At 36.0% G+C, this 72089-nt stretch overlaps 1 protein-coding gene, 1 non-coding gene and 1 pseudogene across 3 annotated transcripts; 2 read left to right on the top strand and 1 right to left on the bottom strand.

Moving 5' to 3' along the window:
• Nucleotides 1–6685: 6685 nt before the first annotated feature.
• Nucleotides 6686–6792, top strand: LOC132310765 (small nucleolar RNA R71). The gene has a single exon (XR_009482698.1). It is a non-coding gene; the product is annotated as a small nucleolar RNA R71 (small nucleolar RNA).
• Nucleotides 6793–14863: 8071 nt separating this feature from the next.
• LOC132310840 (small nucleolar RNA R71) lies at nucleotides 14864–14962 on the bottom strand (annotated as a pseudogene).
• Nucleotides 14963–25579: 10617 nt separating this feature from the next.
• LOC132306833 (F-box/kelch-repeat protein OR23) lies at nucleotides 25580–58484 on the top strand. Of its 2 annotated transcripts, none has more exons than XM_059804402.1 (2): nucleotides 25580–27012; nucleotides 57969–58484. In XM_059804402.1, the coding sequence occupies exons 1-2, from the start codon at nucleotides 26054–26056 to the stop codon at nucleotides 58219–58221; spliced, it is 1212 nt and encodes a 403-aa protein (XP_059660385.1). In that variant the 5' UTR covers nucleotides 25580–26053; the 3' UTR covers nucleotides 58222–58484. The 2 variants fall into 2 exon arrangements, with proteins under 2 accessions (XP_059660385.1, XP_059660384.1); XM_059804401.1 differs by lacking the exon at nucleotides 57969–58484 and adding an exon at nucleotides 29632–30158 and having other exon boundaries at nucleotides 25582–27012.
• The last annotated feature ends 13605 nt before the right edge of the window (nucleotides 58485–72089 follow it).

Here is a 72089-nt window from a genome sequence, read left to right on the forward strand (position 1 = left end):
TTTCCAGAAATAATACCCACAAACATTAAGCTCATTTTTTCAAAAGAGGCACCAATATTGCAAACAAGTATCGGGAGAAAACTACCTCAAGTATGTAATTTTTCAACCCTTTCCAAGCAATTTCTCAAAATTTCAGCATCAAGCAACCAAGTATGGTCTTTCACACATCAAGAAAATGATCATGAAAATCAAAACAACTCTAGAATCCTTTTTGAGTGGACGGGCATCAAGTATGTCGCTATCTTAGCCAACTAAAGAAATGATCACATCCTTACCCTCAAACTAGCACACAAATCTAGTACCGATCATCAAGATAAAGAGTGGACCTTTTATTAAAGCTTTATTCAACTAGGTGCGCTTTTTTTTTTTTCTTTTTTTCTTTTTTTTTTTCTTTTTTTTTTTTCGCTATCTCTAAGGATCAAAGATGGAAGCATAGTGCAATATGTTGATCTATTAAGCTTTCTAGCGATCCATGAGGTCGAGCGTTAGGTCAATAACTCCCAAACCTTTATTAAGAATGAAAGTTTTCAATGCACTACTAGCTCAATTGGGATATAACCAATTCAATAATCAACAAAGCATGTACCCCACAAATGAATGCTAGTGTGCGCCTTTACTAGTGTAGAATACTAGAGTGAATCTCAAAACAATCACAAAATCAGGATGATGTGGACCACAAGTGCAAGCATGATATCAATCTGTTGAAAAATTTACTCCTAAATGGCATTCACAAGGCATACAAGGAGTATTGGACTTTCAAGTCAAGCAATTTTTAAATTTTAAGCAATATAGTCCTCAAAAGATCAAAATCATAGCTAGTTATGGACCAATCATAGAAAATCCCTCAAATACACAAGTCATGCTAAAAAATTTGAATTTAAAGCAAACATTGCAAATCACACTATTACCCCAAAACTTAAATGGCACAGTGTTCTTAATGTGCAAAGAGAACAAAAGGAAAGAGTATACCAGTGCAACTATAGTAAAGAATAGCTGGGACAGAAGTATCCAAAGTAGGTGGCATAGCCCCCCCAAACTTAGGATTAACTGTGATCCTGAAAATTTGACACTTAGATAAAACTCATCAGATAACAAAAGGGATAATAACAGTGCGCAGTGGACATGCAAGTGTAAATGCGATAGCAACTGAAAATAGAGAGAGGTATAAGGGTGGTCCTGAAAATTTTGGCAGCACTCTTACTCTTATTGAAGTCACTGGGATGCACCTGATGGAGTCAGTCAAAGACAGATATATCAATAGAAGAATATGACATCCAAAAGATCATGGATAAAATAGAAAAACAGAATAAAGTACAGTAATCCAGTGAGATATTAAGGCCAATAGATTGGCCGCAAAAATAATATAACAGTATAAAAAATATGCAGATATCACAAATATATAAGAGGAGTAAGAAGATATTGAAATCATGAAGAGGAGGTAGGATAAGCAGGGCATGCTCCGCGTATGTCTCTGGATAGGTCTCGCAATGCAGCCATGACATCTGTACGAATTGAAGTAATGTCAGCTCGGATAGAGACAGTGTCTACTCGAATAGAGACTACGGCATCCTCCAAAGCCTGGATGCGTTCTCCAAAGCCGGGTGTCTGTGCGGGAGCTTTAGGTACTGCTAGAGCAGGAGAATGAAGATCCTGAGCCTGCTCCTTATCCTGAATAGGCGACCCAACTGGAGAGTGATGCTCTGGGTCCTCTTCGGGCTGCTCCAAGTCAATATCCATGTGCATGGCAGTCGGATCGACTGGTACATCATCCGCTGCCTGCTCTGCTGCTGCTGCTGCTGCTACCTGCTCCATCTCCTGTCTCTCTAGCTCATTAGCTGCCTCGACAGCATCGTCCTGTAGGCTCTTGATAAGAGCCTGGTAGCTCTTATCCCAATCTTTCTTTTTGAATGAACAGGCCCCAGACTCAGTACGCTCCCGTGGCTAGAAGGGATAGCGCTGGTCTCTCAGAATCTGTGTGATGAGATGGCCGAATGGGAGATACTTAGCCCTTTTGGGCTTGGCCTTACTGATATAATCCACATATAGCTTCATCATAACGTTCTAGGTGAGCGCAGGAATGGATATCTAGTGCCCTGTATAAAAGGCGTATAAAGCTGTCAGAAAGTCGCCACGCCTCTGTATCTTGTGGCCGGCCATGAAAACATTTCGATATAGCACCGAATCGAAGAACCACAGGTCATCTGGCAAATAAGTTCGGGTGGCAAAAGTCTCGTCACCGGCATAGTGACCTATGAGTGCAACGGCCATGTCTGCATATGAGAGCCTCTATAAAGTATGATAAGTATCCTGGAGATCGGGAGGGCAGACGTGTGGACAATGGCAAGATCTAGAAAGAGTATCCACCGTGATACTGATAAGGTGGTCGTCAATGGTAGTCCGTAGCTCTGCCAAGTTACTCGGGGCAGGTCGGAGGTTTTGGAAGAACATCCGGACTAACCTCAGGTACACTGGGTATGTGACAAGGGCTAGTATGGTTGAGATACCCCTCTGGTCGATATCGTCATATGCTAATCTGGTAAGAACAGACCGGGAAAAGTAGTCTATGTCAAAGACCGATTAGGCGTGAGTATCTCGGTAATGGCCTGTCTAAGTGCTGGGCTGGTTGAGCTGGGGGTGGTAATGGAGATGGTATGTGCTCAGCCTCAGCGTCAGCCTGTGAAGAAGATGCCTCAGCCGAAGATTGTAGTCGACTGTCGGATGGAGACTGAGGTAGAGTGGACTCCGCTGGCTCCTCTTGAATATGAGAGGGCTCTAGCTTGGACTCATGAATGGGGTCCTGGGCGTGAGATGGACCTGCCTCGTCATCCAATCTCCGCCTGGCCTTGCGGTGATAGTGTCCGCGAACAACAGTCTTTACCCTAGCCATGGTGTGCAAAATAAAAGGAAAACTTGTAAAAAGGTAGTCAGTGCCAGTATAAAGAATTAAAGCACAATTTATAGAATCATGTATGTTAAATAGGATAGACAAAACAGATAAAGAACATGAATCTATGCAAGTGACAAAGAATGAGTGACCTAATGTGAAGCATGCTAGACAGTTTAAGTATGGAATGCATCCAATGTGGAAAACACAGGCATTGGGCATGTATGAGATAGCATGAAACACGAGAGATGTTGTGTGAAATGTGTGATGCATATCTGTGAATTTCGATCGATCACAAAAATGTGAGATCGATGCAAGTTCGATCGATCGTGAATAAGTGAGATCGATCTGAGAAAAAGTTCGATCGATCAAACTATGAGGTGAAACTCGAAAAGTCACAGATCTGTGACGTGGATGGCACGGGGGCCTCACAAATAAGCTTGTGGGCCCCTCTACACAACAAATCAACATATTTAGTCACTTTCCATGGCCCGTGACCCCCAAAATCGAAATTAAAATCAAGAAATATAAAACCTATGTATACATATATATACACATATATACAAAGCTTTAAGACTTCATCAATGGCAAGATTCATCATCAAAACACCTTAGATCTAACATTTAAAGCATGGATTCATGAAATTAGAGCTTGAAATCAAAAGTGGGGGTTTCGGATCTTACCTTAAACCGAGAGATGAGATGAGATGAAGATGAGATTTGAGATCCTAGATGAAGTGGAGAGATTCGAGGTGAGATGGAGTCGCAGGAGGGTTCGCTAGAAGTGGAGAAGTAAGTTGCAGCGGCAAGGGACGAAGGAGAGGGTGTTAGATCGATCTGTGGTATCTATCTAACAACCCTAGATTTGATTTTTAAAAACATTTTGTTACTAGTTTGATCGATCGAACTGAAATCTCAGATCGATCGAACTGTGATCGATCTCTCCTCACTAAAAAACAAATTGTTTTGAAGCTTTTGAATTTTTTTTTTTTTTGAATAAACAAAAATAAAAATAGAACAAAATAAAATATATGTAATTTATTATTTTAAATTTAAAATTCAAAACAAAAAGAAATCAAACTGAAAACAAACAGTAAATTAAATAATAGAGATCGATCTCTCCAAGATCAATCGAAGAATGACTCTGATCGATCGAACATGCAAAAATCTGTAGACATGTTCGATGGATGGGACAGAGAACCTTTTGATGCAGGTTGGATGCAGGTTTGAAAACTTTCTAAGTGTTGAGACTGCAAATCGATCCAAGATGAAATTGGATCGATCGAAGAACTAAAGATCGATCTAGGAACAAGTTCGAACGATGGGACAGAGAGTTGAAATATGTAGGTTTTCCTCGAACGATTGAACAAAGAGGTGATTGGATGCAGGTATGGAGTTCGATCGATCGAACCTCCTTGGAGATCGATTGAACTTATGCAAAATGCTCATTTTCAACATGAAAGTGCATGCAATCCTAATCACAGTTCCTAGCAATGTATATGAACCTAAACCAAATATCTAGACTTCGCAAGAATGAAATTTAAAATACAAATGAGGGAGGAATAGGGTTGTGACACCCTACAAAATGTACTAGTCTTTAACGTCTCTAGCAATACGTTGGGCTCTTTTAGCCCGGGTCAAACATCTTGTAGTGCATTCCTCCTTGATGGGGTGATAAGTGTTTTGAACTCTACCCAACAAATGGTTCCCTAGAGAACTTATTGGATTAAGCTCAAAAGAAATTTTTGGTCCTTGGTCACAATGATCTTTGGGCCTCCATGCCATTTCAAAACAAGGTTTTGAAACAACTTTCTTGGAATTCAGAGTTGAAGATGGACTTTTTGAAATTTTGGTTTCACATAAAGACTCTATTCTTTCACATTCAAGGTTATGATATTTCTCTACAACATTCACTTCTTCATGCTTGTCAAATGAATTGGGGGTCGGATTAAAGATATTCAACTTTACCTTCATGTGGCCAAATGAGATCTTCATTATCCCCATCCTACAATTAATGTTGGCATTCGCAGTTGGCAAGAAAGGACGGCCAAGGATAACGGGAATTTGGCTCTTAGGATTCGGAACCGGTTCCGTGTCAATGACAGCAACATTAACTGGGGGGAAGAATTTATCAATCTTAATCAATACGTCCTGAATGATACCCCTAGGCTTTTTGATGGATCGGTCGGCAAGTTGCAAAACCACCGACGTCTGTTTCAAGTCTCCTAAGCATAATTTGATATATACTGAGTATGGAAGAAGATTAACACTTGCTCCTAAGTCAAGAAGAGCCCAATTAATGATATGATTTCCAAAGATGCATGAAGTGGTAGGTGAACCGGGGTCCTTAAACTTTGGAAAAATGTTATGCTGCAAAATTGAGCTTACTTGCTCGGTTAAGACCACTTTCCTAGGTGTTTGGCTTTTGTTCTTCCTCTTTTGGGTGCATAAGTCTTTCAAGAACTTGGCATAAGCCGGAATTTGCTTGATTGCATCCAAAAGTGGAAGATTGACTTTCACTTGCCTAAACACATCCATAATTTCATTTGTTTTGGCCTTTTGTTTGTCAATTGAAATGGATCCTTTTAAGGCATCCAGAAATGAAGCTTTTGGCTCAAAAACCTTTTCAGAAATTTTCTTTGAAATCTCTTCAACACAAGAAGTTTTGAAATCATTTTGCAAATTTATCTTTTCAAAATCACTTTTCAAATCACTTTTCAAGATATTCTCATTTGAAAGATCATGCATATGCAATGAAGGAGGAATATGATGAGAAACGGGATGGGTGTCGACTTGTGGTTACACTGGTTCACTCTTTTCATTGAACATACCCACTTGGTTGTCCACAATCTTTCCACTTCTCAAGGTAGTCACCGCATTGACATGCTCTACTGTGTGACCTTCCGATGAGGAACGAGTCTCCACAACACATTGTTGCTTTTGTGGGGCATTCAAAGGCATTTTCCCTTTCTCTCTAGCATTTAAAGTACTAGCTATTTGCCCTACTTGGGTTTCTAGCTTAGCAATGGATTAAGAATGCAAGTGAAACAATTGAGTATTCGCCTTTAAAGTGCTTAGAGCAATCAAAACTTTCTCTTCAAAAGCGGGACTCCTAGCATTTCCTTGAGAATATAATGGTTGATTAGGAAAATGAGAATTAGAAAATTGATTTCCTTGTGATTGAAATGATGATTTAAAACCTTGGGAACCTTGGCTTTGCATTGGAGGTGGAACATACTTCCCTTAGAAACCACCTTGGGGAGGGTTTGAGCCTTCCCCTTGGTTTCTCCAAGAGAAATTCGGGTGATTCCTCCAACTAGGATTATAATGATTGCCATAAGGATTGTTTCCTTGATTAACAAAAGTTGCATTGACTTGTTCATGATGCTCACTTTACACATGTCCATGGGGACAATTGGAAGTAAAATGTAAAACACTTGAACAAGTCAGACATGTCTCATTGGATGCATGATGGGAATGGCTAGGGACGGAAGATACTTGATTTGCCGAGTTTTGGTTGATCAAGAATTGATCAAACCTTTAAGATAAGGATTTCATCTTGGTGGCTATTTTATTAGAATAGTTAACTTAATTTAAGCCAACACTCTTCCTTCCACTTGAATTCCTACCATTCTTAGAAGATAAAGTTCGATGCAAAGAATTTTCATTCATGTTCTCATAAAGACGCCACACGTCATCCTTATGCTTATCAATGTAAGAGCCACCCATGGAAGCATCAACGATGCCCTTATAATTGTCGGATAAGCTCTCAAAGAAATATTGAACTAATTGCCATTTGGGCATGTCATGATGTGGACACTTCCTAAGTAATTCATTGAATCTTTCCCATGCCTCATGGAACGTTTCCCCATCCCCGTGTGAAAACTCTCGAATTAAGGTTCTCATGGCATTGGTCTTAGAAACCGGATAATACTTCCTCAAGAACTCTTGTTGTATTTCTGCCCAAGAATTTATTGAAAAAGGCCTAAGATTTTTAAACCAATATTTTGCCTTGTCTTTAAGGGTGAATGGAAAAAGTTTAAGCCTTAAGACCTCTTCCGGCATGTTCGTGTATCTCATGGTGGAACATACTTCAAGAAACTCATCCAAATGCTTGTAAGGTTCTTCATTTGGAAATCCATGATAGTTAGGAAGCATTTAAATGGTTTGTGGTTTGATCTCATAGTAGTGTGCTCTAAATGGTGGCAATTGAATGCATGTGGGTGCATTGTATTTATTAGGCACATAGTGATCTCTTAAAGCAAGGGGAGGATTAGAAATTGGAGGTGCAACATGGGCACCTTGATTGCCTTGAATGATGGGAGGTGGTGAAGTATAGATTGGCCTTGGCATCCCAATGGAACTTGGCCTTGTTGTTATGGTAGGTGAATGAATGGCCTCGGTATACCTAATGGTACTTGCATGTTATCATGATGCACGTTTGGGTGGAGGATGCCTTGTTGGTCTATGTGACCAAGGTCCTCCACATGGTCCTCGTTATGTCCTTCCATTGATAAAATGGATTAACTAGAACTTCCTCTTCCCCTAGGGTTTCAAACAACGGATTCAAGATGAAAATTTAGAGGGACAATAGTAGGTTTCAATGATCTATGACCATGCATGCACAATGAAACACAACAAGCAATAAGTAATGAACAATCACTTCACCTTCGTAACGAATCAACAAACTTCCTCCACATACAATGATCCCATTCTCCCATGCTATCAACAATATGCAAAGAAAAGTAAATTGCCTCCACGTGGGCTCACGATTTATCTAAGAATTGAAATACAAGCCTCCACGCGGGCTGACGATTTAACTAGAGATTGAGTAAAGAAAGAGCTCACAAAGGGTCCTTTAGCTATTCAATTCAATTTTCAATTCTAGCTTTACAAAATTTTTAGATTATAGCTTTTTCCTTGATTTTGCTTAGCTCCTTGCTTGAAATGCTCCTTTGCTCACCTTCTAGCTCAATGCACTTAGTCAAACAAGAACCAACACAATAAGTAACCAAAATGAAAATGAAAACAAAGTAAAGACACGATCAAAAGAGTACTAATTCCTAATTGATTCCACAAATATGACGTTACCTTCAATCAATCCCCGGCAACGGCGCCAAAAACTTGGTGGTTCCGAGGGTCTCACCCTAAATCCAAAGTTTGTGTACCAAAAGATATTAGTGTCAAGCTATGATGATTGTGGCCAAGTTTTACATTTAGAAATTGCCACTACTACATTTCATTAAAAATATAGTTAGGGCGAGTAGGGATCGTCCCAAGGGATTGGTAGGTCGTATTAGGTTGTGGAATCGAGATTAGGGTTAGTAGGTCGAGTGATCAAAAGATTGGTTGGTGGTTGAATTACACTAAGATGCAATTTAAACTAAAATAGGCAATTAAATATAATTGAGAGAAAATAAGAGAGAGATCTTGGGGTTTAGAGGTCACCACTAAGCGTAGCTTTTCTACACCCTTAATGAATGATTAATGAGAGGGAAAACATGTATTACAACATAGTGTGTGTGTGGTTGTTTCAACAAGCATGGATGATAAATTAAGAATATATTGTCTAAGCAACATAGTGGATAGCACAATATATCAAACTAAGCCATTAATCCTTTCTTTAAGCTCACAATCCAAACACATCACAAGGTTAGAGATATGTGCTACTTGCTTTCATAAGTATGGAATATCAAACAACAAGCATGGATTATCCTCCTATTTAACATCTAAACAACAACTACACTACAATTAAGCTAATGACATGAAATTAAACTAATTAAACTAAGGGAGAGGCACAATCTATTAAGAAATGAGTATGAACCATCAAATAAACCACAAGTGTAATACCCCTAATTTTAAAAGGACAATCCTGGCATTTAATTTAATTATTTAAGTGCGTTTTTACTAAATTATTTGTTTAATTATTTATTTGTTTATTTTTCATTGAATTGTGTGTTTTATTTATTTGTTTTTATTTATTTTATTTAACTGGCATTTTGTTTAATTTGTGACTGGTTTAATTATGTGCTTATGTGGCTACTTAAATAATTTTTTTTTTTTTTTTTTGAAATTAACTGTTGTTCGTATTTTGGTTGCTATGTATATTAGATGTAGGGTTTTATTTTAGTTTTTAATTAAGATTTAGCCGACTTAGGGTTGGTTTTGTATTAGAATTAGGGTTATGCTAAAGCCTATAAATGCAGTATTATACGTTGGTTTAGAGTTACAAACAAAATCCTATTCACTACGGTGAGGCAGAGAGAACTTTGGGAGATTTCCAGAGAGGTTCAAGGATAACTGGACGGAGTGCTTCTGGGTTGAACCAAGAGCACCGGAGGTGTAGAACAGGAGTCTCGGACATGGATGGAAGCTTCAGAGACGGTGGTTTAGAGTTTAAAAACTGAAACTCAAGGCAAGTCTCTGTTCTATTCCTTCCATTTAATTCGTGTTCTGTGCATACATAGTTAGACTCCAGGGATTAATTAAGCATTAAAATAGATTAAATTAAAGTTAATATCAATCTTGTAAGCATGTTTGAATCAACTTTTAAATCATTGCATAAATCTGTTTTTGTGTTGAAAGTTGTTCTCGCTTAAAAATCTGTTTGCATTGGTTTTAATTTTGCTTAACCTTGGTGTATTTGGGATTGGATGCATACTTATAATTAATTCTAGGACATCAATTGAACCCTGAAATAAGTAATAAAAATTGTACAGTGGCTCTGAACTTCACTGAAGGCGAAGAAGACGAACAGGTTAGGGTATACGGCTCTCAATGGAGGAGAGCCTGCTCACCAAGAGGGAGCCGGCTCTACAAGGGGTAGAGTCGGCTCCACATGAAGTGGAGGGGGCTCCACCAAGGGGAGAGCAAGATCCTTTGTTTTAGGAGGCGGCTCTACCCTATTTTCTTGGTTTTTCCGTGTTCTGGGTTTGGCTTGGACAGTAGGTTTTGGTTCTAAGTGTTTCCAGATGCTGTGAATGAAGAATAGACCCGTTATAGACTTGTAAAAACTCTTAAAAAGCATGTTAATGCTAATATGTTGAAGCTTGAAAAATTAAAAGGTTAAACAATAAACCTGTATATGGGAAGTTGGATAATCAATTGAAACTGCTTACTGTTTTTCTAAAGCAATTTAGTTTCTTCGCGTGATTTAATATTGTTAATCATGTCTCAGTTATGTTATAAGCATATAGTTATTTATCTAGAAAAATAAGTATGCTTGGATGGAATTAATTGATGTTTATTTCTACTGTTTGTTTGCATCAATTATGGTACTATTTGGAGGAGTTAAATGTGTAGTCTTACTTCATTTATATAAAAGATTGGAATAGGATTTCTAAATCTTATATTAGATGCATAATTTGTCATACACATGTTAGACTATATTTATACTAATTATGGAGTATGGTTGATAAGTATCTATTACTGTTTTATCAACTTTGTTAATTGGAGGATTGTATGTACCGGTATAGGACGGTGTCATACTAGGTATGGACTAGTTCAAACACGAAGTTCTACCTAATTTGGATTAAGGTACGAATTAACCATATAGGTTAAGTCCATCACCTACTTGTGTCATGTCAACAAAATAGTTGAATGACTTAATGTGGTTTCAGGACGGATGATTATACATATATCAGACCACTACACAGATGGATGGTATTATTATATGGTGCCATGGTATGAGCTTGAGTCTCAGGACCATGGTTAGGGCGCGTATATCGCCTGGGATGGATAACTGGACATAAGTGTTGTTCCCTGGTAGGTCTAGGTACACATGACCACATTATGTGCGATTTGCATAGTATCTCTACTTAGGCTGAGACAGACCTATTTGACTAGCGAGCGTCTTATAGTGTATACTATATATACATATGGACTACTCTAGATATTGTTGGGTTATCTATGATGTATTTGCGTATCGGATTACTGTATGGATCGTAGTAGAATAGGACTTGCGTGTGGGCCTGACCCACCCTCTTATTTTTTAGGTATTCGTCAGTTCCAGGGTTAGAGCTTGGACGTGCAGAGCAGATACAGACATTCATTCCTTCGACTATGTAGGAATACTATCTATACTTAGTTTAATTTTTTTTCAGTTTGGGATTTTATTAGGGGTTTACTAGATGGATTCCCGAGTTGTTAAACTTATGGAGATTCTGGATTATCAGATTTTAATAATTTTAATTCAAGGATTTTTAATTTAGTTTCTTTCAGCTTAAATTTTCATTTCTCAAATTTATTTTTGTACTCCATGTTTGTTTTAACTTATTAATTGTCCGGTATCCCTCGGGTTTGGGCCTGGGCTTGATCAACCCATGTCTCGGATCTGAGGGATATCATAACAAGAGCATTCCATTAAGCACTATATCTTGACCATATCTAGATCTATAACATTAATACACATAGACATGCATCAATAACATAAGAAATATAGATAAACATATGAACATCTATTTTAGTATACATAGACATATGGATAGAATGAAATGATCAATTGGAAGCATTAAACCACACAAATCATTGAATAAACAACATCTATGTATATAAATATGTCAAAACATCTATCACAATACAAATCCCCTAAAAAATACATAAATCAAGATGTAGAAAGCATGCTTAGGGTTAACTCTAGCCCCAAGAGGATGTCTAGCCACTTATGGATGGTGTCCTCCAACCCTCAAGGGTTGACTCCATGGTAGAGATTGCTCTTCTTCTTGGTTGATGGAAAAACTCCAAGCTTGTGTCTCTAGCCTCCTTCTTTCTTTTCTTCCTCCCTAAAAATATAGAAATTGTGTCTTTATCTACTCTTAAGTATATCCTCTCAAAAAATGGCTTATATTCTTTATATAGGTAGGTTGAATATCACCCCAAATGAGCTGGGCTCGTACACCAATATTCCTTCCAATGATTGGATATGAGACAACTTTTAATGAGTTGGAAATTAGATTTTCTCGAGCTTTGGGACGTTCGATCGATCGAACTTATGGTGAAATTAATCGAACATGGTTAAGATCTATCGAATTTAAGCTGGATCGATCCTTTATGGCGGCGCCTTTTTGGATAAAAACAAATCTGAGATATTTTGAAGATATTTTTGGGAAAGAGACAAATGTGGTAGGTAGGGTGGTACAAGTGGATAAGATGAAATCTTTTCGATCGATCAGAAGAAAGTTGGATCGATCAAACTTTGTGGGATCTTTGGATAAGGACAAAAGAGCTTGGATCCATCTTTGAAATGCTGAGATCGATGAACTTTCGATCGATTGAATATTTTATGAGATCGATCGAACATGCTGAATTTCCACCACTTGCTTCCTTTTGCTCCCACTTTGTTCCTTTCTTTGATTCATCTCAAGATTGCTTCAATTATGCTCTTATTTAGCCGAGTTAACTTATTTTGGGGATAAGTACCTAAAAATGGAAATAATACAAAATCAATCTAAAGCGGGAAAATAAGATAGATAAAGGTCCTAGAATACCTAAGCTTAAGGGGTTTAAATGCGCACTTTTCAGCGCTCATCACTACCTATATAAGGAATATGAGCCATTCTTAAAGAGAGACACATACATACACTAGAGACACAATTTCTATATCATATTCTTAGTGAGGAAGAAAAGAAGAGAGGAGGCTAGAGACACAAGCTTGGAGTTCTTCCATCAACCAAGAAGAGGAGCAATCTCTACCATGAAGTTAGCCTTTGAGGGTTGGAGGACACCATCCATAAGTGGCTATATATCCTCTAGGGGCTAGAGTTAGCCCTAAGCATGCTTTCTACATCTTGATTTATGTATTTTTGAGGGGATTTGTATTGTGATACACATTTTGACATATTTATATACATAGATCTTGTTTATTCAATGATTTGTGTGGTTTAATGCTTCCAATTGGTCATTTCATTTTATCCATATGTCTATGTATGCTAGAATAGATGTTCATGTGTTTGTCTCTATTTCTTATGTTATTGATGCATGTCTATTTGTATTAATGCTATAGATCTAGAGATTGTCAAGACATAGTGCTTAATGGAATGCTCTTGTGGTTTATTTGATGGTTCATACTCATTTCTTGATGGATTGTGCCTCTCCCTTAGTTTAATTAGTTTAATTTCATGTCATTAGCTTAATTGTAGTGTAGTTTTAGTTTAGATGTTAAATGGGAGAATAATCTAAGCTTGTTGTTTGATGTTCCATACTTATAAAAACAAGTAACATATGTCTCTAACCCTGTGATGTGTTTGGATTGTGAGCTTAAAGAAAGGATTAATGGCTTAGTTTGATATAATGTGCTATCCACCATGTTGTTTAGACAATATATACTTAATTAGTCATCCATACTTGTTGAAACAACCACACACACACACTATTATTGCAATACATGTTTTTCCCCTCATTAATCATTCGTTAAGGGTGTAGAAAAGTTATACTTAGTAGTGATCTCTAAACCCCAAGATCTCTCTCTCTTATTTTCTCCCTATTGCATTTAATTGTTTATTTTAGTTTAAATTGCATCTTAGTGTAATTCAACCACCAAGCAATCTTTTGATCACTCGACCTACTAACCCTAATCTCGATTCCACAACCTAATACAACCCACCAATCCCTTGGGACGATCCCTACTCACCTTAACTATATTTTTAGTGAAAGATAGTAGTGGCAAATTATAAATGTAAAACTTGGCCACACTCATCTTAGTCCAACATTTATTTTGCTAAGCTTTGGTGTGCACCGCGGCTTAAGCATCACCAAGTTTTTGGCGCAGTTGCCGGGGATTGATTGAAGGCAACGTCGTATTGTGAAATCAATTATGAATTAGTACTCTTTTGATCGTATCTTTACTTTATTTTCATTTTCATTTTGGTTACTTATTGTGTTGGTTTTTGTTTAACTAGGTGCATTGAGCTAGAAGGTGAGCAAATGAGCATTTTAAGCAAGGAGCTAAGCAAAAGCAAGGAAAAAGCTAAAATCTAAAAAATTTGCAAGGCTAAGATTGAAAATTGAATTGAAGTGCTAAAGGACCCTTTGTGAGCTCTTTCTTAACTCAATCTCTAGTTAAATCGTCGGCCCACGTGGAGACTTGTATTTCAACTTTTAGATAAATCGTGAGCCCACGTGGAGGCAATTTTAATATTCTTTGCATATTGTTGATAACATAGGAGTATGGGATCATTGTATGTGAAGGAAGTTTGATAATTGATTTGTTGCGAATGTGAAGTGATTGTTCATTACTTGTTACTTGTTGTGTTTTGTTGTGCATGCATGGTCGTAGATCATTGAAACCTACTCTTGTCCCTCTTAATTTTCATCTTGAATCCGTTGTTCGAAACCCTAGGGGAAGAGGAAGTTCTAGTCAATCCATTTCATCAATGGAAGTACATAATGAGGACCATGTGGAGGACCTTGGTCACATAGACCAACAAGGTATCCTCCACCCCAATGTGCATCATGATAACACGCAAGTACCATTAGGCATGCCGAGACCATTCATTCACCTACCACAACGACAAGGCCAAGTTCCATTGGGAATGCCGAGGCCAATGTATGCTCCACAACCACCCATAGTTCAAGGCAATCAAGGTGCCCATGTTGCACCTCCAATTGCTAATCCTCCCTTTGCTTTAAGAAATCACTATGTGCCTAATGAATACAATGCACCCACATGCATTCAATTGCCACCATTTAGAGCACAACACTATGAGATCAAACCACAAACCATTCAAATGCTTCCTAACTATCTTGGATTTCCAAGTGAAGAACCTTATAAGCATTTGGATGAGTTTCTTGAAGTATGTTCCACTGTGAGATACACGGACATGCCGGAAGAGGTCTTAAGGCTTAAACTTTTTCCATTCACCCTTAAAGACAAGGCAAAATATTGGTTTAACAATCTTAGGCTTTTTTTAATAACTTCTTGGGCAGAAATGCAACAAGAGTTCTTGAAGAAGTACTATCCGGTTTCTAAGACCAATGCCATGAGAACCTCAATTCGAGAGTTTTCACACCGGGATGGGGAAACGTTCCATGAGGCATGGGAAAGATTCAATGAATTACTTAGGAAGTGTCCACATCATGACATGCCCAAATGGCAATTAGTTCAATATTTCTTTGAGAGATTATCCGACAATTATAAGGGCATGGTTGATGCTTCCATGGGTGGCTCTTACATTGATAGGCATGAGGATGACGTGTAGCGTCTTTATGAGAACATGAGTGAAAATTCTTTGCATCAAACTTTATCTTCTAAGAATGGTAGGAATTCAAGTGGAAGGAAGAGTGTTGGCTTACATCAAGTTGACCATTCCAATAAAATAGCCGCCGAGATGAAATCCTTATCTCAATGGTTTGATCAATTCTTGATCAACCAAAACTCGACAAATCAAGTATCTTCCATCCCTAACTATTCCCGTCATGCATCCAATAAATCATGTATGACTTGTTCAAGTGTTTTACATTCTACTTCCAATTGTCCCCATGGACATGTGCAGAGTGAGTATCATGAACAAGTCAATGCAACTTTTGTTAATCAAGGGAACAATCCTTATGGCAATCACTATAATTCTAGTTGGAGGAATCACCTGAACTTCTCTTGGAGTAACCAAGGGGAAGGTACAAACCCTTCTCAAGGTGGTTTTCAAGGGAAGTATGTTCCACCTCTGATGCAAAGCCAATGTTTCCAAGGTTTTAGATCATCATTTCAATCACAAGGAAATCAATTTTCTAACTCTCATTTCCCTAATCAACCATCATGTTCTCAAGGAAATTCTAGGAGTCCCGCTTTTGAAGAGAAAGTTTTGACCACTCTAGGCACTCTAGAGGCGAATACTCAATTGTTTCATTCTCATTCTTAATCCATTGCTAAGCTAGAAACCCAAGTAGGGCAAATAGCTAGTACTTTAAATGCTAGAGAGAAAGGGAAAATGCCTTTGAATGCCCCACCAAAGCAACAATGCATTGTGGAGACTCATTCCTCATCGGAAAGTCACACAATTGAGCATGTCAATGCGGTGACAACCTTGAAAAGTGGGAGAATCATTGCTAACTAAGTGGGTGTGTCCAATGAAGAGAGTGAACCGGTGCAACCACAAGTTGACACCCGTCCCGTTTCATATTTTATTCTTCCTTCATTGCATATGCATGATCATTCAAATGAGAAAGTGTCAAAAAGTGGTTTGCAAAATGATTTAAAAACTTTTTATGTTGAAGAGACTTCAAGGAAAAATTTTGAAAAAGTTTTTGAGCTAAGAGCTCTATTTCCGGATGCCTTAAAAGGATCCATTTCAATTGATAAGCAAAAGGCCAAAACAAATGAAATTATGGATGTATTTAGGCAAGTGAAGGTTAACCTTCCGCTTTTGGATGCAATTAAGCAAATTCTGGCTTATACCAAGTTTTTTAAAAACTTATGCACCCAAAAGAGGAAGAAAAAAAGCCAAGCACCTAGGAAAGTGGTCTTAACCGAGCAAGTAAGCTCAATTTTGCAGCATAACACTCTTCCAAAGTTCAAGGACCCCGGTTCACCTACTACTTCATGCATCATTCCACCCACCATAAGCAAGGGGTTGGCATTTGCATAGTTATTCCTGCCACGGTTCCTTCCTCCTTAGTCAAGAAGTGGCTCCCTTGGAAAGGGTTACCCCCCAAACGCCATAGGAATGACCATGGGTGGCCTTATTGGTACAGGTGCGGTTGGCTCAATGTTCATAGGTGGAACATTCTGTTGTGCTTGTGGGATGTGGTATGGCCATGGTTGGCCAAGCTAATCATGCCAAGGCGGCTGTGGAAATGCCACAGGTAGAGGATTCTGAACTTGCTATATAGTTGGCATGGGCGCTGTTTGTGGAGCAGTCATCTGTGCCACTGAAGCGATCATAGGTGCAGCTGGAATGTAAGTCTATGCCATTGGAAGGGACTACACCTGCTGCTGAGTTGGAGGGAACGGCCCTGCATGTTGCTGAGAAGAACTTCCTTCAACAAATATGGCCGGCTTGCTAGCTTGGAAGGCTGACTGTTGAGACCCTTCAGAGTTGTTTGGCCAAAGGGCCAAACCTTGGTTTAAGCTTCTAAGGGTCCGTTCCAACATAGACTCGAATCTTTGAGAGATTCGGTCTACCATTTCTTCTAACTTCTGTTCGTTAGCAAGAGCGGCTTTTGTATGGTCTTGACTAGCCTTAGAATGGTCTTGTACAACTCTAGCTAAGTCTTGGGCGACTCTAGCTTGGTCTTGCGCAAACCTATCTTGTTGCATTGCCATCATGCAGATGTTGTCCACGATGGGTCCATTTACCATTGTTTGAGTAAATTTTTCCACCATATCATTTTCATTAGGTGCAAATCGTGAACTTTCCACTAGAAGTTCACTGGCTTGCATCTCTTCTAGTTCGGCAGGGTTTTGGATAGACTTGCTTTGCCTTCTTCCACTGGCCATTGAACAATCTGTTAAGAGGTCTCACCGGGCGTGCCAAGAATGTTCAGTTCCTAAAAATTGTGGTCCTTTCCAAGTGCGGAAAGGAGGGTGAATGTCGGGCGTGCCAGGAACTGCTGTCGTTCCAAAGTGGATATCTGAACAACTATTCAGTAGGAGATTATAGGGATCAGGCGATTGTACGAAGGACTGGAATTACCACCTTTAGAGGTTCTTTTTGCCTTGAAAAAGGACTTTTGGACTATTCTATGGCTAGTGAAAAGGAAAGCAGTATTAAAAGTGTAGGACTTCAAAGTAAAGTGCTAGAAAGTAGGAATAATAAGTGCATGACTTGAATGTAAAAAAATTGAAGTGCTGTTGGGCTGTGTGATTTGAACAGGGTTTGCAGACTAGCTCTAAGTGCTCTATTTATAGAGCTTTCTATGCATGTAGCAGCTTGATCTGGCAACTCCAGCGATTTCCACGTGGCCAGATTTTGGACTGCCAAGCGCCCCACGATCTCTTGGCAGTTGTAACTTCTTCCTTCTATCTTTTCCCTTCTCTGTTGCAGACTTCAGCCATTGATAAGCGCCGAATACTGTATATTCAAGCGCCCTAAATTGCATTAGTTAAGTCCGTTGTTTGTTTAATTAAGTAGATTATCTTCATTTGTGTGTTTTTTTATATATTTTCAGGTCCATTTGCCAAAAAAGGAGCAAAATCAAGGCTTTGTGGAGTTTTGGCCATCAAAAGGCACAATTCTGAATTTCTGGCAGCAGTGGAGTCCTGACTTTTGTAGCCATTTTCGACCTTGCAAACTCGAGAACTGGACCTCCATTATAAAATGGAATATTTAGAGCTCTGAATCAGCTTTCCAAATATTCAAGAGGTTCGTCATTCGGAGCTCGGAGCAGAGAGTTATGGCCTTGTTACCAGAGGTGCGCAGAACTGCCTGGCAGCAATGAAATTCTGCCTTGATCTTCATTTTCGACCAACCATCCTTGAGAATTGGATCTCTACCAAAACCTGAAGTATTTAAAGCTCTAAATTAGCTTTCCAAATCTTCAAACGGTTCATCATTCGGAGTTTGGAGCACAAAGTTATGGCTATTTAACCGAAGTAGGTTTGGGCGGAGCAAGGCAAGAATGGAGCATTCTGCTCCAATTTCGAGTGCTCGAGCCCTTATTTCGAGTGCTCGAAATTAGGGCAGAATTGCATCCGGAAATGGCCCATTTTCAGCCACTTGCATCTTGGGTTCCTCAATTCTAATTTCCCTCTTTAATGGTTGGTTGGAGATGTTGGTTGGTGGGGGTTTCTAGAGCCTTATCTCTAGAAGAGAAGAGAGGGAAACCACACAATACATTAAGTTTCATTCTACAAGATTAGAGGAGGGAGAAGAGAGCAAAGAGGAGGAGTTCTTAAAGCTTCAAGGAGGAAGCTCGAAAATGGAGGGGAAAGCCTTGCTTCTTCCTTCATCTAGGGTCACCATGGGTAACTAAACCTCTTCTAGGGAGGTGATGAAGCTCCATTTTGTAAGCTTTGCTTTGTTTTGATTTATATTTGGGGGTTAATATATGTATGTAATCCTTCCATGAACTAGAGCTCTTCATTTGATGTAATGAATTTCAATATCTATACATAATCATCTTGAGTTAAATATCTTGTCTTAGATGGTTTTTCTCCTATGATTATATTGCTACATTTTCATAGTGACAATGGAATGGAGTTTATGGAAGTGTTGTTAATGGCATGATATTTAGGAGATTTGATAATCTATTGCTTAGGATCTTCCTTTGATAGATTATTTTTGGTTTTTATGTCATGTGCTTCTACTATGTGATTAAGGGCTTGATAACTCTATGCTTAGTGAGTATGTCTAAGGTTACAACCTAGTTTAGGTAACCAAAACATGCAATGCTTTGATAGGTTATTCTTACCTATTGATTTCATAAATTTCTTGAAGGGAATGTAATAATTTGTGTTGTTGTATCCCATAGTTATACATATATGTTATTACCCTAAGTAAATCATATCCTAGCATGCTTATTGATGGTTGTGGAGTCTCTTCCCTAGTCTCTTCTCTATTGTTCTATCTTATCTAATTCTTGCAAGTCACTATTGTTTTATGCACTTTGAATTCCTAGTTTAGTGACCATCAAACAAACCCTTATTACCCCTTATCATTCTAAGAACAATTCTAGACACTTAGGTTGCCATAGACTAGCGCAGTCCCAGTGGTTCGACTTACCCGACCAATAGCCCTATTTTACAATGATTCGTGCTATTGCGAAGGTTGATGTATAGTTGATCAACCGATCAGCCATGTTTTCCACGATCTCGGTTTATGGGTAGTTCTTGCAATATATTTTCCACTTGGTTTCTCCATAAGTTTACATGTGTCCCACGTCTTCATGTTCTTCTTCTCTCTGCCACAAATTCCTATTTTTTGTATAACTTCTATATGTATCATGTATGTATATAGAAGTTAGTTGTAGACCCACATTGTCCTCAATTTTGGTAACCTCCTTCAACCAGACCTCTCTTTTCATAACGCCATGGCCTCCTAAATTTCAGCATCTTTTCATAATGGGCTAGCATCCTCAATTCTTGTAACTTCCCATCTCTCGACTCTCTTCTAGGTTTAGAGTTCATGGCATCATGGTTTCCTTTTGAATTTTAGCACCTTTTTTGATTCATCGTGGGCTATATTCTGGAATATATATATATATATATTCATAAATATAAATCACCTCCTTTTCCTCTGCACCCACGTTTTCCTTGATTCTAGTAACCTCCCTCAAACAGACGTTCCTTTCTGATTTTTGGAATCCATGGCGTCGTGTAGCCCTTTGTTTCAACAACTCCTCATCGTGGTTATATTTTAGTAAAAATATATACATGTATATGTATATATATGCATCCATAAATACAATTTATCCCACGTTCCTTTACTCTTGCAAACTTGTATTTTGACTTAGCAAGTTTAGTAACTGAATATCTGCCAAAAATCCCTACAAAGTAGGAGAGATTTTTGGCACCACGTTTTCCTCTTGCTTGCTTAGTTAACTTTGGTCTTGCCATAATGGGAAACCTCCAATTACTTAGGGATACATGATTTTTACCCACTAAGCTTTCATAACAACAATTTTCTAAAAGAATTGATATACTATGGTAAGTTCCATAGAACTCGCAATGTGTTGAGAGCCAATTGGTTGAATTTGTCTTGAATAATTGCATGAGGTTGCATATATGGTAATCTTTCCATGAAATAATCCCTTTTTCCAAATAAGAATATGTGGACCCTTACTTTAAAGATGGCAAGTTCTAATAAGACTCACCTCTTTTCTTTAAAAATAGAAAACCCCACATGGTAGGATTGTACTGACCCACTTGTCTAATTATTACATAGTATTACATAACTTCTAATAATAATTCATAAGAGTTGCGATCCAACGTGGTCAGTTCCATTGGAACTCACCACATGTCACCTTTCCATTGGGCCAAAAATAATGGAGTAAACAATATGATATATTAATATAAAATTAGTTATATCTTAAATGTCATGTGAAGTATATATTTTTCAACAGTTATTGTTGAAAGCCTGCGAGAGAGTTAAAGGCCGAAATCAATGCAGAGAAGTTCATGGATTGATTATTCTCAGTGAGAATGATATGGATATTATTATTCGTACCAATCTCATAAAATTGTATGTGGTAGATGTTTCAATTGGTGATGAAATGCCCAAAAGGGACTTGGTGTCTTGGAATTATTTTATTTTGTTTACTCCCAAACGGGTTTGCACTACAAGGTATTGAAGATATATGACCGAATGAAAAAAATAATAATGTGGGTTTTGATGGGTTTAATAATGTGGGTTTTGATGGGTTTAGCCTTGTTAGCTTGCTCTCGCCTTGTGCTCATGTGAGTGCGTTGAGTATTGATGTTCAAATGCATAGATTCGCCACTGACTATAGGTTATTACATAATGTTTTAGTTGGAAATGCTCTTGTAGTTAAGTATGCTCAACGCAGAAGCTTGGATGGTGCTCTTTGTCTTCAAAAGAGAGAGGCGTTACTTAGAACTCAATAATTGTCAAGCATATGTTTGTGGAGATCAAGTAATATCCTTCTTCAATCAAATGTTGATTGTAGGAGTCCAGCCATTCGATCACATTTTTTGAATTTTTTTCAATTTGCTCAATACACGTGGGATGGGAGGACAGTGTATGTATCATGTGATGAATTATGAATGTTGTTCTAAAAGACACAACATGACCATCATAAATAAATAAATGGTTAATTACACTCACATCCCTTGAGGTTTTTCTTATTAACCGTGAAATGAAAGTTGGCCCCTTTTTGAACAATGACTACTCCTAAGGTTTGATAAAGTTAACAAAAACACCCCTACCACATCCGACACACGAATAAAATGGCCTAAATGATATTTGACTTGTCAACAATCACATTTGAGTCATTAAATGACTTAAGTACCCTTTTGTAACTATTATTCTTAATCCTATATTACTATATTAACAGTGCATCACCACAAAATTTATATATATATATATATATATATATATATTTATCTATATAAAGAAAGAGAGAGTCTCTATTGATCACAATACTCAGCAACTATGACTGATTCCATATTCAGAAAATAAATTCCATAGATCTCATGTATCCAATCACATGATTACCATAGTCAACACCCCTCTTCTCTCCCCTTCACGTTATTACCAGAGTCATATCCTCTTCCACCATGTTGTCTTCTTCTAAATATATATATATATATATATATATTGTCTTCTTCAATTTAATGAATGCTTACACTTTTTATAAATTATATTATATATATAAAAACATACAAAAGGTTTTTTAGCGAATTGGAGACCAAAGAACAAGATATACTCACACACACACACACACACATATATTATCAAATTTGAACAAAACAAAGGAAAAAGGAAAATACATAAATCCATATATATAGACCCATATATAAACTATTTGAAGTTTCATTGGTTTGAAATAGAGTTCTGATTTAAAAACGCAGATGAAATATCGTGAAAAATTGGGAAGAATGGCTTTTAGAAGAGCAAACCCAGAAACGGGCCAGTGAGGTGCAGAGCCGAACACGAGCCGCCAAAACCAAAAAGGAGCAAACCAAAAAATTAACGCTGGCGAGGTGGGGATCCCAACACGAGCCATCGGAGCCGAAGAGAAGCAAATCCAGAAAACGTTGGCAAAGGTTGTAGGGTTCCAGCATAGTAGATTTATGTGTTTTTTGTGTGTATACCCGTGGTGGTGGTGGTGGTGATAGGAGGTTGAGAGGTGGGCGGTAGTGGTGGCTGTGTCTGAGGGATTGATGGTGGTAAGTGAGGATGACAAGAGCACCAAACACGTGGTTAATAATCTGAGGAGTATTTTGGTCGTATAAATATTTTGATATTTTAGTTTAAGAATTATTATTTTGTTGAAGGGCAATAGTGTCTTTTTCTACATTTTTAGGGGTTATTTGGTTATCATTTCTGACAGGGCCGTGAGTGTTAAAAAAGAGACCAACTTTCATCTAATTGTCAATTGGGCAAACTTTAGAGGAAGTGAGTGTAATTAGCTCATAAATAAAAGTATAAATAAAAAATTTGATTTATTTATTTAAAATAACAAATATAATCAAAATTAACACTAGACATTTCAATTCATTTGTAACAATTATTGAAAATAGTTCAGCTGAATTTTCACACCCCAGTTGCCTCCTTTGAAATTTAATCAAGTAGATAAGACCAAGTTAATAATCGGTTCTCTTCCATAGCAAGTACTCCATTATCTTTGTATTGAATCTCTGGAACATTGGATCACCCTAGTCTTTAATTAGACTTGTGGAAAAAAATGTATTTTTTTTCTTAATTGAATAAGCGATTGAGGCTTTAATCACAAGCAAAAATATGAGAGAAAGAAATGACAATTTTATTATAAAAAAATATCTATTATAAAATGTTCATCACATTTTCACGATGGAAAATTTAAGAACAATTTCAATGACATCTCTAAAAATTTTTAAATTTGTCACCTTAACATTTTTCAAAAGTTACATCTTCATTTCTAACAGTCACGTCATCATTTCCAACAGTTACGTTAGCATTTTGGACTCTTCAAATTTTAACTATTACATGTACTCCAATGATGCGTTTTCGTTCTCCAAAAATATTAATATTTTACTATATTTTAAATTTTTTTAATAATAATTCTTTTTTAACTTTATCCCAATGGTTATATTTCTAAGGATTATATTATAAAAAGAAATTAAACAATACAATATTCATTATGAATTAAAATAAATTATAACAATACAATATGAGATGAATTAAAAATAAATAAACAATACAATATCCATTAGACAATACAATATCCATTATAAAATCAACTAATAAAATATTCATTAAGTCTTCAAGGCATTAGTTGGGCAGAAAAAGTAAGAAAAAAATAATAATTGTATTCTCTTTTTTTTTTCTCCAAAAAAATCTTTAAAACACTTTTTATATTAGCCAAAGAGTACCTAAACAGTTCTTTACTTCAGTTTTGTTGAAAAAAAAAAAAAAAAAAAAAAAAAAAAAAACTCTTAATTTTGGATGCTTCATTGACTGGGCCTATTTTAAAAATAATAATAATAAATTCTGGCAGATCCGCGGATTGCCAAATGGGTCGACCCACATAGCGATTTAAAAATGACGGTGCAAAAATGGCGACCTGCATTGGAACGGATTGGGCCATCATTTTGTGGGTTGGGCTCGCCTAAATGGACTACAGATTCAAGTCCCTTGTGAACAGTGTAGTAAAGGCATATGCATACATTTGTATATATATTGGGGGTGGGGTGGGGGACTATGCACAGGCTGTTAAGACTACTGGGGTCTTTTTACAATTATTTGGGACATTTTTATAAGTCATTCTTCTTATTTGATCTTATTTGTTGATTGGATCTAAGGGTTACTAGAGCTTGATTTTAATCAATTTGTTGAGAGTTCTTCGAGTGTCTTTGTTCTTGAAGAAAATCGGAAGAAGCTTGGTTTTGATCAGAAGAATGACATGTCTTTAAATGTGCTTATTATTCTTCATCTGAGTTGAACTTCAATATTGTTTTTAAGTCGTTTATTTATTTTTTTCTTTCTCTACCCCAAAACCCTATTTATAGGCTCAAGAAGAGGTATAATTATAACATATTTCACTTTCGATAATTATTCAATTTAATTATGATAATTATCTTAATAATAATTATAAATTTATAATATCACAATTATGTTTGGGAAGACGGTATTTGTACTTCACTTTTTTGCGATTATAGTCTATTTTTCTTTGTTATGTAAAGCAAATGACAAAAAAGCCCCTAAAATCGCAGAAAAGGTAACCAATGAAAATTTTAATTCAAGTAAAATAACATAGTAGTTGTGCAGGGGGTTCAACTATGTTTGGAATACTGAAAGTGTGAGGTGATTCTTACTCTTAAAAAGGATGATTCTTTTCCTTCGTTTTTTAAAACTAAAACAAGTCTTCTATTCAGACCAAAAAAAAAAAAAAAAACCATTGTAAGAGTGAAATTCAATTTTCAAAAATTTTCTTTTGGCAAAAATACCCTACAAACTTTTTAAAAAGGGTCAAAGTGAAATCTCACACTTTCGTTTGCTCCCGCCGAGTAATTCTTTTAAATGAATATTGCTTTCATATTTAGCACGTTTCGATTCCATTGTTACTCTTTGTGACAAAATTTGCAGGCATTTTTGGTCTCGATCTCAGCCCTAATTTATGTGACTTAAGTCTTGTATTTTCATTTGCTCCCGCTTAATTATTCTTTTAAATGAGTATTGCTTTCGTATTTAGCACGTTTCGATTGTGTTATCACTATTTGTGACATAAATTTCATAACTTAGGCGTTTTTGGTCTCGATCACGGTTCTGATCTGTGTGACTTAACTCCAACACTTTATTTGCTGTTTTTGAAAGGAGGAGAAATACTGCTAGGCCACCTACCCAAAAAAAAAAAAAAAAAAAAAAAAAACATACCATTAGGCGACCAGTAAAGCTCTTAATTTTGTCATAATCAATTTGGGATCAAATACGCGGAGTACTATTTTACCTTATCTCCTTACGTGTACTATATCCATTGGATAAGATAGTTAATATTCGAACAAAGGTTGCATCCTATGTCGTCACCAACTCACTATCTTCCATCTTACATGACAATGACACGTGTCATAAATCTGTACTTTTTACCTTTAAGATTTGAGACTAAAAAATCATTTAATTTTCCCTCAGAACTTTCCGGGAAAGGTCAAAATCTTGCCAAACAAGAAACTGCTGCAACAGATCTTTGTCTACAATCGTTTTTGCAAATTTATATAGTATTAGAAACGTCTTAGAGATAGTGTGTGTGTAGAGAGAGAATTGATTTTGGGGAGAGAGACAGTGTGGAAACACTGGTTACTTATATTCATGATATTAGTATATATGTATATACAGAGAGTGTGAAGGCAGATTATCAGGGAAATTAAGAAACAGATTGTATTTATATTGGGGTTTTGATTCAGTGATAGAAAGTTTGGGGTGGTGTGTGTATAGAGAGAGAGAATTGTTTTAAGATGTTACCTTCATCCTTTTCGTACTGATTTCTAGAGCGAGAGTGTGTACAGATTGAGAGAGAGAGAGATTGGATTCAAACACAGAGCGATTTGTGTATAATTGATTCAGATTTCAAGTTCTTATAGAGAAACATGTCCCCTACATCTTCATTTTCGAATGAACAAATACGGACCCAACCCCAAACCCTAACCCTAATTCCAGGAGTCCCAAACGATCTATCCGCATTAATCCTAGCGTTCGTTCCATTCTCTCACTATGCTCGTCTCAAATCAACCTGCAAATCATGGAGGGTTTTCCTATCATCCAAAACCCTAATTTGTCTCCGCCGATCACACCTCCGGATCTCTCATCTCTCACACCTCCTCTGTATCTTCCCTCAGGACCCGTCAATTGCGTCACCGTACCTTTTCGACCCTCGAAACCTAGCATGGTGTCCTCTCCCTCCCATGCCCTGTAACCCCCATGTCTATGGCCTCTGCAATTTCACCTCAATTTCAATTGGGCCACACCTCTATGTCCTTGGAGGATCACACTTCGACACAAGGTCCTTCCCTATTGATCGTCCCTCCCCATCGTCCTCCACTTTCCGCTACGACATAGTCACGTCTTCATGGGACCGTCTCTCCCCCATGCTCTCGCCTCGTGGGAGCTTTGCGTGTGCTGCGATCCCAAATTGGAATTGTATTCTTGTTGCTGGTGGTGGGTCTAGGCACACCCTGTTTGGAGCTGCTGGGAGTAGGATGAGTTCAGTGGAGATGTATGATATAGGGAAGGATGAGTGGGTGGCGTTGGATGGGTTGCCACGGTTTCGAGCAGGGTGTGCAGGATTCTTGATGGGAAAGGGGGAGAAGAAGGAATTCTGGGTGATGGGTGGATATGGGGAATCGAGGACGGTTTCAGGGGTGTTTCCCGTGGATGAGTATTACAAGGATGTTGTGATGATCGAATTGAAGAATGGTGGGAAGTGGAGGGAGCTTGGAGATATGTGGGAGGAAGGGGAGAGGAGGCGACTCGGGAAAATTGTTGTCGTTGAGGACGAATTTGGAGATGTTCCTGGCATTTTTATGCTTGATGGATTCGATATCTTCAGGTAAGTTTTAAGGCTTTGTGTTTACACACTGTGAAAATTTGTTGTCTATTTTATTTTGCTATGCATACTCTGTTGTCCTGTTTACTGAAACAATTGGAATAATTTATCAGTGATCTTCTCTGGTAAATTGTGGACCAAGTGGTTTTTCATTGTGAGCGATAATAAATTAGTCTTATTTGACTATCTAATTTTGTTGCTAACTTTACCTGAACTGAAATAAGTAGTCGGATCATTGATTCTTGTATGAAGTGTTTTTGTGACATTATACTAATGTTTAAATTTGAGAAACCTAAAGGCTGACAGTTAGCTGTTATTAGCTGCCCTTTCCTTCAGGGAGTTCTGGGGATGGACTCTTTTCAATTCCACTAGCAGTTCAAAGTTTAGGTCGAAGTTAGGTCAGCTTGGTGTCTGATCTGTGTTTGATTGTCCTGGTTAATTTGTAAAAAAATGCTACTATTTTAATGGCTTCCGGACTATATGACTGGATTTTTAAAGATATTTTACTGAAATAATTATCAGCTTGGCACGTAAACACCTCACGGTTCTAATAGGTGGAACTTCAATAATCACATAACGTGATAAACATGGACAACCAATTTTATATGAGATCATACCAGGTCATGAAACATTTGTTTTGTATAATAACCTTAACCATCTTAAAGGTTGGGAAAATTGTTGCTCAATGTTTTGTGTGTTAACTGTGTTTCTGTGAGATTATTCTGTATAACCATCTTAAAGGTTGGGTAAATTTTTGCTCGATGTTTTGTGTGTTAACTGTGTTTCTGTTAGATTATTCTGTATATTGTATATCAAGTATGATTCAGAAGTTATTGTTTTGCATTCACAAAATATCAAAGGTTATAAATTTGAAATTTTAGCAGTAATTCAACACCAGGTGAATATGCATCCAGAATATTGATTGGAGTTTGGGGCAAATGTTATATATATATATATATATGAACCCCCTCACTAGGCCCATATTGATTTTGGCAATATTACTATCCTCCTACCACCTTGAAAGATCTTTCACTACTACAATCACCATTACCACTTCAAACTAGGGATGGCAATGGGATGGGTTCTTACTCTAAATCCCATCCCCTTAATTAACACGAACAGAGCTCACACCCTAACTCGGCCCTGGCTCGTCATGGTGACTGTGTTCTTATTTGGAAAATTATAAGAGAGAGGCCATCAGATTTTGAGGGACACCCCCAAAATTACTGAGATCTATATGTAAAGAGAGATGTAGATATATATATACACACAACACAAACACATAGTTACACAATATAAAAATATAAACCCCTTGCTGAGAGCCGGACCACTGAAGTAGAAGAAATAATTGGACCACTCTTTGTGGAGCCTACCGTTATTAGCATGTGTGTGTGTGTGTGTGTGTGTGAGAGAGAGAGAGAGAGAGAGAGAGAGAGAGAAGCAAATCCATGTACTAGGGATGAGAGGGAAGGGGACTACGCCTAGGCAGATAAATAGTTAGAACCCTAGGATAGTGATATATATATATATATATATATATATATATATATATGTAATAAGGGTGTTTAAGGAATCATCATCATCCTTGCCTTTATCCCATAGAGATGGGATTGGCCACATAAATTCTCTTTTTCCATTCCTTCCTATTATACACCACGTCCTCTCTTAAATTTAGAATTTTTAAGTCATTTTTAATTACTTCATCCCACGTAAGTTTTGGTCGGTCACTTTGTCGCTTATCTTCTACACAAACTCTCTCTCTCTTTTTTTTTCTAGGTGCATCATACTCCATAGAATTGCTACATATCTGCCCCCCTCTGAATTCAGTTTGGGTTCGGTATATTTATCTCATACTCCTCCCTAACCCGTTTAAAGGTACTCCACACCCATCCCATTAGGAGTGAGGTGAGGTTCCAACCTGCCAGGTTGGGACAAATAGCTACTCCTACTTCAAAATCTCACGCCACATCACTAGGACCTCCAGGATCCACCATGTTTACCTAATGTTCATAACGATCATCTCTTCGGGTAACGTATGACCTTTCCTTGTCTAGTGGACTAGAGATTTATCATTGTCACCATCCAACTTGTAACATATAAACGTTTTAGTGCGACTCTGTTTTCTCTTAAGAGTTGTTTGACGCTTAAGTAGTAGTAAAGTTGTGTGATGCTCTAAAAGCTTGTGGAATTACAACCTCTTAGGGTTTATCTCTGAATGTTTCCATGAAACTTTTGTTGATGAACCTGTTTGCGAATCTCTATATAATTTACTTACATTGTTTGTGAAAACTAGGAATCACCCACATTATGTGCACCATATGCATATGGAGTAATAATGGAAGCATCAGCCAGACCAATTTTTTGGGGTGACAGATTGTTTTTCGTCTATGTTCTGTACTTCCACGTAATGGGACTAGTTTCACTAATTTGATTGAGATAAATTGGTAATTATGTGACCCTGATCAATGTATTGGTTCAGGAAGAACCAAAGTTGTGATGCCCTGGCTTGCATGTTTCAACTTTTAGATGTGTTTTTTTTTTTTTTTTGAATCATGCTCAAATTTACAAACTTTCTTCGCTTTGGGATCCTTATTTGCGTGACTTTTTTTTACTACATAACAGGTATGATATGGCTTTGAACCGTTGGCTGACGGAGACAAGTGTACCAAGAAAAGCCCCCAACGACTCGTCATTTGGTTTTGTTGTGTTGGACAGGGAGTTGCATGTGATGACTCTTCTGAACGGAATTGATTCAACAGAGACACGAAGATCACGACAGCAAAAGAGGGCAGCAACACTGTTCATACAGATATACCATCCTAGGAGGAAGTCATGGAGAACTCTAATCACAAAGCCACCATTTCACAACCCTTTAGATTTCAAAACTGCGGTTATGTGCACCATTTGCCTGTAGAAGATTCCATTGATTTCTCTGATGTGTGTAACGCTGTTATTACGTCTGCATAATGCTCGTTTCATCTTTTAGCTTCAGTACCTTGATGGTTAGTATGTTATAGTATTTGTATATGCCAGTGTATAGCTTGATGAGGATGATTGCATTCCAATAAAAATGTTGTATTGATTTTCACTTGACTTGTGTAGATAACTTCCACAAGTAAATGTATCTAAATTTTGTGTATATCTCTTCATTTCTGTATATTGTTTGTGACCATCTGTAATCCTGAAAATTTTGTCTATTCCTATTCAGGGCTGCACTTAGATTTAAATAAAAAGCTTTTGATTTTTGGAGCTATTAGAACTTTGGTTCTGTGTTTAAACTTATTTCAATAGAAGATGGTGGGTGGTTAATATGGTCTCATAGCATGCAAGGTCGGATAATTAAAATTGAAACACATAAAAGGGGCCGTTTTAGCTGTAATAGAGGGTGTAAGCGAGACTTCAAAGGAGTAGTTGATCTCTTTTAGCATCAAACAGTTAAGAGAGTGTAAGTGAGTCCTCAAAGGAGCGACTGATCACTTTTAGCATCAAATTCTTTTTCATAACGCAACTTTAGCAATCATAAATTTCAATTGCATGATCCATCCAGGTTAATTGAAAGCATTAATGGGGAAAGATTGGATACAGACCTAATAATATCTTGCAATCCAAAACTAAACTAATAATATCTCTCTCTGCAATCCATAGTCTCACGAGTCTTTGTCCCATTCAATTGATGAAACTTCCATGTTTACAAGGAACTCATATTTTTTGTTTTCGTTTTTTAATTATATTTTATTAGATTGGAATGAGTCAAATTTTTTTTTTTAACGGAAGGAATGAGTCAAATTGTGAGAGGTGAAATAAGTCGAGTGGTGTTTTTTTTAGGTACAAGGGTTTGGTGTGGGTGATATTAAATTTGAACACTTAAAATAGGGAGAAAGTACTTTTATATTAAAATATAATAATATAGGTAGATTTAAAATGTAACGGTCGGAGCAAGAGATCTATATATATATATATATATAAATGTTCCTCTGTTTAAACCCATAATAAGGGCAATGCCAGTAAACTCTTAAATGCCGTGCTGAACCATTCATGACACAAAATTAAATAGTCATAATCATATACTTGAGTAAATACAAAGTTTCATGGCTTTACACATTTATGCTACAGCATACTTAATCTTAATCACAATAATTTACTACTACATACTAAACAATGAAAAATAATTATTTTTCTATCATGAAATTACTAATATATATAAAATTACAATGCAAGATTAACTTATTTGAAATATCGTTATACGTTTCTCTCTAAACAATTGACTATTGGAATATAGCTTCTCTATCCCTAGGCGACTTTTCGATCATTGTCTGTGGCGATCTTGTGGGCGGGTGCAAGAAACACTGACAGACTATCACACTGAGTGAGTTACATGTGCACAATCTTACATCGTCTGGGTGTGGAAAGAGGAAGTGCTATATATGTAGGTGTGTCACTCCAATTGGTATTAGGCCTTTTGGGATAAACTCAAGAATAAAACCGTACGGGTTTGGATCCAAAGTGAGCAATATCATACAATGTGATGGAGTGGGTTGACAACATCAGTACATCACTTTATGGATATCACGCTTCTCTTTTGTTCTCTTTCTTTTTATGAAATAATTGAATTGTTCATGAAATTACCTGCAAATCTATGGTGCAAATTAAAATATAAATATATATATATATATATATATATATATATATATATATAAGAAGAAGATAAAGAGAAATAGGGATGACAATTTGTACCGCCACGCCGAAGCCCCGCTTTGTCCTTGCCCTAATGGTATGAGTATAAGAACCGTTTATGTAGGCGAGTATGGATTTAGATATTAAACCTATCATAGGTTATAGGATGGGTACAGGTTTTTAGAAACATCTGTCCCACCCCGCTCTTTATACTATATATATATATATATGTGTGTGTGTGTTATAGATGTATACACATTATTGTATATACATATATCATTTTTTTCATTAATTGTATAGAATTTATAGATTTTATCAATTTATTTATATAGATAACAAAAAAAAAAGGGAAAAAAAAAAAAAGAAAACGAGGCTGGCCTGGGCGGGGCGGGCACGGTTACACGCATCTCTTACCGGGGCGGGTATGGATTTTGAAATTAAAACCCGTCGCGTGTATGAGGCAAGTATAAATTTGTCCATAATTAAACGCGGTGGGTCCAAATTTAGGCAAATCCGATCCATAACCACCCATTACCATCCCTAAAGAGAAAGAAATGGGATTCACAAATATACTTACAAAAAAAAAAATAAAAAAAATAACGTTGTGATTACATGTAATTTTTTTTTTCTCTAGATTTATAAAAAATAAAAATAAAAATTGACTTTTACTTATTTTAACTACCCAAGCTGTTGCATGCTGGTGTCATTTTAATGGAATTACCTGCAACTGAAAGGTGAAAATAAATAAATAAATAAATGAAGCTAGTAGGATGACAGTAAGGTGGATGACAAATGAAAATCTACGGTAAAATTAAAATATAAATAAAATTTGAATTTAAAGTGAATAATATCATATCATATGGTGTAGTGGGTCGATAACATCAGTATATCACTCTATATGTATCACACTTCTTTTTTGTTCTCTTTCTTTTTATGAAATAACTGAATTGCTCATGAAATTACCTGCAAATCTATGGTGAAACTAATATATATATATATGAAAAAGATAAAAAGAAATAGGGATGGCAATTTGTGCGGCCCACCCAGAGCCCCACTTTGTCCTGGCCTAATGGTACGAGTATAAGAATTGTCTTACGTAGGTGAGTTTGGATTTAGATATTAAACTCGTCACAGGTTATGGGGTGGGTATGGTTTTGAGAAACATTTGTCCCGCCCCGCTCTTTATATTATATTTATTTTTAATATATATACACAGATGTATATATGTGTTATTGATATATGCACATTATTGTATTCATGTTATTTACTATATATATATATATATATATCATTGTTTTCATTATATAGAATTTATTAATTTATTTATATAGATAAAAAAAAAAAATTGTAAACGGGGTTGGCCTGGGCGGGGTGGACACGGGGACACATATCTCATACCGGGGCGGGTATGGATTGTGAAATTAAAACCTGTCGCAAGAATGAGACAGGTATAGATTTGTCCATAATTAAACAAGACGGTACGAATTTAGGCAAATTTGCTCCATACCTGCCCGTTGCCATCCTAAAGAGATAGAATACTTACCAAAAAAAAAAAGGCAAAAAATTAACGTTGAAACGCATTTTTTCCTTTAGGACTTCCCAATGCATACGTAACATACCCATTCAAATTCAAGTCTATTAGTAACCCTGCTGCATAGTCAACATTCAAAGTCCTTTATCAAGTTAAAACCATCAAAGATTTCAACTCACAATGTCATATATATATATATATATATATATATATATATATATATATATATATATATATATATAGACACACACACACACCAGTTGCATGTTTGCTTGATGCATATATAAATACACCCCTCTCCTAGCATCTAATCTCCATTAATTGTGTTTTAACAACTGTATACTCTTTGCATATACGCTTATCACCAAGATGAAATATCCAAGTATTGTTGTAGCCATTATGGCAGTACTTTTCCTTCTAAGCATCAAACCATATGAAGCTAGTAGGGTCCTGAATGAAGGGACAGTAGGGTTAGGGTTGATGAAAAATGAATATCTTTTGATGCAATCCCTGCAGAAAAGTCCAGTTGTCCTTCCGGCACCAAACCCGGGCACCAGCAAGACTCCCAGCACCAGTACCATCAGCCAGAAGGGCTTTGCCGGCCATGCTATACCTTGTCATCCTCCTCCTGCTCCATACCCACAGCGCGCTCGTGGTTCTATTTGGTAAATAAATAATCCTGCAAGCTGCCATTAGTAACAATCTCATGCACAGAACCTCATAAACACAATGGCCACTGGACTAAATAAGACAGTAACAGACCAATTTGTAATAAATTTTATTTTGTTTTATTTTTTTCGTTCTTTATACGTGTTGGGGTGTTTTTATTTATTTATTTGTAATGCGTAAAAAAAAGAGTATGCTGTTGTTGTGTGTTTTTGTATACTCATGACAGAAGAATTGGAATAAAAAGAAGTGAATTGTGATTAAGTTTTTGCTTGTTATTGTTGTTATTAATTATGAGAAATTAATATTTTTTTCTTATTTACTAAATGTATTAACATATTACATATAAATTTGGTTTTTATTGAATTAATTATCAGTGTCAAATGGTCCAAAACTATTTAATAATTTTTTTTTTTTTTTGTATAAAAAAAGGATTGGGCCAATTGGCATGTAGAAGTGCAGAACTATAAATATATAATTTTATGTCAAGACAGAAATAACGGGTCTGAGAACAAGTATATATATATATAGAGAGAGAGAGAGAGAAAATCTAAAGAATTGAAGACCTCTCTCTACACACACCACAACAACACAACTCTACTTATTTTTTACATTTGTTCTCTCTCTGCTCCCTTCCCTTTAGATTTCTTCATTAATAAAATCCTTGTTTCAAGGTAGAAAACCCAGCTTAAGAAAATTAGGGAAAAAAAAACCCCAGCTTAAGAAGAATATTATTCCTTCAATTCGACATTTAATTGCCTAATCTTCTTGGCCATTTACAACCAGATAAAAATGAATTTTGATTTTTCATTGTGTTCTTAGCAAGCTAGCTTTGGTATACCTGCGTTTGCGATTGAAGTTCAAGTATTATAAACAAACATATTTTGGCATGCCCCGTGGTAAGATAAATATTAAGGAACTTGGAAGATGTGCAAAAAAAAAAAAAAACAAAAACGAAAAAAAAACCAAAGCAAATCACTTTTTTTTTTCTAGATCAATCCATAATACTGTTGATTTTTACACACAAATGTTACATGTGGAAAGTGAAAAATCATATTTTTCATGGTCACAGATTTAAGTATTTCGGTTGCCTCCTCATCGATGAGGTGAAACCTCCTACGTAACATCAAGACAAAATGATTAAGAATGTACGTACACATAAAGGAATCAGGAATTTTGGATGGGAAATTTGTTTCACATCGAATCCGAATGAAAAAGTAGATGAATATATAAGTTGGATATTAATTTCATCTACTAGCTTAAACTTTTGAGTCGAATATTAATTCTACCTAATAACTTAAATTTTTGAGTGGGAAAGAAGCACCTTAATGGACCCTAGTTCAACTATGTTTGATGCTTTGATTCTCTCTCCTGGCCAATCTCAGATAGCATGAATCCAAGAAACATTTAAAGAAAATTAGTTGATCGATTGAGGCATTCCCTATTTAACTTAGGCTAATAGTTAGCCTGAGATATGGCAGCCACACCTTATTTATTCACTAAGCACAAACTTACACATGTTGCTCCACTGTCACTCGTTCAACTTTTTTTTTTTTATATCTTAAAGGGGTGTTGATCCTTCAGCTTCAAATCCTTCTTAACACGCATTTTGAACACGAACTTGGAAGGAATACGGGTCGGGTCTTTGACTTGAGTAATCTCCGCGGATTTGAATTCCATCATTTTCGTAAAATTTGTCTCTCAGCTACTATTCATTCTGGTCTCTTCTGACATTTGATTTTTTTTTTTTTTTACAAATACTTGACTGTTCAGTTATGGGACTTTCATTTGGTGGGTTTCATTTTTTGGAATGATCTTCGCCTTTTTTATTTTATTAATTGATATTACAATGAATTTCCCAAAACAACCCAAATTAACTAGAATAATGTTATCTCAAATATAGAAGCAATCAGGATACAGGAATCGGTGCACAGGCACAAACAAACAAATACAGTTCTGGGATGAGAGGCTTTGCATGGCCTGGATTAACTATTGCACTGTGCATCAAAATTGTTAGAAACGAGGGTATTAAAAATATAAACTTTAGATGAGATTTTGAATAAATTCCGTTAAGAATTTTTTGCGAATCTATAGACGAGCGCGTTCCTCTCCGCAAGTAGATGAACGTGGTACATTTACTTTCTCAAATCCGTTTCCGGGTGAATGAGAAATTAGCTTCAAAGTAAGGTATTTGATAAGCCTAAATGAGTTTGCAAAATGTGAGAAATGTTTGTCCCACATCGGAAAAATATTAAAACCAAAAGGCACCATGATGTCACGCCCCGCCTATGGAGGTTATGCCACGCAGGCGACACGCAGACGCTGAAGAGGACGCTACATGGCAACTGCATGGCAAGTGGAGTTTCTGAAGTCTTCCGGAGTTGTCTAGAGTTGTGTGGAAGATTCTAGATATGTGTAGTATATTCTAGAGTTCTCCAGAATTGGGTGGAGTAGTATGGAGAGTTCTAGAATATTGTAGATATTTGTAGATATGTATGGAAGTGTGAAGAAGGTAAGAGAAGATTCTAGAGAATCGATCTCCACTGCTGGTTGGAATGCATCTTAACCGTCCATTAGGGATGAAGATGCCTATAAATAGAGGTGGGACTTCATTTTGTAGGCAACAAGTCTTGGAGTGAGTCTTGAGAGCGTTGTAGAGAGTTTGAGTGCTAACCTTGTATAAAGCATTCTTTGAAGTAATAGAAGTGTTCTTTTCTTACAAACTTAAGTGTCTTAGTGTGTGTGAGTGTGCAAGCCAAGTGAGGAGAGGGCGATGGCCATTACAACACTAGTAAGCACACGAGGGGAGTGTGTTGGTTAAGGTGTGCATGGGAGTTAGACTGACCAAGCACTTGCAAGAGTAGAAGCAACGTTTTGGTGCCGCACGGGAGTAGCTAGAGTGGTGCTAAAACTCTAAGCCCGTGACAATTAGGCCTATATAAAACCCCCTTTGGTTCATTCCAAAGTACTCCAATTCAGAATCGTTTTCTCTAATTCTGAATTCTCTCATTCCTCTCTCTTCTTCTATAAGTGTCTGTGGGTACGAACCCTTATTTTTGGGTTTGAGCCTTAGTGAGTCACTCATAGTCTAAGTTTAGTTAGTCACTCCGAGTCCAAGTTTGAGTCAGAGAGTACTACACCAAGCCGATTCGCCTATTCCTATGGTTTGCAGTGCTACTACCGAAGGAAGTAAAAGTCATTCTATCATGGGAAATAGACGCCACTGAATTCGTTAGCACCATAGCGGGACAAATCTGTCTTAAGGACATAAAATCTAATACTATAGTATATGGTATAGTTATACCACATATTTTTGGAATACAATTTTAAGACAGATTCGGCTTATACTAGAGATAGATGCCACTGAGTCTGTTAGCAACATAGTGGGGCGAATCTGTCTTAAAAACATAGAATCAAATTCTAACCTCGACTTCTAATCAGGTTCTTTTATCTTATAGTTTTATTTTATTATATTAAATTATATATTTATAGATTATTATTTTATAATAATAATTATATTTATATACATTATATTTTCATATAATAGTTAAATAAATAATACTATAATATATGGTATAGTTATACTACATATTTTTGGAATACATACATCGATCGATAGACACCTGATCTCCCCACTGCACATAAATGATTTTGGGTTTTCCTAAAAGATAAATAATTTGGCATGTGTTGAGGTGGATTGAATAATAATACCCAACTAAATTGAGGTAGTTTTTGAAATATATAAAAAATTTAAATAAATATTTGTTACACCTTACAATTCGTAATTAAATATAAAGAATTCATTACGAGAAAGCTCTAGCCTAACACCATTGTTGTACATTTTATTTAGTCAGTCTATTGGGCCTTGTGCTACTATACTTCTATTTTTGGCAGTTATTCCCCATTCATGGGCTTTGTCTTATCATAAGTTGTTTTTGGGCTGGTCCAGTTCTTGTATAGTCTTATCCTCTTAATCTATAAATTTTTTATTTATCCTTTTAGCAATTGAAAAAATAGAAATTTTTTTTCCCCTTTTTGTTGAGTCTTGCATAAAGGTAAAAATTCAATGAATAGAACAATAAGAATAGAAAAATTCCAAAGACAGCCACCAAAGGGCAAAAGCTACAAGTAGCAAAACCAAAACTAACCTAGCTGGGAACCAGGAAATAGTACAGGAATTTATTAAAAAAGTGCATGAAAAAATCAATTTCTTGTGTTTTTGTTAAATTTGATACTACCTTCAGTGGTTCAATCCAATGTGTTTTCTACTTACTGCAATAAAATGAAAACGAAAACAAAATCAAAAGGTTGTTGATTTATTTGTATGATTTCAATCTGATCAGTTTTTTTTTTTTTTTTTTCTCTGGATTTATTAAAATAAAAAATAACTTTTATTTATTTTAACTACCCAAACTATTACATGCTGTGTCATTTTAATGGAATTACCTGCAAATGAAAGGTGAAATTAAATAAATATATATATAAAAAAAACGATAAAGAGAAAGAAATGTTATTCACGTTAATTAAAACACTGTTTCTTCCTTTAGACTTACCAACACGCAGGGATACCAATTCAATTCAAAACTATTACTAATTAACCCCGCTATATAGTCAACGGTCAAATTCTTTGTTAACATAATACCATATGAAGTAGACCGCTTGATGCATATAAATACACCCCTTTCCTGCCTCTATTCTTCATTAATTTTGTTCGAACAGCTATATATATATACACACATATTATACTCTTTGCAAGTTTATCAGCAAGATTATGAAGTCTGCAAATATTGTTGTAGCCGTTATGGCACTACTTTTCGTTCTAAGCATAAAACCAAATGAAGCTAGTAGGATGACAGTAGGGTGGATGAAAAATGAAAATCTTTTGATGCAGAAACGTGCAGTACCCGTCCTTCCATCGCCAAACCCAGGCACCCTCAGCCAGAAAGGCTTTGCTGCTCATGCTCTTCCTCCTCCAGACGCCCACTCAAAGCTCATGGCTCCAATTGGCGTGGCTATATAGTGTTGGTAAATAATTAAATTCATCATTAACAATTTCACAGTCTCTCCCAAACACAATAGGTGTTCTTTTTGTTCTCTACATGTAGTTGGGGTATTCTTTTTATTTTCTATTTTTATTTTTTGTGTGAAAATAAGATAGTATGCTGTTGGTGTGTATTTTTGCATACTCAATTTGAATAAAAGAAAAGTGAATTAATTGTAATTAAATTTTCGCTTGTTATTGTTTGTTGTAAATTATTTCTTCTTCTGTATGGAGTGTATCGAAAAGATACTGACATGCATGCACTACTATAAGCATACATTTCTCATTAAAATATTCGAAGAGATGGTGCTACGTACGTAATCATTTCGAGTCAATGCTATGACTAAAAACTATATGCAAATATTTAATATTTCTCATTTAATATTTTAAATTTTATAGAATTTATGAAGATGCCCACTAAAATTACAATTTCCCACACTGGATTATTATTATTATTATTATTACTATTATTATTGTTTATTATTATTTTTTTTTTGCATTTTATACTTCAAATTTTTGAGAATTTATGAAGAAGATGTTACTAAAATTATAAAAATGAACCCACTATATAAAGTTTGATATAGTTACCAAAGACACCCCAATGGTAATAAATTGACATTTTTACCCTTTATTTTTTATATTGACCAATTTGAATATTAAAATGACTTTTCTAACCTCGTACCCATAACTTCTTTCCTTCTCTCCTCTCCGCTCCCTCTTCCTTTGTCCCAACACCAACACACACATACTGTCACACAAATTCTCAAAGGATGTAAATTTCCAGTATGCCAACCATCCACAGATAGCACTGTCTCGCAGATCATATGGTACACAAAATTTGTGGCCATATGTAAGTAAATTGGTGAAACACAATTTATATACAAACATATATATATATATATATATATATATATATATACACCCACACACATATATATATATGTATATACAGATACATATATATATACACACACAAGGCGGCGATGAGCGGCGGCAACGACAGAGTTCATCATCACCACCCCACGTGCCTGACACGCTCCTGCAAGTAGATCTAACTCGCGCCGAACGCACCCATGCGCTCCTTTTTCAGCCTTTTTTTTTTTTGTTGACGTTAACCCCTCACAGATCATCACCAACTCTCCACCGCCGCCGCTCTCTACCGTCCGCAGAAGATCTCTATAGCTCTTCCCACGCCAGAGGTGTTTATTAGGCCCCAAATCAAAGGTTCTACAACTGAGATGTTTTGTATTCGTTTTTCTTTAAGATATAGGGAAGAACTTCAACTCATCCTTGATAGCATTTTTGAAGTGGAAACTTGGACGATAAGTGCTCCAATTCGGCCGAGAACCTAGGAACGATCAGTCTTGTGTCCGGACGATCCGGTTTCTTATCTTGGACGAGGTCTTGAAGAGAGGGAGTCCAGGGGGTGCTTCTCCTTTTAATGCAGCAGCCCGCAAGATGCAACAAATGAATCAAAAAACGAGAAGATGCATGTATATACAAAACTATCACTTTAACGACAGTTAGCTAAACAAGAAGTGATCCTTTGCAAACTTGGCACTTGAAGTAAAACCAAAGACTATTGTAAGAATGTGAACGAATCCACATATAGGAACATATATCACAATTACTGCTCTCTGTCGTTAAGCTGATATGTGCTCTTTTTGTATGCTCCTCCCTTTGTTGCACTCCAGATTTATTGATTGTTATGAAATATTTAGTTATATATATTTTTTAATCTTTTGGATTTTCTTTCTTCGCATTTATCATTTTCCTTTATAAAAGGGGTGGAGGTTGCGGTGGAGAGAGAGATTGAGAAGGGTAATTTAGTTATTTAAGTATTTTGATATTTTATAATTAAAATTAATAAAATAGTGAAGGGTAAAATGGACTTTTTACTTGTTTTAAGACTCTGTTTGGATGACAAATTTCTCAAAGGGGTATGATTGTCCAAAAATAGACAAACTTTCATCTGCATGTCCTTACGTCAAACATCAGGGGTCTCTCTGTACTTTACCCAAAAAAAAAAAAAAAAAAAAAAAGAAGGTGAATTATCTTATATTTCATGCTACTATTCAAGTGTCTTACTTGCCTGAGTAGTAATGTTGTCCAAATCATTATATATGACATAATTGCAAAATGATACTGTTCTTTTTGAAATTTGAAATGTTTAAAGAAAAAAATAAGAAAAACCTTTAATTTTCTCTGACTTGTATTTAGAATTCCAAATAAACATGTATCAATCGATCATTATATATGTCCGGCCAAACTGCTGTATTTAGGACTGTTCAACTCTATTTTGGGAAGTAGAGTAACATTCCCTTCCCTTTTAGCTTCAAATCATTCTCTATTTTGGGAAGTAGAGTAACACTGTTTAGGCATTTGTTAGGGAGAGAGGGGTAAGGTGTTTGATCCAATAAGCTCTTCGGTTGAAGTTGAAACCCAATTTTTTTTCCCTCTATGACCCATTCAATTTCAAGCTAAACCATTAGTTTACCCTACTAGTTAACAGTACGTCAAAACTGAAAATATGAAAAGTTCAAGTCATACTGATTAATGGGTTAATTGATGCATATAAATACACATCCTATATATACCATGCATTTTATATATCCTCTCCAAATTTAGTTTTATCAACGATCTTGGAAAAAAAAAAAAGGTTTCGAAAATCAGTTCTACGTACATCAAAGAAGTAGGACATGTATACACCAATAAAACTCAAAACAAGACCCTAAAAAACTAAAAAACGATAAGATATCGACATAGTTATTGAAGTGAAAGGATTTAATTAAATGGTGAAACACATTTATCCGTATACTTAGACGTTGTGATCCAACCCTTATAGATCCTTTCCACTGTTATTATATTATATACTCTAATGCTCTTTCTCCATATAAAATTTTGGTTCGCAAATGCGTATCCTCTCTCCCAAAATTATGGTTTGCCTCAACTTCTACTCTTTCCGGTCTCTTTCTTATTTATTTATTATGGCAAAAGACACATACTCGCGTTGGTCCACTTGAATTCTTGACCTTTTATTTTGAAAAATACATGTGCCACTCGAACACCTCCCATCTTCTTTGAGGATGGTTAATTAGGTATGCCATAGGGCCAAAGACATTTCATGATGTGTTTTTTCTTAAATTTGATATGGTTTGAACTCAAGATCACAACAACTTTGTGGACAAAGAAACAAATGTATGGTGAAATTTGAAAATACTAGTAGAAGAAGATAAAGAGAAAGAAATGGGATTCACGTACGTAATTGCCAAAAAAAAATAAAAAATGGGATTCAGGTTGAAACGCAGTTTTCACCTTTAGGACTTCCCAATACATACGCATTCAAAGTCCAATTCCATTAGTCAACCGTCAAAGTCCCTTTGATCAAGTTAAAACCAAGAAAAATACAAGTCACAACAGAATGCAACATAAGTTGATTGCTTGATGCATATAACTACAAGTTATACAACCCTATCCCTGCATCTATTCTCCATTAATTGTAGTGTTAACAACTATATATATATATATATATATATATATATATATATATTCTCTTTGCATGCTTATTATCAACAACATGAAGCCTCCAAGTACTGTTGTACTGGCCATTATGGCACTACTTTTCCTTCTAAGCATCAAACCATATGAAGCTAGTAGGGTCCTGAATGAAGGGACAGTAGGGTTAGGGTTGATGAAAAATGAATATCTTTTGATGCAATTCCTGCAGAATCGTCCAGTCCTCCGTCCGGCACCAAACCCGGGCACCAGCAAGAATCCCAGCACCAGTACCATCAGCCAGAAGGGCTTTGCCGGCCATGCTATACCTCGTCATCCTCCTCCTCCATACCCACAGCGTGCTCACGGTTCTATTTGGTAAATAAATAATCCTGCAAGCGCCATTAATAACAATCTCATGCACAGAACCTCATAAACACAATGGCCACTGAACTAAATAAGACAGGAACAAACCAATTTGTAATAATATATATATATTTTTTCGTTCTTTGTACGTGTTGGGGTTTTTATTTATTTATTTATTTGTAATGCGTAACAAATAGAGTACACTGCTGTTGTGTGTTTTTGTATACTCATGACAGAAGAATTGGAATAAAAAGAAGTGAATTGTGTTTAAGTTTTTGTTTGTTATTGTTGTTATTACTTATGAGAAATAATATTTTTTCTCATGTACAATAGGTAATTAACATATTACGTATAAATTTCGTTTTTATTGAATTAATTATTAGTGTCAAATGTTCCAAAACTATTTAATAATTTTTTTGTATCAAAAGTGTATTGGGCCAATTGGCATGCAGAACTATAAACATATAATTTTTTTTTATGTCAAGACAGAAATAACGGGTCAGAGAATAAATATATACATATATATATATAGAGAGAGAGAGAAAGAGAGAGAGAGAGAGAGAAAATCTAAAGAATTGAAGACCTCTCTCTCTCCACACACCACAACAACACAACTCTACTTATTTTTTTACATCAGTTCTCTCTCTCCTCCCTTCCCTTTAGATTTCTTCATTAATAAAATCCTTGTTTCAAGGTGGAAAAACCAGCTTAAGAAAATTAGGAAAAAAAAAAAAACACTAGCTCAAGAAGAATATTATTCCTTCAATTCGACATTTAATTGCCTAATCTGCTTGGCCATTTACAACCAAATAAAAATGAATTTTGTATTCTTCATTGTGTTCTTAGCAAGCTAGCTTTGGTAACACCTGCGTTTGCGATTGAAGTCCAAGTATTATAAACAAACATATTTTGGCATACCCTGTGGTGAGACAAATATTAAGGAACTCGGAAGATGTGAAAAAAGAAAAAAATAAAAAATAAAAAAAACGAAGCAAATCACTTTTATTTTTCTAGATCAATCCAATAAAGATAATACTGTAGATTTTTACACACAAATATTACATGTGTGGAAAGTGAAAAATCATATTTTTCATGGGAACATTTAAGTATTTCGGTTGCCTCCTCATCGATAAGGAGAAACCTCCTACATAACATAAAGACAAAACGATTTGTGTTCTTTAATTGGAGCTAGAATAAGAATCCCTTTTGATCCTAATCTCTAGCCCTATCTATATACACGATACCTCTCACGTTAATTATTCGGTTATTCACGCACAAACCTACAAAATACAGAATAATCGAGAGTGAGAGATATAGGGTTTCCACAAAACTATGTATTTCGGGGATATAAAGGTAAAGGTTTACTGGTATTCAAGACTAAAAGAGGAGCAATCCAATTCACTGTTATTCTCGAAATGTTGACGATTAATCAATCATTTAAAAGGTATGAGTTCTCTTTTTCCATACTTCTTGATTTGATGAAAAATCACGTAGTTAAGATCCAAAAAATTTATAATCGCGTTCGTTTTTCCTTCATAGGCGAGTATGGATTTAGATATTAAACCCGCTGCAGGTTACGGGACGAGTACGGGTTTTGAGAAACATCTATCCCGCCCCGCTCTTTATACTTTATTATATATATATATATATTTATATATATATAGATGTATATATGTGTTATAGATATATTCACATTATTGTGTGTATATATATATATATATATATATATCATTATTTTCATTGCATAGAATGTATAGATTTTATCAATTTATTTATATAGATAACCAAAAAAAAAAAAAAAATGAAAATGGGGCTGGCCTGGGCAGGGTGGGCACGGTTATACGCATCTCTTACCGGGGTGGGTATAGATTTTGAAATTAAAACTCGTCGCGAGTACGAGGCAGGTATAGATTTGTCCATAATTATATGAATTTAGGCAAATCTGCTCCATACCCACCCCATTTTTCTTTTTCTCTCTATTTGTAAGATTTCAATTTGATTACATGCTCTTTTTTTTTTTTTTCTTTAGATTTATAAAATATAAAAAAAAAAATTGACTTTTAGTTATTTTAACTACCCCAACTATTACATGCTGGTGTCATTTTAATGGAATTACCTGCAAATGAAAGGTGAAATTAAATAAATAAATAAAAATGAAAATTGAAGCTAGTAGGATGACAGTAGGGTGGATGAAAAATGAAATTCTATGGTGAAATTAAAATATAAATATATATACAAAATTCAAGAACAGAATCGTGCGGGTTCGGATTCAAAGTGAATAATATTATACCATGTGGTGGAATGGGTCGACAACGTTAGTACATCACTCTATGTATATCACGCTTTTCTTTTGTTCTATTTCTTTTTATGAAATAACTGAATTGTTCATGAAATTGCTTGCAAATCTATGGTGAAATTAAAATATAAATAAATGTATATATATAAAAGAAGAAGATAAAGGTAAATAGGGATGGCAATTTGTACCGCCCCGCTAGGGCCTCGCTTTGTACTGCCCTAATGGTACGAGTATAAGAATTGTTTATTAAGAGCGGGGCCGGGCGGGACAAATGTTTCTCAAAACCCATACCCACCTCGTAACCTGCGACGAGTTTAATATCTAAATCCAAACTCCCCATATTATAGATATATACACATTATTGTGTTCATGTTATTTACTATATATATATATATATCATTGTTTTCATTGTATAGAATTTATAGATTTTATCAATTTATTTATTTAGATAACCAAAAAAAAAAAAATTTGTAAACGGGGCTGGCCTGGGCGGGTCGGGCACAGGTACACGTATCTCATACCGGGGTGGGTATGGATTGTGCAATTAAAACCCGGGGGAGTGAGAGTGGTATAAATTTGTCCAAATTAAATAAGACATGTACGAATTTAGGTAAATCGCCATCCTAAAGAGAGAGAATACTTACCAAAACAAAAAATTGACGTTGAAAAGCATTTTTTCCTTTAGGACTTCCCAATACAAACGTTAAATACCCATTCAAATTCAAGTCTACTAGTAACCCTGCTGCATAGTCGACATTCAAAGCCCTTTGATCAAGTTAAAACCATGAAAGATTTCAACTCCAAAAGTCATATATATATATATATATATATATATATATATATATATATATATACCAGTTGCATGTTTGCTTGATGCATATATAAATACACCCCTCTCCCAGCATCTAATCTCCATTAATTGTGTTTTGACAACATTATACTCTTTGCATATACGCTTATCACCAAGATGAAATATCCCAGTATTCTTGTAGCCATTATGGTACTACTTTTCCTTCTAAGCATCAAACCATATGAAGCTAGTAGGGTCCTGAATGAAGGGACAGTAGGGTTAGGGTTGATGAAAAATGAATATCTTTTGATGCAATCCCTGCAGAAAAGTCCAGTCGTCCTTCCAGCACCAAACTTGGGCACCAGCAAGACTCCCAGCACCAGTACCATCGACCAGAAGGGCTTTGCCGGCCATGCTATACCTCGTCATCCTCCTCCTGCTCCATACCCACAGCGCGCTCATGGTTCTACTTGGTAAATAAATAATCCTGCAAGCTGCCATTAATAACAATCTCATGCACAGAACCTCATAAACATGAACAATGGCCACTGGACTAAATAAGACAGGAACAAACCAATTTGTAATATATTTTTTTTTCGTTTGGTTGTGGTGTGTTTTTGTACACTCATGACAGAAGAATTGGAATAAAAAGAAGTGAATTGTGATTAAGTTTTTGTTTGTTATTAATTATGAGAAATTAATATTTTTTCTTATGTACAAAAGGTGTTGACATATTACATATAAATTACGTTTTTATTGAATTAATTATCAGTGTCAAATGTTCCAAAACTATTTAATAATTTTTTTTTGTATAAAAAAGGATTGGACCAATTGGCATGCAGAACTGTAAACATATAATTTAAGACACAAATAATGGGAGAATAAGTGTATATATATATATATATAGAGAGAGAGAGAGAGAGAGAATCTAAAGAATTGAAGACCTCTCTCTACACACACCGCAACAACACAACTCTACTTATTTTTTACATTAGTTCCCTCTCAGCTCCCTTCCCTTTAGATTTCTTCATTAATAAAATCCTTGTTTCAAGGTAGAAAAACTAGCTTAAGAAAATTAGGAAAAAAAAACACCAGCTTAAGAAGAATATTATTCCTTCAATTCGACATTTAATTGCCTTATCTTCTTGGCCATTTACAACCAAATAAAAATGAATTTTGTATTTTTCATTGTGTTCTTAGCAAGCTAGCTTTGGTACACCTGTGTTTACGATTGAAATTCAAGTATCATAAACAAACATATTTTGGCATGTCTGGTGGTGAGACAAATATTAAGGAACTAGGAAGACATGAAAAAAGAAAAGAAAAAAAAAAAACCCAAAGCAAATCACTTTTATTTTTCTAGATCAATCCATTAAAGATAAAACTGTAAATTTTTACACACAAATGTTACATGTGGAAAGTGAAAAATTATATTTTTCATGGGGATATTTAAGTATTTTGGTTGCCTCCTCATTGATGAGGAGAAACCTCTTACATAATATAAAGACAAAATGACCTGTGTTTTTTTTTTTAAAATTTAAAATATGAAAAGAAAGTTTTATATAAAACTTTCTCTCTTATTTAAAATTAAAAATGTACAAATAACAGATATCAGGTGGGGAATTTGTCCCACGTCGAATACGAATGAAAAAGTGTATTAGTATATAAGTTGGGTATTAGTCTCATTTATATATATATAAAACTCTCTCTTTTATTTAAAATTAAAAATGTACGCATAACAGATATTAGGTGGGGAATTTGTCCCACATCGAATACGAATGAAAAAGTGCATTAGTATATAAGTTGGGTATTAGTCTCATTTACTAATATTAGGTGGGGAATTTGTCCCACATCGAATACGAATGAAAAAGTGCATTAGTATATAAGTTGGGTATTAGTCTCATTTACTAACTTAAACTTTTGAGTCGAATAATAATTCTACCTAACCCTAGTTCAACTATGTTTAAAAATTAGTTGATCGATTGAGGCATCCTCTAATTAACTAAGCACAAACTTACACATGTTGCTCCACTGTCACTAGTTCAACACTTTTTTTTATATCTTAAAGGGGTGTTGATCTTTCAGCTTCAAATCCTTCTTAACACGCATTTTGAACAGGAACTTGGAAGGTCTTTGACTTGAGTAATCTCCGCGGATTTGAATTCCATCGTTTTCGTAAAATTTGTCTCAGCTACTATTCATTCTGGTCTCTTCTGACCTTTGAATTTTTTAGTTTTTTTTACAAATACTTGACTGTTCAGTTATGGGACTTTCATTTGGTGGGTTTCTTTTTTTTGGAATGATCTTCGCGTTTTTTATATATATTTTTTATTTTATTAATTGATATTACAATGAATTTCCCAAAACAACCTAAATTGACTAGAATAATGTTATCTGAAATATAGAAGCAATCAGGATACAGGAATAGGTGCACAGACACAAACAAATAAATACAGTTCTGGGATGAGGCTTTGCAAGGCCTAGATTAACTATTGTGCTGGGCATCGAAACTGTTGGAAATAGAGGCATTAAAAATATAAACTTTGGATGAGATTTTGAATAGATTTCGTTAAATTTTTTTTGCGAATCTATAAACGAGCGCGCTCCTCTCTGCAAATAGATGAATTGTGGTATATTTACTTTTTCAAATCCGTTTCCGGGTGAATGAGAAATTAGCTCCAAAGTAAGGTGTTTGATAAACCAAAATGAATTTGCAAAATGTGAGAAATGTTTGTCCCACATCGGAAAAATATTAAAACCAAAAGGCACCATTAGGCCTATATAAAACCTCATTGGGTTCATTCCAAAGTACTCCAATTCGGAATCCTTTTCTCTAATTCTGAATTCTCTCCTTCCTCTCTCTTCTTCTATAAGGCTAAGAGAATGAGAATGGAATGTAATGAATATTACCATTCTAATATTTAGTGTGACACGGTGAATCATTATGGAATAAAATAATTATTAGCATTCAATTGTTTGGTTGACTATCATTAAATCTGGAATGAAATGATTTTTTTTTTCTCAAAAATACCCTTTTCATTATTTTTTAATAAAATCAATCTAATTAATATTCTGTCAATACAATTTTATCCAAAAACGGGTTGAATACTTAACCTAAGAAGCTGATGTAAAAGCTAATATATATAATATGGTTGAAGGTCCTGTAACTTTTTGTCAATGGCAGCTCTGTGTATATTCAGAAGAGAGGGAAGGTGAAAGACCTTTACCACGTCTAATAAAAAAGCTCGAGAAACGTAAAAAATGGAATGTGAAAGATTTTTGGTCTATACAAAATATTTTTTCCTTATTGGAATGTGATGAAGGGCTTATTGAGAATATTATAAAAATATTTAATCTTACTATGGAATGGAATAGCCATTCTATAGGTTTAGTAATGGAATGGATTTTCATTCCCTGGAATGAATTTTCATTCCATTCGAATGGTCATTTCATTTTATTCATGCACACCAAACAAATGAATGGTTAGAATGGGCATTCCATTCCATTATATTCCTAGACGCCAAACGTAGCATAAGTGTCTGTGGGTACGAGCCCTTATTTTTGGGTTTGACCCTTAGTTAGTCACCCATAGTCTAAGTTTAATCAGTCACTCTGAGTCCGAGTTTGAGTTAGAGAGTACTATACTGAGCCGGTTCGCCTATTCCTTTGGTTTGTAGTACTGCTACCGAAGGAAGTAAACGTCGTTCTATCCTAGGAGATAGACGCCACTGAGTCCATTCACCATAGCGGGGCGAATCTATTTTAAGGACATAGAATCAAATTTTAGCCTAGACTTCTAATTAGGTTCTTTTATCTTATAGTTTTATTTTATTATATTAAATTATATATTATAAGTAATTATATATTTATAGATTATTATTTTATAATAATAATTATATTTATATACATTATATTTTCAGATAATATTTAAATAAATAATACTATAATATATGGTATAGTTATACCACATATTTTTGGAATACAATCTTAAGACATATTCGACTTATACTAGAGATAGACGCCACTGAGTCCGTTAACACTATAGCAGGGTGAATCTGTCTTAAGGATATAGAATCAAATTCTAGCCTCGACTTCTAATCAGGTTCTTTTATCTTATAGTTTTATTTTATTATATTAAACTATATATTATAAGTAACTATATATTTATAGATTATTAGTTTATAATAATAATTATATTTATATACATTATATTTTCAGATAATATTTAAATAAATAATACTATAGTATATGGTATAGTTATACCATATATTTTTGGAATACAATCTTAAGACATATTCGGCTTATACTATAATTTAATTATTTAAATATTGTTGTTATTTTATTTCTGTAAATTTGACTTGACTGTGGTATATATATTTAATATATATAAGATGAATGGCAAGTACAAGTACTACTATGCTTAATGTTCCCGTCAGTCATGGGGAGAAGCCCGAAAAATTTAATGGGGCGGAGTTTAAAATGTGGCAACAGAAAATGATGTTCTACCTTACAACATAAAATCTGTGCCAACTAGAGGTGGGAAAAAATATTTTATTACTTTTATTGATGATTGCACAAGATACTGTTATGTATACTTGTTAAGAAGTAAAGATGAAGCCTTAGAAATGTTTAAACATTACAAGAATGAAGTTGAGAATCAACTTGACAAAAATATAAAGGTGTTTAGAAGTGATAGAAGTGGTGAATACGAAGCACCATTCGCTGACATTTGCTCAGAACATGGTATTATTCATCAAATTACAACTCCTTATTCACATCAACAGAACGGTGTTACTGAAAGCAACAACCGTACCTTAAAAGAAATGATGAATACTATGTTGATAAGTTCTGGTTTAACCTAGAATTTGTGGGGAGAAGCTTTGCTTTCTGTTAATTATGTTCTCAACAAAATACCTCAAAAAAAAAAAAAAAAAAAAAAAAAAAAACAAATCTGACACCTTAGGAATTATGAAAAGGCCAAAAACCTTCCTATAAATTCTTAATAGTGTGGGAGTGTTTAGCTAAGGTTATGGTTCCTACTTTTAAGAAAGTTAAGATAGGACCAAAAACCTTTGATGGTACTTTTATAGGCTGCATGTGCACAGAATAATAATACATATCATTTTCCTTATGCATAAATCATACATTCTTGACATCCATATCAATACAATTATTGAGTCAAGGAATGCTTGTTTCTTTGAAGATATACTTCCTTGTAAAAATCCTCTTAAAAGAAATCATGATATTGCTAATAGAAATATACAAGATAATATAAATTAAGAGTCTCTAGAGGATGAAAATAAGGAAGAACCTAGACGTAGCAAAAGAGTTATAACGTCTAAGTCATTTAGTCCTGATTTTCTAACATATATATTGGAGAATGAGCTACAAAGTTATAAGGAAGTTATGTCTTCTCTTGAAACTCCTTTATAGAAAGATGCCGTAAATAGTGAAATTGAATCCATCATGCAAAATCATACTTGGGAGTTGGTAGATCTTCCTCCTGGTACTAAACCTTTAGGGTATAAGTGAATTTTTAAGAGGAAGATGAAGCTTGATGGTTCAATATATAAATATAAAGCTATGCTTATTACTAAGGGATACAGGCAAGAAGAATGCTTGGATTATTTTTATACATATTCACCAGTCAGAAGAATAACATCCATTAGATTGTTACTAGTTATTGCGGCATTGCAAAATTTAGAAATACATTAAATAGATATTAAGACTGCATTCTTGAATGGTGAATTAGAAAAGGAAATCTATATGGAACAACCTGAAGGTTTTATTATCCTAAAAAAAGAAAAAAAGGTGTGCAAACTTATAAAATCCTTATATGGATTAAAACAAGCACCTAAACAATGGCATAAAAAATTTGACAAAGTGATGTTGTCAAATGGTTTTAGAATTAATGAGTGTGATAAATGTGTTTATGTGAAAAATACTCAAAATGGATATGTCATTATGTGCCTATATGTGGATGATATGCTAATAATGGGTAGTATTGATGTTATAATCAAAACTACTAAAAAGATATTGACCAAAAACTTCGATATGAAAGATTTAGGCATAGCTAATGTCATACTAGGAATTAAGATTTCTAGAATATCAGATGGTCTAGTATTATCTCAATCTCACTATATTGAGAAAATATTAGAAAAGTTTAATAAAAAAGATAGTAGTCTTGTAAAGATTCCTATTGATGTAAATCTTCATTTATCGAAAAATACTGGTCCTAACATATCAGAACTTGAATATTCTAGCATTATAGGAAGCTTAATGTATTTGATGAATTGCATACGACCAGACATAGCATACTCAGTTAATAAATTGAGTAAATATACAAGTAATCTAGGAAAGAACCATTGGACTGCAATAATCAGGATTATAAGATATTTAAGATATACCATAAGTTATGGATTACATTATTCTAGATATCTAGTAGTACTTGAAAGATATAGTGATGCTAATTGGATATCAGATACGAAGGATTCTAAATCCACCAGTGGCTATGTCTTTACTATTGGAGGAAGTGCCATATCTTGGAAATCTTTAAAACAAACTTGTATTGCCAGACCCACTATGGAATCTGAATTTATTGCTTTAGATAAAGCTGGTGAAGAAGCTGAGTGGCTTCGTAATTTCTTAGACGATATTCCAAATTGGCCTAAACCTGTGCCCGCTATATATATACATTGCGATAGTCAATCAGTAATTGGAAGGGCATAAACTAATATGTATAACGGTAAGTCTCGACATATACATTGACGACACTATACTGTTAAACAATTGCTCTCAAGTGGGATAATCTCAATAGATTATATCAGGTCAAAAGATAATTTAGCGGATCCGTTTACAAAAGGTTTGACAAGAGAGTAAGTGTATAGTTCATCGAGAGGAATGGGATTAAAGCCGAAAGCTAACGAGTCGTCTTAATGGAAACCCAGCCTAGTTGACTGGAGATCCCAAGATCTAGGTTCAAAGGGACAACTGAAATTTTGAATGGCTCACTAGAAGCACTAAGAAGATTTAATCTTCAACCCATTACTATGATGAGACAGTGTTACCTACATCGATGAGTAGGAAATGCAATGCTTTTAATGACACTTATACTTTAAAGATTCAAGTGAGGTATAGTAGGATACTCTTAATAAGAAGTCACCTATATGAGTGTGAAGTGGGGCCGCTTCTATGAGAACTTCTAAGGCTAAGTATTCTAGAGGACTCATGAAATAACAGGAATTGTTCAGGGCTATATGAACACAACCATGAGAACCAACTTTGTACGGGAAGGAACTATGTGTTTGTTATTGTCTTGGTTTACATCAACGGCTGAACAGTTTAAGACATCATGTTCACTGGTTAGCCAGTAAATCCAATAGTAATACACTAGGGAATGTTCAAGGCCAAAAGCTGCCTATCCTGATGCAGCTACTTTTCAATAGTACTATCTCTAGTGTCTGTATCTTCTTCATCTTTTTCATTTGCAATTTACGCAAATTTCCATTCATGTGAGGGATTATTGAAAACAGGGGCATTAAAAATATAAACTTTGGATGAGATTTTAAATAGATTCCATTAAGAATTTTTTGCGGATCTATAGACGAGCACGTTCCTCTCTACAAGGAGATGAACGTGGTATATTTACTTTCTCAAATCCGTTTCTGGGTGAATGAGAAATTAGCTCCAAAGTAAGGTGTTTGATAAGCCTAAATGGGTTTGTAAAATATGATAAATGTTTGTCCCACATCGAAAAAATATTAAAACCAAAAAACACTATGACGCTTATATAAACCCCCCTTGGGTTCATTCCAAAGTACTCCAATTCAGAATCCTTTTCTCTAATTCTGAATTCTCTCCTTCCTCTCTCTTCTTCTATAAGTGTATGTGGGTACGAGCCCTTATTTTTGGATTTGAGCCTTAGTCAGTCATTCCTAGTCCAAGTTTAGTTAGTCACTTCGAGTCTGAGTTTGAGTCCGAGAGTACTACACCGAGCCGGTTCGCCTATTCCTTTGGTTTGCAGTGCTACTATCGAAGGAAGTAAAAGTAGTTGTATCTACTATCGAAGGAAGTAAAAGTAGTTGTATCTTGGGAGATAGACACTATTGAGTCTGTTAGCACCATAGCGGGGCGAATCTGTCTTAAGGACACAGAATCAAATTCTAGCCTCGACTTCTAATCAGGTTCTTTTATCTTATAGTTTTATTTTATTATATTAAACTATATTATAAGTAATTATATATTTATAAATTATTATTTTATAATAATTATTATATTTATATACATTATATTTTTAGATAATATTTAAATAAATAATACTATAGTATATGGTATAGTTATACCAAATATTTTTGGAATATAGACATCGATTGATTCAGCTCGGACAAGAAAGACACCTGATCTCCCCATTGCACATAAAAGATTCAGGGTTTTCCTAAAAGATAAATGATTTGGCATGTGTTGAGGTATGGATTGAATAATAATACCCAACTAAATTGAAATAGTTTTTGAAATATATAAAAAATTGAAATAAATTATTTGCTACATCTTAGAATTCGTAATTAAATAAAGAGAATTCATCACTCTTGTGACGAGAAAGCTCTAGCCTGACACTTTAGTCAGTCTCTTGGGCCTTATGCCACTATACTTCTATTTTTGGCAGTTATTCCCCATTCATGGGCTTTGTTACTTATCATAAGTTGTTTTTGGGCTGGTCCAGTTCTTGTATAGTCTTTTCTTTTTAATCTATATATTTTTTATTCATCTTTTTAGCAATTGAAACAATAGAATTTTTTTCCCCCTTTTTGTTGAGTCTTGCCTAAAGGAAAAAATTCAATGAATAGAACAATAAAAATAGAAAAATTCCAAAGACAGCCACCAAAGGGCAAAAGCTACAAGTAGCAAAACCAAAACTAACCTAGCTGGGAACCAGGAAATACTACAGGAATTTATTAAAAAAGTGCATGAAAAAATCAATTTCTTGTGTTTTTGTTAAATTTGATACTATCGTCAGTGGTTTTTTTTTTTTTTTTTTTTTTTTTTTAAAAGTTAAGGGTAAGCTTGTATTGAAGGTAATAGAGTAATTACATGGTGCCCACAATGAGGGGAAAACAAAACAACAAATAGGCCGATCCCATCAACACAATGCACAACAACAATTCAAGTAAGGTAGAACAAAACTTGCTGGTACTGACTACGACAAAGTGATTGACCCAAAGGGTAGCTGCTATGTTTCAATCCATCCAACCAATATCTCTGATATCAGCTTTATGTTGTCAACCAAGAGTGCCCATGTTTTGCTCCACAAGCTTGAACAAACAAGCTGTGAAGATCATCCTCAGTTGAAATACTCCTAAGTTCAGCACAATTCTTCATCTTGATTGTTGCAAGCTTAGCTCGGACACAAGACTAGACTTGGGAGAAGATGTGATTAGGGCTAGTGTATGAATTCTTGAAGGCTCTTCCATTTCTCTCAAGCCAAAGATAATAAATTGCTGCAGACAACAAGAGTTTGTGAATCAGAAAGTTACCAGAAGACCAATGTGTTGAGCACCAATAGATTTGTTCATTCCAGGAGTTGAGAAGAATGTAGAAGCCTGCAACCTCTTGTATAGCATTCCATACATACGAACTGAACTTACATCTAAAGAATAAATGGTCTAATGATTGACTCTTAGCCAGACAGAGATAACACATGTTAACATAATGCTTATTAAGCATAGGCTTTGAATCCAATGTATACAGCCTACCCCTTACTGCAAGCCAAGCAATGCAGCTGTGCTTAGGGATATGGTATTTGAACCAAATTAATTTGTGCCATATAAAGGATGGGGAAGGAGGAGCAAAGTAAGCAAATGTTTGGGAGAATAAGTAAGCACCAGATGAGCTAGGCATCCACAAAATATTATCACTTTCCTCTGAGGGTGGTTGTATAGAGTACTGCTGAAAAAGGAAGTTTAGAGACTGAAAAAATTGAGGGTATGCTAGAAATAGAGGTACCATCCAATGTCCATTGGAAATTAGGCTATCAACTGTGACTGAAGAGTCCAGTTGAAGAATTTTCAAGTCATTTAATTCCAACTGCTTTACAATTGGGCCATTTGGTAACCAAAAAACCAGCCAGAGCTTTGTATCCTTTCCACAACCAACCTTGTAAAATATAATGCTTCTAGTCATTTCTCCAATGTGTTTTCTACTTACAGCAATAAAACGAAAACGAAATCAATAGGTTGTTGATTTATTTGTATGATTTCAATCTGATGAGATTTTTTTTTTTTGGATTTATAAAACTAAAAAATAACTTTTATTTATTTCAACTACCCAAACTATTATTTGCTGTGTCATTTTAATGGAATTACCCAAACTACTTACAGCAATAAAATGAAAACGAAAATGAAATCAAAAGGCTGTTGATTTATTTGTATGATTTCAATCTGATCAGATTTTTTTTTTATTCTCTGGATTTATTAAAATAAAAAATAACTTTTATTTATTTTAACTACCCAAGCTATTACATGCTGTGTCATTTTAATTGAATTACCTGCAAATGAACGGAGAAATTAAATAAATATAAAAAAAATACGATAAATAGAAAGAAATGTTATTCACGTTAATTAAAACACAGTTTCTTCCTTTAGACTTACCAACACGCAGGGATACCAATTCAATTCAAAACTATTACTTATTAACCCCGCCATATAGTCAACGGTCAAATTCCTTGTTAACTTAAAACCATGAAAAAATCAAGTCATAATACCATATGAAGTTGACCGCTTGATGCATATAAATACACCCCTATCCTGCATCTATTCTTCATTAATTTTGTTCTAACAGCTACATATACACACACACATTATACTCTTTGCATGTTTATCAGCAAGATTATGAAGTCTGCAAGTATTGTTGTAGCCGTTATGGCACTACTTTTCGTTCTAAGCATCAAACCGAATGAAGCTAGTAGGATGACAGTAGGGTGGATGAAAAATGAAAATATTTTGATGCAATCCCTGCCGAAACGTGCAGTACCCGTCCTTCCGTCGCCAAACCCGGGCACCCTCACCCCAAAAGGCTTTGCTGTTCATGCTCTTCCTCCTCCAGACGCCACTCTAAGGTCATGGCTCCATTTGGTGTGGCTATATAGTGTTGGTAAATAATTATATTCATCATTAACAATTTCACAGTCTCTCCCAAACACAATAGGTGTTCTTTTTGTTCTCTACATGTAGTTGGGGTATTCTTTTTTTATTTTTATTTGTTGTGTGAAAATAATATAGTATACTGTTGGTGTGTATTTTTGCATACTCAATTTGAATAAAAGAAAAGTGAATTAATTGTAATTAAATTTTCGATTGTTATTGTTCGTTGTTAATTATTTCTTCTTCTGTATGGAGTGTATAGAAAAGGAGCTGACATGCATGCACTATAAGCATACATTTCCCATTAAAGTATTCAAAGAGATGGTGCTACGTACGTAATCATCTCGAGCCAGTGCTATGACTAAAAACTATATGCAAATATTTAATATTTCTAATTTTAATTACAAAAGGTATTAACATATTTCATATAAATTTGGTTTTTATTGAATTAATTATCTGTTTTCTCTTAAGAGTTGTTTGACGCTTAAGTAGTAGTAAAGTTGTGTGATGCTCTAAAAGCTTGTGGAATTACAACCTCTTAGGATTTATCTCTGAATGTTTCCATGAAACTTTTGTTGATGAACCTGTTTGCGAATCTCTATATAATTTACTTGCACTGTTTGTGAAAACTAGGAATCACCCACATTATGTGCACCATATGCATATGGAGTAATAATGGAAGCATCAGCCAGACCAATTTTGTGGGGTGACAGATTGTTTTTCGTCTATGTTCTGTACTTCCACGTAATGGGACTAGTTTCACTAATTTGATTGAGATAAATTGGTAATTATGTGACCCTGATCAATGTATTGGTTCAGGAAGAACCAAAGTTGTGATGCCCTGGCTTGCATGTTTCAACTTTTAGATGTGTTTTTTTTTTTTTTTTTGAATCATGCTCAAATTTACAAACTTTCTTCGCTTTGGGATCCTTATTTGCGTGACTTTTTTTTTTACTACATAACAGGTATGATATGGCTTTGAACCGTTGGCTGAAGGAGACAAGTGTACCAAGAAAAGCCCCCAACGACTCGTCATTTGGTTTTGTTGTGTTGGACAGGGAGTTGCATGTGATGACTCTTCTGAACGGAATTGATTCAACAGAGACACGAAGATCACGACAGCAAAAGAGGGCAGCAACACTGTTCATACAGATATACCATCCTAGGAGGAAGTCATGGAGAACTCTATCACAAAGCCACCATTTCACAACCCTTTAGATTTCAAAACTGCGGTTATGTGCACCATTTGCCTGTAGAAGATTCCATTGATTTCTCTGGTGTGTGTAACGCTGTTATTACGTCTGCATAATGCTCGTTTCATCTTTTAGCTTCAGTACCTTGATGGTTAGTATGTTATAGTATTTGTATATGCCAGTGTATAGCTTGATGAGGATGATTGCATTCCAATAAAAATGTTGTATTGATTTTCACTTGACTTGTGTAGATAACTTCCACAAGTAAATGTATCTAAATTTTGTGTATATCTCTTCATTTCTATATATTATTTGTGACCATCTGTAATCCTGAAAAATTTGTCTATTCCTATTCAGGGCTGCACTTAGATTTAAATAAAAAGCTTTTGATTTTTGGAGCCATTAGAACTTTGGTTTGGGAGGTCCTGGTTCTGTGTTTACACTTATTTCCAGAGAAGATGGTGGGTGGTTAATATGGTCTCATAGCATGCAAGGTCGGATAATTAAAATTGAAACACATAAAAGGGGCCGTTTTAGCTGTAATAGAGGGTGTAAGCGAGACTTCAAAGGAGTAGTTGATCCCTTTTACCATCAAACAGTTAAGAGAGTGTAGGTGAGTCCTCCAAGGAGCGAGTGATCACTTTTAGCATCAAATTCTTTTTCATAACGCAACTTTAGCAATCATAAATTTCAATTGCATGATCCATCCAGGTTAATTGAAAGCATTAATAGGGAAAGACTGGATACAGACCTAATAATATCTTGCAATCCAAAACTAAACTAATAATATCTTTCTCTGCAACCCATAGTCTCATGAGTCTTTGTCCCATTCAAATGATGAAACTTCCATGTTTACAAGGAACTCATATTTTTTGTTTTCGTTTTTTAATTATATATATATATATATATTTTTTTGGTTAAAAGGTAAGCTTTTTAAAAAAAAAAGAGAATTTACAAGAACAGCCCAAAGGCACATCTAAGCACAAGGTAGCCAAACAATCATAAAACATACAACAAACAAACCACCATCATCTAAAGCATACACCCCCACCTGACCAGCCTAATTACCTAGACAACACTGACAAGGATACACTGAGCAAAATAATCACAAACTAATCAGAAAGGCACCATGTCTGTCCTCCTGCAAAGGAGCATCCTTGCATAAACAACTGCAATAAGTTCTCCTGTGATCCAACCATCCTGAGATGACTACCATCCCTTAGTGTCAAAGATGCAAGCTTGGCTTGAACACAACTTTTAATGAGGCAAATGATGTGATGAGGGGAAGAAGCTTTGTTCCTAAAAGCCCTTGCGTTCCTCTCCAACCAGATAGAATAAATTGCAGCATTGAAGAGTAGTTTGTGGATGAAGAACTTTTGTGAGGACCATGAGGCAGAACACCACTTGATTATATCCCCCCAGCTATCCGGCAAAATATAGAACCTAGCAACATGTTGTAGAAACAACCAAATATGAGCACTGAAGCTGCAATTAAAAAAGATGTGGTCCATAGATTCATTGTCAGCAAGGCACAGAAAGCATCTGTTAACATAGTGCTTGCTCCTCATTGGCTTTGAATCAAGTGTGAACAATCTACCTTTGCATGCTAGCCAAGCAATCACACTATGTTTTGGAATATTGTTCTTAAACCAAAGCAGATGAGCCCAAGTAAAAGAAATTGAGGGAGGGGTTAGGTATTTGATGGTATGTGCTAGTGAAAAAATATTTGTGGGGCTCGGAGTCCACACCACAGTGTCCCTCTCAGCAGAAGGCAAAGTGAGAGAATGCAGCTGGGATGTGAGCTTGTGTGAATTGAAGACCTGTAAATGCTGTAATAATGGTGGGATCACCCACTGAGTGCTAGAAATTAGCCTATCAATTGTGATACCTGGATCCAGTTGAAGAATTTCCACCTTAGTTAGGTTAAGCTGTGAGCACAGTGGTCCATTTGGTAACCAATAGTCAAGCCACATCATAGTATCAGTGCCAGTCCCTACTCTATGCTTGATCAGCCCCCTAGCCATCCCTCTCAATTTGAGCAACCTTCTCCAAAACCCAGAACTTAGAATAGTAGCTTTGACAGTCCAAACAGACCTTACCTTGATGAGGTACCTGTGAGCCCATGCAACCCAAAGGGAATCCTTCCCAGCAAACAAATTCCAAATATGTTTCAAACTTGCAATTAAATTGACCATTTCAAGATCTGGAAAACCTAAGCCTCCCAAACACTTTAGTCTACAAACAGCCACCCAAGCCACTTTAGCTCCCCTCTTCCTTAGTTCAATACCAGACCAGAAAAGGCTCTGAGAACCTGATTTACCTGTTCATTCACACCTTTTGGGAGAACAAATGTACGAGCCCAATAAGCATTAATGGAACAAAGGATAGACTTAATGAGAACTGCACTCCCAGCATAGGATAAAAATCTTGAGGTCCAGCAACCAATTCTTGCAGTGATCCTATGAACCAGTGTTTGGCAATCCCTAGCATTGATTGATGATGAAGAAAGTGGCAACCCCAGGTGAGTGACTGGAAGTGAACCAACATTACATTGCAGCAAGGATATAATTGCACCCTTTGTGATGAGGTCCACCCCAGTGAAGAAAACCAAACTCTTACTACAATTAATTGACAACCCTGAGCTATTGAAAAAACCCTCCATAGCTGAGACCAAAATTTGAACAAAAGCAAGGTTCCCAAATGAGAACAAAAGCATATCATCAGCAAAGATTAAGTGTGTAAGGGACATCTTTCTGCACCTCCAATGGAATTTAAATGTGGGATTTTGGATAATAGCTTGGTTAATGGATAATGTAAGGACCTCCATAGCAATGACAAACAACATAGGGGATATGGGGTCCCCCTTGCCTAAGGCCTCTCTTCCCTTTAAAGAACCCAAACAACTCTCTATTCAAGGATAGGGAATAAGATGGTGTGGAGATGCATTGTGCAATCCAATGGACAAACATACTTGGAAAGCCAAACAATGACAAAGCATCCAAAATGAATTGCCAATGGACTGAATTAAATGCTTTCCTAAGATCCACCTTAATGGTACAATTGGGGGCATGTAAGGCTCTATGATAACCATTCAAGAGTTCATGTGCCATAATAATGTTTTCAGTGATGCTTCTCCCCTTAACAAATGCATTATGAGTAGTGCTAATGATTGAAGGAAGTACATAGCTGAGTTAGGTAGCTAGAAGCTTGGAAATGCACTTATATAAGATATTACAACATGATATGGGCCTGAAGTCATTGACTGAAGTTGGGTTTGTTATTTTGGGACCAAAGCTATATAGGAACAATTGATCTCTGAGAGTATTCTACCAGAAGTAAAGAAGTCTTTAACTGCAGCAATAATGTCACACCCTATGATGCTCCAAGCATGCTTAAAGAAACATGCATTGAAACCATCAGGCCCCGGACTCTTAAAATGATGGAAGGATAGTATGCACTTCTGTATATCAATATCTATTGGAATAGCACTGAGTTCGTATAGTAAATGGTTTGGGACAGTTTTAGAGATCAGCCTAGAGAAAGAGGCCATACCTGGGTAAACAGAATGACATTGGCCTAAAAGATTCTGGAAATGATTGAGCAAGGCATTCTTCAGATCATGTCCCTGCAAAACACCTCCATTGGGATCCGCAAGTGACAAAACCTTCCTTCTATTAGCTTTAGATGAGAAACTTCTCATGAAAAAGGCTGTGTTCTGATCTCCTTCTTTCAACCAGTGAATTTGTGCCTTCTGCTTAAAAAAGATCTTCTTTGCAAGACATAGTGTAGAGAAGTTGGATGCAAGGTCTTTCTCAATCAACCTCATCTGATCATTTGCAGGATTAAGATCAAGATTCCTCTGACACTGATACAACTCATTCCTGCAGGCCTCAACCCTCAGTGAGATAGAACCAAACTCATCCTTGTTCAGAAGTCTGAGTAGAAACTTAAGTGCCCTAAGTTTTTTAACAACACAATACATTCTTGTGCCAATCACCTCCATCTGCCATCCTTGAACCACAATGTCTAAAGACTTAGGGTTGAGGGTCCAGAAATTGAAAAATCTAAATGGAATGTTTCTCCTAGGAGAAGAAATACCCAATTTAACCACCATGGGTGAGTGGTCTGAGATCCCATGTGGTAAAAAATTGCACTCAGCTTGTGAAAACACATTCATCCATGCATGGTTAACCAAAACTCTATCAAGCTTTCTAGAAATGTTTGCGTACCCAAAACTATTATTTGTCCAGCTGAAGAAAATCCCATAAACTTCAAATCCTCAAGCTCATTTTTATGCAAACACTGCTTGAACTCATGCATACCTTCTGTCTATCTCAAAGCATTCCCAAATGATTCATTCACATGTAGCAACACATTGAAATCACCCATTAGAATCCAAGGCATACTAGTGTCACATTGTTGATTGATACTTCTCCAGAGAGGTCTTCTTTCTACTGCAGTATTGAAGGCATAAACAAAAGAGGCCATACATTTGACCTTAAGATCCTTGAGAAAAATTGAGCAGTGTATAGCTTGACTAGTTTCAGTAAAAGACAACAAAGACAACAATGCAGGGTTCCAAAGGATCCACACTCTACCCATAACAGATGCTGTGTAATTACATCTAATCAACCATGATGGAGCAATGACTTTATGGATGCCATCCAAATTCACACAACAAACCTTAGTTTCAAAAAGAGCAATAAGACTTAACTCAGAATCCCTAATTAGCTTCCTTACCTCTACTTGCTTGAGGGGAGAGTTCAACCCTCTAATGTTCCATGCTGCCCAAATCATTGAGAAGATGAAGATGTGAGGCTCCTCAACCCTCTAAACCCCTTAAGGGTGACCACATTAGTTGCAACCTTGACTTTGTGCATCCCAATCCTACTCTTTTTCTCAGACTTGGAGTGTTTGGAGTGCACTGGCTTCCTTGGCTTGGCTGCTTTGTTTAAAACTGGGGAGTATGTGGGATCATGAAACTTGAGTTGGACTTGGAGACATCCTGCTCCTCCGAATCAGCCAAATCTTCTGTAACATCTTCCTGCACTCCCTCTGGAGAGCACTCATCACCATTCAAACCCCCAAGAGCTGCAAAATTATTGGAGGTTGCAATGGTCTGAGGGACAATCATGAAATCCGACAGTGTAGCCCTCTTAGGCCTTGAAATGGGCTCACAATGGGGTGAGGCTGGAGCTTCAGTGGCCTTCTTATGGGGGGAAAGGCCAACCACAAGGTAGATAGCCTTACTTTTGTCTGGATTACACGCCCTTGGATTCCCTAACGGTTGATAAGTGCTTGTGGAAGTGGGATTGGGGGGGGGGGGGGGGGAAGGGGGTGTGAACCACACCCCGCATTCCCATTCCTGGTTCCTCGAAGCAAACATTCTCCTTTGATGTGGAAGTCAGGGCCTGCGGATCAACTGCAGTACCTTCAGCAAAAGGGTTGGGGATAGGAAAGCAAACAGTAGTCTCAGAGATTCTTTTCTTCCTTTTAACCAACTCTCATAGTTGGCCAGAGTTGTCAGCAGCATTAGAAACTTGGTTACCTTTAACACTTCTCGACCCCTTGCTACCACATCTATCGTTAGTGTGGCCAAAGGAAGAGCACAGAGAACAGATCAAAGGAAGCCAGGTGTATTGACCTCTCAAAAGTTCAAATTCCCCATTCTTTTTCCTGACTTGAAAGCTACATGGCAGAGGAGAAGAGGGAGTAATGTCGACACACACCCTGGCATAATCAATTCTACTCCTATTTCGAGTATTAGTATCTGCAAAAAGAGGTCATCCAACTGCACTTTCCATATAGCTAAACCCCAATGGTGACCAAAATTCCAGTGGCACATTCCACAATTTGATCCACACTGAGATGGAAGTTGATTGCTCTGTGTTAATTGGTTATGGAGCTGGTGGTGAGTCTGGATTCCAAACCTTCAGTGTGATGGGCTTACCACCTAAAAACCATTGTCTACCAGCAAGGATACTGAGACAACAATCCTCATTATCAAATGAAAAAAAGAACAACCCCTCCTTATTCACCACAACCTTCTGCAAACCTCTATTGCCCTAAAGCTTGTGGGCCGAAGCTGAGACTTGTTTGAATCGCATCTTCCTTTGGAACGTCCCCAAAAGACTCTTCCTCCAATAGGCTGCACCATCCTCCCCAACCTCCTCTGGTGGTTCCACAAGCAAAAGGCCATCTTTTTCACCAGGTTCAAAGAACTGAAAACTCCACCTGTTATTAGGAGCTTGAGCCACAGAAGCCCAACTTCTAGAATCACAGTCCATCTCCTTCCCTTTCAAAAGTGGTTTTTCATGTGGGTCAGTGCACAAAGTGAGCTCATGCAACCGGTCATCAAATTTCCTGTACCCGTCTTGCTGAGGTAGTTGAGAACTAGAAGTGTTTTGGTTAGGATGTAATGGGCTTGGTTGTGAAGTGGCCCCCCCCCCCTTCTGATTGACAAGGATAGGCTGACCACAAGTAGCTGACCTATTCTGTGAATCCCTTAAATCCAGAGATTTAGCAGATCTGATGCAATTTGAATTAAGGGGGGGAAAACTCAAATCCCCACCCTCACTGTCTTGGACCGGCGGCGCGTGAGCAAGCTTTACAGCTCCTTCACAAGTGTTTGATGGAGGAGGTGATGCCGAAGCTAAGGGATTGAATGCCACTGGAGTCCTAGTCACCCTCTCCAATCTTGCAACAATGTCCTTAAGAGACGTTTAATCAGCTGGGAGCATAAAAGGAGGATTGTTCCTGTATCTTTCTGTCATGAGCTCCTTCTCCAAGCATTTAATAACCTTCTGTAGCCTACCCACCTCTTCAATAAGTTCAAACTTTGAGAAGTCCATAATGGAAGCATCGATTCCCTCCGGAAGATACACAACATCATTGATGACCACGTTTGAGGGGTTAAGTACCCTGTCTGTTGCAATGCATTCAGCACCCTTGACTTGGTAAACCCAGTGATGGATGGAGGCCTTGGCATGAGCCTAGATGATGGGAGAGGTTTCTTAGATTGCACCATCTGATCATCGTGAGCGTGAATCTTGGTTTGCACCGGTTGTGCATCTTGAAACTTGATGGATCCTGAAGACTCCTATTAGGGTGCAGTGGAGGCTTTCGAGATGAGAACTAGTGTCACACTTGTTGATTCTTTTTTTTAGATTGGAATGAGTCAAATTTATTTATTTATTTATTTATTTTATTTTATTTTTAACGAAAGGAATGAGTCAAATTATGAGAGGTGAAATAAGTCGAGTGGTATTTTTTTTTGGTACAAGGGTTGGTGTGGGTGATATTAAATTTGAAAACTTAAAATAGGGGGAAAGTACTTTTATATTAAAAGAAAATAATGTAGGTAGATTTAAAATGTAATGGTCGGAGCAAGGGATCAATATATATATATATATATAAATGTTCGTCTGTTTAAACCCAGAATAATTGCAATGCCAGTAACCTCTTAAATGCCGTGCCGAACCATTCATGATACATAATTAAATAGTCATAATCATATACTTGAGTAAATACAAAGTTTCATGCTTTACACATTTATGCTACCGCATACTTAATCTTAATCACAATAATTTACTACTACATACTAAATAATGAAAAATAATTTTTTTTCCTCCATGAAATTACTAATATATATATAATTACAATACAAGATTAACTTATTTAAATTATCGTTACACATTAAACAATTGACTACTGAAATATGGCTTCTCTATCTTTAAGCAACTTTTCGATCACTGTCTATGGCGATCTTGTGAGCGGGTATAAGAGGCAGTGATAGACTATCACATTGAGCGAGTTACATGTGCACAATCCTACATCGTCTGGGTGTGAAAAGGAAAAGTGCTGTATATGTAGGCGTGTCACTCCAATTGATATTAGGCTTTTTGGGATAAAACCCAAGAATAAAACTGTGCGAGTTCGGATTCAAAATGAACAATATTATACCATGTGGTGGAGTGGGTTGACAACGTCAGTACATCACTCTATGTATATCACGTTTCTCTTTTATTCTCTTTCTTTTTATGACATGTTATTTACTATATATAGATATATCATTGTTTTCATTATATAGAATTTATAGATTTTTTCGATTTATTTATATAGATAGCAAAAAGAAAAGAAAAAAAAAATTATAAGCAGGGCTGGCCTGGGCGGGGTGGGCACGGGTACATGTATTTCAAATCGATGCGGGTATCGATTGTAAAATTAAAACCTATCGTGAGAATGAGACGGGTATAGATTTAGGCAAATTCACTCCATACCTGCCCGTTGCCATCCTAAAGAGAGAGAGAACACTTGCCCAAAAAAAAAAATAAAACAAAAAATTAACGTTGAAACGCATTTTTTTCCTTTAGGACTTCCCAATACATACGGAACATACCCATTCAAATTCAAGTCTATTAGTAACCCTGCTGCATAGTCAACATTCAAAGTCCTTTATCAAGTTAAAACCATGAATATTTCAACTCAAAATGTCATATATATATATATATATATATATATATATATATATATATATATACACACCAGTTGTTTGCTTGATGCATATATAAATACACCCCTCTCCCAGCATCTAATCTCCATTCATAATTGTGTTTTAACAACTATATACTCTTTGCATATACGCTTATCACCAAGATGAAATATCCAAGTATTGTTGTAGCCATTATGGCACTACTTTTCCTTCTAAGCATCAAACCATATGAAGCTAGTAGGGTCCTGAATGAAGGGACAGTAGGGTTAGGGTTGATGAAAAATGAATATCTTTTGATACAATCCCTGCAGAAAAGTCCAGTCGTCCTTCCGGCACCAAACCCGGGCACCAGCAAGACTCCCAGCACCAATACCATCAGCCAGAAGGGCTTTGCCAGCCATACTATACCTCGTCATCCTCCTCCTGCTCCATACCCACAGCGCCCTCATGGTTCTATTTGGTAAATAAATAATCCTGCAAGCTGTCATTAATAACAATCTCATGCACAGAACCTCATAAACACAATGGCCACTGAACTATATAAGACAGGAACAAACCAATTTGTAATATTTTTTTTTTTTTTTTTTGTTCTTCATACGTGTTGGGGTGTTTTTATTTATTTATTTGTAATGCGTAACAAAAAGAGTACGCTGCTGTTGTGTGTTTTTGTATACTCGTGACAGAAGAATTGGAATAACAAGAAGTGAATTGTGTTTAAGTTTTTGTTTGTTATTGTTGTTATTAATTATGAGAAATTAATATTTTTTCTCATGTCCAATAGGTAATTAACATATTACATATAAATTTCGTTTTTATTGAATTAATTATTAGTGTCAAATGTTCTAAAACTATTTAATAATTTTTTTGTATCAAAAGTGTATTGGGCCAATTGGCATGCAGAACTATAAACATATAATTTTTTTTATGTCAAGACAGAAATAACGGGTCAGAGAATAAATATATACATATATATATAGAGAGAGAAAGAGAGAGAGAGAGAAAATCTAAAGAATTGAAGACCTCTCTCTCTCTCCACACACCACAACAACACAACTGTACTTATTTTTTTACATCAGTTCTCTCTCTCCTCCATTCCCTTTAGATTTCTTCATTAATAAAATCCTTGTTTCAAGGTGGAAAAACCAGCTTAAGAAGAATATTATTCCTTCAATTCGACATTTAATTGCCTAATCTTCTTGGCCATTTACAATCAAATAAAAATGAATTTTGTATTCTTCATTGTGTTCTTAGCAAGCTAGCTTTGGTAACACCTGCGTTTGCGATTGAAGTTCAAGTATTATAAACAAACATATTTTGGCATGCCCCATGGTGAGACAAATATTAAGGAACTTGGAAGATGTGAAAAAAGAAAAAAATAAAAAAACAAAGCAAATCACTTTTATTTTTCTAGATCAATCCATTAAAGATAATACTGTAGATTTTTACACACAAATGTTACATGTGTGGAAAGTGAAAAATCATATTTTTCATGGGGACATTTAAGTATTCCGGTTGCCTCCTCATCGATAAGGAGAAACCTCCTACATAACATAAAGACAAAACGATCTGTGTTCTTTAATTGGAGTTAGAATGAGAATCCCTTTTGATCCTAATCTCTAACCCTATCTATATACACGATATTCGGTTATTCACACACAAACCTACAAAATACAGAATAATCTAGAGTGAGAGATATAGGGTTTCCACAAAACTATGTATTTCGGGGATGTAAAGGGAAGGTTTACTGGTATTCAAGGCTAAAAGAGGAGCAATCCAATTCACTGTTATTCTCGGAATGTTGACGATTAATCAATCATTTAAAAGGTATGAGATCTCTTTTTTCATACTTCTTGATTTGATAAAAAATCACGTAGTTAAGATCCAGAAAATTTATAATCGTGTTCGTTTTTCCTTCATAGGTGAGTATGGATTCAAATATTAAACCCGTCGTAGGTTACGGGACGAGTACGGGTATTGAGAAACATCTATCCCGCCCCACTCTTTATACTTTATTTTATATATATATATATCATTATTTTCATTGCATAGAATGTATAGATTTTATCAATTTATTTATATAGATAACAAAAAAAAAAAAAAAATGAAAACGGGGCTGGCCTGGGCAGGGCGGGCACGGGTATACGCATCTCTTACCGGGGTGGGTATGGATTTTGAAATTAAAACCCGTCGCGGGTACGAGGCAGGTATAGATTTGTCCACAATTATACGAATTTAGGCAAATCCGCTCCATACTCACCCCATTTTTCTTTTTCTCTCTATTTGTAAGATTTCAATCTAATTACATGTTTTTTTTTTTTTTTTTTTCTTTAGATTTATAAAAAATAAAAAATAAAAAAACAAATTGACTTTTAGTTATTTTAACTACCCAAACTATTACATGCTGGTGTCATTTTAATGGAATTACCTGCAAATGAAAGGTGAAATTAAATAAATAAATAAAAATGAAAAATGAAGCTAGTAGAATGACAGTAAGGTGGATGAAAAATGAAATTCTATCGTGAAATTAAAATATAGATATATATACAAAATTCAAGAACAAAATCGTGCGGGTTGTGTCTCACTACCATTCAACTCTAGGGATGAAAAGAAACCATGAGAGAAAAACTCCAGTCACCCCCAAACCTTCTTCATCGCCGGCCGCTTAATCACCTTAAACCCCCCTTCCACCCAGTACATACTGCAAAATCACAGCACTACGTACATCCGCTTAAACCAGCCCACTAATCACCTAATTTGAATTCAAAACCAGAGATTACCACTCCCAATCTAATCCTTAGAAAACCTTCCACACATACCAAACTCCCCACACCACCCAAACCTCCATTGCCTACTAAGAAACCAGTTCTTAATGTCACTGATGATCATCTCCATCCACGTCCACCTACAGTTACGGGAGCTACTAAAGAAAAAGTAAGGTGTGCGCTGCAAAATGATAGGTTCTTGAACCCCAAAGGTCTTAAGATCAACGATGTCGTCCTTCTTCCTGATGGCATTGATGCAGGTATTATGGATGCTACAAGGTTTCAACTCATTGAGGAAGTTACGAAACTCAGGTCTACCCTGCAAGCGAAGGAGTTGGAAATTGTTAAGCTGCAAGCTTTGTTAAAATCGCAGGTGGCTGCGCTGATTGATGGTCGTGGGATGGTGCCAGAAATCACTGATCATGAGTCACAAGAAAACATTTCTAATGCTGCCATCCAACTGAGTCATGCAACCATGGCCAAAGCATTAACTCCATACCAGCATTCATTATGCCTGAAAGAAACAGGAATTCATTCGGCCCCATCTGCAGTTAATGTACCCTTGATGCTTGAACCGCCTCCGTCGTCACCCCACAACGTTGGCCATAATGTAACTCACGCGCCTCCACCAGCTCAGTCAGGGGTACCCCTGGTAATTCACAAGCCAATTCAAATTTGAATTTGGAAGTAACAGTATCCAACCACATGCTTGAGCAGATGCCTACGTCACAGCCTACACTCACTTCATTGCAGCCTACACTCACTGTAATTCACCAGCTTAACCAAGTCAACACTCCACTGCTGCTGGAACACAGTAACCAAGATAACCCCAATCCCAACTTAACCAAATCCTCTTCCTTCTCGTTCCAATGTAACCAACCCTCATCCCAACATAACCAACCAAAGAACCGAACCACTAACTAGCCCCTGATACCCCATGAAAACACCAAAGATGATGAAACCAACCACAAAGCAGACATCTGGGCCTTTGTGGCTCAATCACAAAAGCAAAATGGAGCTTTGAGTACTTCAAACCCCTTATCCAAAATAACGGTGTGATTGTTGAGCCTCCAGAAAGCATCTTTGAAGATGGTGACAGCTTCTGGAATGAGTGCCTTCTTGGTAGTTTCTCCAAAAGAATGCCATTCAAGTTGATCTCAAGAATTGCCCGCAAAATTTGGGACTCAAAAGGGTCTACAAAAGGTCATTGTTAACAAGGAGGGCACATACTTCTTCAAATTTGATTCACTTGACAACTGCAGGAAGGTCCTTGGTGGGAGACAATGGAAATTCGCAGGTATGCCTATTTCTCTTAAGCTCTGGCACAAGGAAACTACATCAATTGCAATTGAATCAGCAAAATTTGCTTCCATTTGGGTCAAATTTTACAATGTCCCACTCAACTACTGGTCACCCAAGGGTCTAAGTTACATTGCAAGTGCTATTGGAAAACCTCTATTTGCTGATACGAATACTCAAAACATTGATAGAATTGATTTTGCAATGGTTTGTGTTGAAATCACACCCCTCTCACCCCTACCTGAAACCTTCCATGTTAGATCAAAAGGAAACAAATTAGAGGAAGTCAAGGCTGTCTATCAACGGTTACCAGAGGTGTGTACCAATTGTGAATCATTTGGACACACAAGTGGCCAATGTGCCCACTCCTCCACAAACATTGTCCCTGAAATTACCAATCCCATCACCAATGACAAGGTCTCTTGTGAACAAGAGTAGAGAACTGTTGCAAGTAGGAAAAAAAAGAAATCTAGTTGCACTGCTATCCCAAATCCTTTTGGTCAATCAACTTCCCACACACCCCAGCATGAAGCTTCCTCCTCCAGACCGCATCCAATCAAGGCAAAAAGCAATGTGTGCATGCCTGAATTAGAAATCCTTCCCACAGAAACTACCACCACTAATATAGTGGCAAATTTTTGTCTGCCTGATCGCTCCCTTGTTGATCTTCCACAAGCTATGCAATTCAAAGCACTGGACCTAGTTGTAGACCTAACTTGCCATAATTTGACAATTGAAAGAGAGGTTGCACTTCCTCCAGCCTCCATCCCCATATCCAACAATTTTGCTACCTTGCAATTTGCTGAAAATGCAAGTGGAGAGGATGTTTGTGCTATCAATGGTGATGATATTTCAGAAGATGAAGATGCATCCAACCAAGACTCTTATGATCCATCATACTCTCCAATTGTCAACAAAGCCCTGAAAACCAGGAAACCTTCTCTTGGTAAACATTCCAAGACAGGAAAGAAGCCAAAGATCATTAAGCCAAAGTTGTCTAATGTGTCTACTCTCAAAGGGTTTAGGGGGTTATGCAAGCTCACTAGCTCCTCTCAATGAATTGGGCAGCATGGAATATTAGGGGGTTGAACTCTCACCCCAAACAAGTAGAGGTGAAAAATTTGATTAAGGATTCTAGTTTAAGCATGGTTGCAATACTGGAAACAAAAGTTTGTACACTCAATATGAACACAATTCACAAGTTTATTGCCCCTAATTGGAACATTAGATGTAACTACCTTTCTTCAACAATGGGAAGAGTGTGGGTACTATGGAATCCACTTGTCATGTCTCTTATTGTTATGTCTGAGAGCAGTTAAGTGCTCAATTGTGTTGTGTGGT

Source organism: Cornus florida, unplaced genomic scaffold, assembly GCF_030987335.1.
Source record: "Cornus florida cultivar Cherokee Brave unplaced genomic scaffold, ASM3098733v1 CherokeeBrave_3.0.0_Hap2_Chr05, whole genome shotgun sequence".
In the NCBI taxonomy this organism is placed as follows: Eukaryota; Viridiplantae; Streptophyta; class Magnoliopsida; order Cornales; family Cornaceae; genus Cornus; species Cornus florida.

Excerpts from the sequence above, each read along its gene's own strand:
- LOC132306833 (XM_059804401.1), top strand. The coding sequence starts at position 26,054 with ATGTCCCCTACATCTTCATTTTCGAATGAACAAATACGGACCCAACCC. Across the intron at positions 27,013-29,631 it reads GATGGATTCGATATCTTCAG|GTATGATATGGCTTTGAACC; the intron begins GTAAGTTTTAAG and ends ACTACATAACAG.